We start from the raw sequence: 55,334 nt of genomic DNA on the forward strand, positions 1-55,334 counted from the left end.
GATTGATGATTGATGATGATTTAGAAATGGAACATTACTTGCCAATTTGACTACTAGTATTAATATAATATTGTAACTAACATCTCCTAAATCTACGCTTATAGATTTAATAGATAGTTGTGTTTATAATTAGAAAAAGAACATTAGTAGTGGTTTAAAGATAATTTATTCCATTGAATTGAAGTAGCTAACCCCATGTATTATTGGATGTACAGTTGGTCTTAATTACAAATTGCACGGTACGACTACAAATAGCTCTATTTTGGCTAAGCAAATCAATTCAGCTGGTCGGTTAAAGCTCGGTATTTTTAATACAAATTTTATTGATTTATTTAATTTCACTTTGGTAAATTCGGACTAGTTAATTAATAAGAATGTTCAATCGGTAGAGAACTTCGATATAGTAATACAAAGTACGGAGTACGTAGTAAATTATATTTAGGTTTTATAAGGAATTTAAGAGACCAAGGGGAGATATATATAATCGATATATTCGGGATTAGTTTAATTAGTTTGTAAATATAGAAGAATAATTTCTCGAAAATTTGAATAATTACTCAGTAATTCAGTATACATGTAAACTTGTAAGTTTATTTGAAGGTGGACACTAGACATTTCCTCGAACCCTTTTCCCTTCTTTCCTATGGTGTTTCATAATAAGAAATACTTAATAGACCGGATTAATTAGAGCGGGGTTTCACGTCACTAACTCGATACGAGTAATTGAGTATTATAAATATTTGTGGGAGAAGAGTGGAGGGTCCCGATTGCAAAGGTATGAGGCCCTAAATTTGACTCCATATAACAATGTTTGAAAAGTCAAGCTAAGTTGGTTCCTACATCCTTTGTTAAGGATAAAGTTATCCAGGAAATTGCACAGAAATTATTCCACCAACAAACATTTTCACAACAAATAAATCTTCTTTTATCACTTTAAAAAACACTAAAACCCTCTTAATTTCTTACTTATAAATATACTTGTATAATTATTTTTTCACCAAATTTTTTTGCTACAATTTCAGACTGCAGCCTTCAATCAACCCTTTAAATTCCCACGTTTTTAAGTCAATTTGATGGGCTGTATTCCTCCTCCATTATTTATTATTGTCATTTAATTATTATTCAGACAAATTCTAAGCACAATTTATAACAATATTTAATTTGTTATTGTCTTTTTCTGTTTTTCTAATTTGGGTATTTTCGTCAGTTTGTGTTGGGTTGATTATTCAACTTCAATCAGCTCATAATTTTTTGTTTCTGGGTTTTTCTGGGTTTTTTAAATTAGTTGTTGAGAGTTTCTTAATTTTCATTTTTTATTTCAAGATCCAAGTTGGGTTGTACTAAACCATTTTCTCTCTCATATAAATGCTAAACATGTCTTCTTGTTTGTTAATAATCTGCTAATTTGGTTTTTTTGACCAAATTTTTTTTGATAATCAGATTATTTTTTCCAAGTTTCCAGCAAGCAGAATCAGAGGTACTTTGTAAATTTTTGCTTATATTTTTGCAATTTTTTTTTTTACTATTTTTTAGAAAAGTCAAATACCCATAATTTTTTTGTGTTTGCAAAATTTTTGTTGTTTTGTAATTTGTGAAGAACCCTAGAATTAGTTGATTGATTGATAATTGATAATAGTATGATGGGTATGGGGGATGTAAATGTTGATATGATTCCCACAAACCCTATGAGACAAGAGAGTTTGATAGCAGCTCATAATCTTTTAAGGGAATTAGAGGCTAATGATAGTCTAACTGATGATATGAAAAAGATTTTAGCTGATCTTGACTCAAAATTGTCTGCTATGGAGTTGAATAATGATAGCAGTAATAGTATTGAATCGGTTCCGATTTTGAGGGAAAGAGAGTTGAATGATGCAAAGGAGAAGTTGAAGTCTGCCCATGATAAGATCATGGGTTGGGATTCGACCCTCGATATGATATGGGAATCCGGCCCTGATAAGGCCGCGGAGTACATAGAGGCTGTTGAGAATGTCTTGTGTTTGGTGGAGTTGTTTAGGAGTTTGTGGATGAAGGGAGATGATGATCATGAGATATCTCAGGCTGAGGATGTCCTGCAAGTTGCTATGCAAAGGTTGGAAGAGGAGTTGGTGCATGTTCTTGGTCACCAAAGACGGTCCTATGTTCCGAGTGAGGTAGAGGGTGATGAGCAGGAAGGTGCAGGTGAACAAGAAGATGTTGATTTTGAATTGATTGAGCCTGAAGCAGTTCCATTTATAAAGTCGATCAAAAAAGTCATGTTTGAGGCAAAGTATGATCAGGACTTTTGTGCTGCATATGTAAAGACTCAAAAGGAAGCTTTGGAAGACTGCTTGATTGGCCTTGGAATGGAGACAGTTAGCATAGATGAGTTGGTCAAGATGGATTGGAACATTATGGCTTCCAAGATTAAGACCTGGATTCTAGTGATTAGAACTGCGGTGCAAGTCTACTTTTCAGCTGAGAAGCGGCTGTGTGATGAGGTCCTTGGGATGTCTGAGACATATACATCGCTTTGCTTGACCAACATCACCAAGTCTGCCATGACTTGCCTTTTCAACTTTGGCCATGCCATGGCGCTTGGACCCCATACACCGGAGAAACTCTTCTATATTCTTGACATGTATGAGGTCTTAGTAGAAATTCAGGAGAAGATCAATGAATTCTTCTCTGAAGAGGGTGGCTCATATGTGAAGACTGAGTTTGAAGAAGTTAAGAGCAGACTTGGAGATGCTGCTCGGGCAACATTCTTGGGATTTGGTGAAGTTATTCTTTCCGATCCTACTGTAGACCCTTTCCCTGGAGGAGGAGTTCATCCACTTTCGAGCTATGTTATGAATTACATCATTGTCTTCCTTCCTGACTACTGCAAAACTCTCAACACCCTCCTTCATGAAAAGGATGAAGATGCAAATAATGTCATCACGAATCAAGTCCCCCCTGAGAAAAGCTTGCTAGCTTCTAATCTTCGATCAATTGTCGCCAAATTGAAGTTCAACCTTGAGAAGAAGTCCCACCTGTACAGGGATGCTGCCTTGCAGCATATATTTCTGATGAACAATACGCACTACATTCAACAGAAAGTCATAAATTCCGAGCAACAGAAGTTATTTGGGGATGATTGGATCAGAACTCAGATAGTGAGCTATCAACAGCATGCTACTAGCTATGTGAGGAGTACTTGGAGTTCAGTTGTAGCCTCGCTTAGGGACGATGGAATTCCTTCAGGGTCAGGTTCAGGAGTTAAGTTGGTCCTCAAGGAAAAGATCCGGGTTTTCAGTGTTGCATTCGAGGACGTATATAGGAGCCAGACAGCATGGTCTATTCGAGATGAGCAGCTTAGGGAAGAGTTGAGGATTTCCATCTCTCAGAAAGTGATTTTGGCATATCAGAGTTTCATTGGAAGGCATAAAAAGTACGATATTGAGAAGTATGTCAAGTATGATTCTGATGACTTGGAGAATTTGCTCAGGGATTTCTTTGAAGGGTCTCAAAAATCTTTGAACTCCCGCAGAAGATGAGTTCGATAAAAAAAAAAAGAAGAGAATTTGTAAACGAAAGAAGTTGTAGACATTGTTTGTTTCTTTGATTGTAGCTATGCACTCAGCCTCTCAGTTTTCTTTTCCTAAGGTGTGAGATGGCTGCTATTGTATGTCCTTTTTTGATATGTATTGGCCTAAACAATATACTTGTAATTTTATTGCATAGATTTTTGAATGGATAGCTGTGTTCTGTCACAATATTCTGAACTTCTGATGAATTTAGTGGGATTCGTCGTCTGCTTGATCCGGAGAAACTCAAAAAAAATTTGGTCTGTCTGAATTGATAAAATGTATAAAATGGAGGGAGTTGCTTGCCTGATGCTCTTCCTAGGCACATACAGTACTAACTGAATGGAAACGCAATTCCAGTAACATGTGATTTTTGCATCAAATCAGTTGATTGCAACGTTGTGTACATGCATGCTGAGTTGAATTTGTTTTATGAGCACAACAGACGTGCAGCCTAAAGCATCTGATATGTAACAAAACTGCAAATCTGCCAAAGGTTCAACACTACACGAAAAATGCTCAAATTGTGCTTTGACATTTTAAAAGTGATGCAATTATAGGGTCCTCACAAAATTGATCGAATAGTCAAAAGGATTACCACATACCATGTCCAAAAAAGTTGGTAATGCTCTTTTCTTCTTTCCTTACAACTAACTGTAACTTTATCTGTACTTTTCAAGATACAAGTAGTGACATAATCCTAATTTCTATATGAAGCAATTTCTTCTCAGGTACATAAGGAGAAAAAAAAATTCTGTGGGGGCCAAAATGTGGCTTTGGTGAGCTAGATGGATAGCACCCCAAGCGAGGCGGACAATGGTATGGTGTGATTGGAGTCGATATTACTAAAATTGTACCCACAATGGACAATGACATAGCCAAATACCTGGTATAAAAAGATAAGTAGATTATTCCGCGATATATATATAAATAATAATTTAAAAAAAAGTACGGTATATATATAAATAACAATAATTAAAAAAAAAAAATCAAACTAATCTAAATTGCATGATTACTCCATAATTTTTGTAGATTTTATCCGCCACATGCCCACTGGCTCCATCTCACCCAAATAGGCCATGTACAAGAGGTACTTGTAACTATTAAATTAGTTTATAAAGATATTACTTATTAAGAAAGATTCATTCACTCAATAATTAAAATTTTTTGACCCAAACTCAATAATTAATTAGTTAAACGTTCTTTAACACGTTTTGATTGTTTAATCATATTCATGTATCAAGTGGCAAAGGTAAGAATCAAACAACTTGATTAACTTATATTTTAGGTAGATCTGGCCGTTGTGTATTTAGTGATTATTTGAGACAGGTAATGGACTTTTTTTAATGCTTCAGTTAATTAAAATTGACCCAAAATGTCAACATTTAAACTTGCTTGAATATAACTTAGACATGAAACTCAGCAAATATACCAAATTATGTCGTAAAAATACCCATATTATGAAGTCTAGCAAAAAAAGTGCGTCAAATACGAATAAAGTAAATGAATGTTCATATACTACATAAAAAGTTACCAAAAAAGAAATTTTATGATATATACGAAGTATGTTATTTTTGATAAACATGTTAAAGTAGCCCGTATTGTAATTTTAATAAACCGGAATAATATTCCGTACACTATGAGACAAATTAATTTGAGGGTGACCAAAGTAGTGACTAATAATGCTTTCAATCACTAGTAAAAGACTAAAGAGTAAAAACTAGATGTCAACACAACCAACTATCTTCCTTTCTATTCCCTTGATGGCGGAATTCATAACAAGATGCCCATTTACTTACCTTTTAGAAAGCAATTTATCCAAAAAAAAATATTATTAGTAATTGTGTTCATTTAATTAGAAAAAAGTGTTTATGTGGTTTAGTTGTACTTGTAATCTTGAGAAAGCGATTACCATTAAAAGAAAATTAGAATAATAAATAGTTATGATTTAGTTGGACAAAAATCTGGGATCTATGTAACGTGTTGTTGGTGATAAATTTATTTTATGAAAAAATTGACAAATTGTGAATGCATGATTTTGACATATTTAGGTTAGTTTCATACTAATTTGACACGACTTAACTAGTCTACAGTCAAGAGTCAATACTGGCTTGCTACTACTTAATTAGCAGCCTAAGAGAATGTGAACTACATTTTGCATTCAACATGAAATTGATAAAACATGAACAAGAACAAGGAATTGACAATATGCATGTTAGTCTTGTGAAAGACGAGTTTATATGACAGGAATAGAAATTATTCCTAATGTGGATCACTTTTATGCTAAGGAAATCTTGCAGAATACACAATATAAAATACATTCTATTCTTCAATACAACGGGTGTATAGTAGATACATAGCCTGTAAAGTTAATGGTCAGAATTTACCACAATATACATAAAGTTATGAATTACCCTCTTTTAGAAGTAAAAATCAAATTAGTATGCTAAGATAACTAGAAGGCGCTTATAAAACCTAATCTATGACCTATTTACATTAAGATTATATAATGTTCAAAGTTGCCCAAAAAGGTTAAAAGTTACTCCGAATTATCTAAGTGTTTCCCCAAGACCGTTTACTATGATGTACCGCTAAAATTTTGTTGCAATATACTCCTATTGCAACAAAAGACAAGTGTATATTTGTTCCTAATGTGAATTGCTTTTAAAGGAAATCTTGTAGAATACCGCTTATAGAACGTACACTAATATTTTTACTGCAAATATTTTGTAACTAATTTGATCTATACACATGAATTATTGAACCGTTAATTTTGTAACCAAAATTCCCAACTTGGTGAAATAAACTCTAGTTTTCTATCAATGTTAATCATGCCCCAACTTTGTCAAACTTTTGTACTAAATAACACTCAAGAGTCAAGACGGGTTATTTGTCCAGGAATTTAACATAGCAACTAGCAAGAAGGGTCCTGTAGTGGCATTTGCTGGGCAGCTAGAGATCGGACCATCGCAAAGGTAAAGAGAGGGAGCAGAGTGAAGTAACAAAGTTATATGGCAGACTTGAAAATAGGTACTTGTAGTTTGACTAGTTTCCAACAAAGTCTCCTATATAAATTTGCCACCCCATATCATGTTAAGGCAAGAGCAAATCCACAAAAGGGTTTATTACGATACGACGTTAGTTTAGGTCAAGAAAGATGTGAAGTAGTGACAATAGAATATCACTCCCCTGTGTAAAAAAAATATACTATATGTGAAGATTTGTGTTCAGAAAAAAGATGTGTTCATATATGCTATAAGAGCAGCATAATTATTCGGAAGAATAATAAGAGAAGCACATAATAAAGTAGATTCACTTCAAAATAAATAATAATGACCCAAATTCATCTAAGAGAAGCACATAATAAAGTAGATTCACTTCAAAATAAATAATAATGACCCAAATTCATCTAAGAGAAGCACATAATAAAGTAGATTCACTTCAAAATAAATAATAATGACCCAAATTCATCTAAATCTCTTAGAATATAAGAGGCTTCTGCAGGAATACAAATGTTCAAGTTAACAGCAACTTGTAGCACTCTATGGAATAAAGGGTATGGATTAATAAAACATTTGTTGAGGCAGAAAAAGGGATCAACACATTTACCACATTTTTTTTCAGTTCATATCAACAAGAGTGTAAGTCAAGAAAGTCGAGCTTGTAACCATAGGGTCGGTTCAACAGTATCAACACAGTCCACAGATTCTTTCGATGAAATTCTCCATGGAGCGTAAAGGACACAGAAAATTTTTGCCTGCAACATGGATTCTTCGCCATTAAGCTCATGTATGATGCAAAGTATAACCTAGTGAATTTAATGAAACTACACTTGAACAATATGACATCTTACAACGTTCACAGCTGAACTTTAACAAGCGATACTAATACCAGGTGCATATAGCTATACAATAATCAGTAAGAAGACATGAGAAAGTTCAAGGCTAAGGATCAAACAAAGTTAACTTGATTGAATCATGACTATTAGTGATAGGGAAAGGAAAGAGGGGTTGAGGATTTCGAAAGATAAACAGCTGAAGATATTTAGTGATACAAGTCAGACTATACGAGGGGGGAAAAAAATAATAAAAAAAGGGTAACAAATAACAGATTTTACAGCATGGACACAGAAAATCAGCCTGTTGATTTAGAAAGAGGATGAAAAAGGTTGAAGGGAGAAGCACTGATAGCAATTTCAAAATTGATAATTTTTTTTTCAACAAACATATTGCAGTCTAGTGAAGTCTCAAGGGCAAGGAGGGGGGTAGCAAAGTCCTAGGATTGAATCTCGTCTATATCAGTGTCATTTGTGACTCCCTATAGGCTATAGAATAAAAGATCAAATATACACAACATTGAACTCAACCACTAAATGAAGTACGAACTTATCAGCCATTGCAATATTGCCAATATATATGCTTTCTTCAAGTATAACAATTTGATTCAAAAGGCTTACCACTTACATAATAGATAATACCAAAGTTCTGAAATGATAACTACCCATAATACCAAATCCATGATATAATACAGATAACACAAGCCCTCTAATGTCAGCAATAGAAAGGCTGGTAAAATAAGCGGACACTGGTTCATGGTTAAACTCATTTGATAAAAAAAAAGGCCATAGGGGCAGATGAAGCAGATATCAATACAGCTGAGTTCACTCAAAAAGACGTTAGCTCCATTTTGAAGGCTTCTCCCTGCCTCCCTAGCCCCCCACCCCCAATAGACTTTTGTCATCATCATCTTTGATTAACTCCCAATAGTGAACTATCTTGCATATACTACGTATATTCAACCAATTCCTAAAATCTCATGTTCGAATTTCATGTTATTTAATTACAATTTGGTCTACTAGAGTTTATGTGTTAGAGACATTGACCGTGGCAGGATGCATTTAAAAGTATGACTCAACAAAGTTAACACAAGTAACCTCTCAAAAATGTAATCCTGTTATTCTGTAAGGAGCAAAGATCACAATATAAAGGGCAATCTAACATGATTGACAGGTCACAAACGATGAAGTATATAAAACACACAAAGTTTAGCTGAAAAAAATCCTTCAAAATTATTCTTACCATAGTACCTCCATAGGAGTTATTGCATCCATCTTAAAAGAAATTAGGACTTACAACTTTCTTTTTTTGTGGGCAGCACCACACTTCTAATACAGTATAACCAACCAGCAATCTTCCTGCAACTTTATTTGAGCTGATAAATGAAAAAAGCATAACAGCTTGGCTGGCAAAATGATGTTCCATTCAAGTGAAGCCAAAAGTGCCAATATTATTTGATTGTAGGGATGAACCACGAACATCTTATTAGTCGTACAGGTGCTTCAAACATTATACTAACATAACTGTTGTAACAGACTTTCATGCTACAGCAAGTACTTATTATCAGGCACCTCAATTACCCAGCTCCAAATATGTGGCAAATGATGGTATTGACTTCTTATAAGTTCTCTAGAAGCTGGTGAGCGCACTACCATAGAGAATGCTTCCAATCTTCAGATAGACTTTCAAAGAATCTCCACAGAACTATAAGCCATTGAAGTACAATTGCCTCAATTTTTTTTTTTTTTTTGAAGGATGATCCTTCAACCTTATTCGTTCTTTTTTTTTTTTTTTTTCAAGTACAATTACCTCATTTGGTTAACTTAAACCTTATCCGTTTTCAGTTACAGACAGTGCCAACAATTTTTACTATTGAAGACCTTTCCAAAAAAAAAAAAAAAAAAAACACTAGGAAGATCCTTATTTGGGAGAAGTTCTTCTTCAAGCGTAAATGTATGAGTGTCAATCCATATATTCACATTGAATAAAGAACAAATTACTAAATTAGTGACCAAGCTATTGGCACCCGAGTATTGAAATCAAGCTGCTGCTTTAAAATGATGCTAATTACAAGAAATACACAATACTAGAACATAACAAAATTTATGGAACATTGCACAACAAATTCTTCTAGTAAAAACCGAGTCAAGACATAAAATAATACCCCAAGCATGACAGATACGGGCAAAGCAGGCAAGGCTTTCTGATAGACAGCCAGTAACACCAGGGTAATTCCAAGACCGGCTATTATAGCCAAATAGCAGGCATACACTGTCATATAATCATACATTGCTGCCCTTCCAACCAAAACACTATAAAAGATGAAATCCCCAAGCCCTAGCTTAATAGCACCAGAAGATCCCAATCCAATTCCTTCAAAAATCATACTATCATCTGAAGCCATAACTCGGTCAGCATGCTGTTCAGTTCTCAATCTATTCTCAAGCAATGGCACAGAAGCATCTTGATCATAATTTACCACCCTTCCTTCTTCAGTACTCACCAAATCTCTCTCACTAGGGCCACTTCCAACAGTTGGTAGTGTTCGATGATCCGTACTCATCTCCAAATTCACCCCACTATTCAAATCCTCTTGTTGATCCCCATCACCCCTTCTCTCCCTCCAAAGCCTCCTCTGACCAACACCATCCGACTCATCCACGCTAACAGGACGAGCTTCATAAACTAATGCGGGTATATCTTCATCCCTAGATATTGCAAGCTCCACCAACAGGCGAAGCGGACCAATGGGCAACAACACAGCAGCTAAATCATACAATGACATGGCAACCAAAAGCACCCAAGTAGTCCATTCAGGCAACATAGTAAACCAATAAGCAACCAATACTCCAATCACAACCAAATATGCTTGAGTCACTAAAATAGCCATCTTTGACATAAACACAGCCAAAACACCCACAATTGCAAAATTGAACAAAAGCACCAAAAATGTGATAATATCAATGTTCAAATTCAATTTCCCAACTAACATTACAGCAATTTGACCACCCATAAACCCTAATACCATAAATGCAGAAAAACCCATATAATATTTCAAGAAACTGGTGCACCTAATATAGAATAAGAACACCAAAAAGAAAGTAATTATAGTCACAATTGCCACAAAAACAAGAGAATTTAAAAGGGCACCTTCAAATTTATCCCAAAATGAATCTGAGCTACTCTCATCGTAAGCTAAGTTAGCTATTGTGATGACTGAATCAGAAGAAGATGATGAATCGGAACTTAGGGTTGATACCAAAATTACCACCAAGAACATGCAAATTGAAACTGGGGTTATGATTCGGACCAATTCTTCGCCTAAAGTGTCGATTACGCTTGTGGGTCTTTCATTTCTGTCCATTTTTGGGTTGAATTTGATTCAAAATTTAGGGTTTTTGGTGATCCCAATTGATAAGAAGGGCCAAGTGTAGGATTGATTTGGGTCTTTTTAGTTCCTTCTTCTAAGTTTGACTTTTTAGAGTTAAAACTGTAAAAAGCATGTCACAACTCACCAGACTCAAAACTAAATTCACCAATCACCATCTTGTCCAATCTTCCAAGTAATAATTTTAACCTTCTAATACTCCTATGATTTATGTCATATTTACTTCATTTTAAAAAAATATGTAGTTTATTCGATAAAAAGTAATTTTAAGAAAATATATAATAGAAAAACAGTAAAACCAATTTTAGTTCAGCACAATAATTTTAATTCTTCAAAATTAATTTCAATTCAATAAATGTAATTTAATTTCAACAAAAATAATTTCATTCCAGTAAAAAAAAAAAAAAAAAAAAAAAGTTCAAATTAGCATAAATAAATTAAAGTGAACAAAGTCTTAATTTGATGTCTTAACTGACTAAACCTTGACCATTGTACATCAATAAATGAGAATTGCATTATTAAGTGAGATTTTGCTACCTTTCCAAAAAATTAAAAAAAAAAATAAAGAAAAAAGTGAGATTTTGCTAAATCTATATCTATACTTAGTATTTAAAAACACAAACCAAAATTGACACATGTCATCATTCTTTCTCACCTTTCTTTATTCATTCTCCTTCCTTATGTTTTCAAAGAAATTCTCTCTTCATCTCCCCCTTTATATCTCAATAACTTTAATATTTTGTAATCTTTATTTTAATTCAATAACAAATTTAATTTCCTAAACCTTCTCCTCTTCTCATTATTCCATCTATCAATTCAATTTATTCACATTCATAATTCATTTCTTTAATTTGACCCCTTATCTTCCCCCTCATCTTATATAAATACAAATTTTCAATAAAGATTTTTTCACACTCATTAAGTTTCAAAAACTAAAAAATTAGAGAAACATCTCTCAAAATTCTATGTGAAATTTCTACAACAATGAGGATGATGATTGAAAAGGGAAATATTGAGGTGGCAAGAATACTATGGAAATTCCATGGGATGACATTGTTTGCGTGTCATGGGGCTTTAATTTTGAAGATATAAAGCGCAATATAAGAGACATATATTGGTAAAGACTAAAGAAGAATATCATGCCTTCACATTTGATGTAAAAATTGTAAAATTATAATAAGTGTTTGGTATTTACAAAGTAGTTTTTTATACAAATTGTTGATTAATATATCATGCGATAGAGATATGATTTTACGATTTTAAGCCCATTTTTCTACAACTATTAGTCTATTACCACTAATTCATAAAATATTATAATATGTCAAAAGACGATAAAATAATTCATTCAAATAATTTGTAAAGGGTTTTTTTTTTTTTTTTGGTGACAAGATAATTTGTAAAGTTTCAAATAAATTTATAACTTAAGCATAACCCGTGCGTAGAACGGGTCCAAAAGCTAGTTTGTCTTAACATGAGTGTAATTTTCAAATATACAATTTTCATTACTTTTACAAAATACAAAAATTACAAACAAAAAAAAAAAAAAAAAAAACAATAAGGAAACAATATTAAGAAAAATTGATTAGGTTTAATCTTTCAAAAATAAAATAAAAAATGACGTGATCTGGTTTGGTTTTTATAAGAATGAGTAATAAGAATAATATGAAGATAAATAAGCCTAAATCATGGACATTCATGTACCTTATCTTCCTCTATCCCAAGAACCTAACATGCATAACTAGGTTGGTTTATATATGAGGTGTTCCTGACTAGTAATAAGGTCATTTACCTTACACCAAAAAAATAAGAAAAAAATTACACAAACTTTCAAATCAAATCACATATTATTTTTGTATACAATTGTATATGATAATTATCTAGAGTCTTGATAAAAAAATGTTAGATCCTCGAGACTTATGAAGCATTATTCAATTTTTTGATACTCGATAATATTTCTACTCAACGTATTGTCGAGAACCCTTGTTTCCATGAGAATACAAAACATATGAGAATTAAACATTAGAAGCTTGATGTTTATTACATCAAGGAGACGGGCATTTTGGTTTGATTTAATTGAAGCATGTCAAGTTGCACTTCAGCTGGCTGACATCATGACAATGTTTAGGCTCAAATCAACATAGATTTTTTAGTTCAAAGATAAGTCTGAACGTCTGATTAGTAATATTCTTGTTCACGAAATTAAAGGACTGGTGCTCCTCAACCGAGTCATTCTTGAGGGGGATATTACAATATCATGATGTAAAATATCTTTTGAGATATTTAGCTAGATTCTACGTAGTAATTTTGTTATATCCAACATAATATTTTTAGACATGTCCTTTAATTTGCATGTAATTTTTTTATATTTTTTTTTTGGTTGAAGACAACCATACTATTTACCTAAGATAATGTGAAAACCAAGGTGAATAATGAGAATTAGTAACCAATCTCAACCTTAAATCGCGCTTCATTGACTTTCATTAATGACATTTTCGTAATTTACAGCTTTTAAAACCTTTTTTTTAACCATATTTTAACTTTTAAGGCCATTTTATTTACTTTTGTGAAAAAAAAACTTGGAAAACACTTTGCAAAGTTGAAATATTGTGAAAATGTCATTAATGACACCGGAAGCATGTGGACCCTCTGATTAAAATAATCAAATGGCCTAGATTAGTTCATAGTTGTCATTATAGTCTTGGTTCTCATTATAACTTGGTGACGTCGGTGTTGACTCCCCATATGCCTTGTACATGTTTTTTTTTTTCCCTTACTCCCGCCCATTTATTCTAAGTATGCTCTAATTTTCATCTCACTTCATTATCCGATAATTAAATTAATATATAAATAAATATATTAAAATAAAAAACCACAATTACCTCCACCACCAGCCACTCCCCCCCCCTCATCTCACCCGACGCCCTAATCTTCCCAATCACGATGAGTCGTGTCCACCGCTAATCTATCCCACTTTCTTTCCCCTTATCCCGACCACCCGTTGTAACCCCTACTTACCCTTTTTGCTCCATTTTCCCCACCATGAACGGTCCCCCTCCCTTTCCCACACCCCGAAACGACGAGGGGATCATTTCAGTTAGATTGACAAGTAAGATAAGGCAAAATTGGTTGCTACACCCTGAAGTATGGCTTAAGCACCATGAACTTTGTTTAAGGTGCGACGCGTGCCTTAAATGAAAAATTCCAATCACGTACTTATTTCATCGAAGGAAGTGATTCGGAGCTTGCCAAGAGGATGAGATTTGTCAACGTTTCTTTAAACTGTTTTGGAGATCGAAGATTCACCTAATCCGATGAAATAAATGGCCGAAAATTTTCATTTAAGGCATTCATCGAACCTTACCCCATAGTTGGTGGTGTTTGGTTACTAAAAAAAGTTTAGGGAGCTCAATGCAACTAAGTCATACTTCAGGGTGTTACAACTGATTTTGCTGAAAGATTAAGAATTTTCTAGGACCGTAATAATAATATCAAAATTTCTTAAAACAAATAAAAATGAATAATATCCATATACAATACCCATAACACTGTCACGTTCTATAGTCACAAACCACTCGTTACTTACCACGTGTCATCTCATAAACCCCACATTTCCCCAAAATTCAATCCAACGGCTTAAAACAACTTTCAACCCATCCAACGATTCCTAAACCATAGTTCTACCATCCTTATCCTACACCTTACCACACTCAATAAAAACTCCTCTGTTTCTCTCTCCAAATTCAAAGACCTCAAATTTCGATCAAAAACCCTTGTTAGGGTTTAGTAGAGTCCAAAACCCAGTTCATCGCACTACTCTACATTTCAAGGTTTCTCTCTCTACTTTCTCTCTCTTAAATTTTCAGCTGATTTTATAATTTCATCGTCTATTTTTGTAATTGATTGTTGATTAGTCGTGTTTATTCGATTATTGTTCTTCGTTTCTCTGTTGATTGATGCTATTATTTTTGATTGCGATGAAATTTGCTTTTTCGGTTTTGGGTTTGTTGAAGCTTCAAAAGATTTTGTCTTTTTAATTTTTGTGTTTGATTAGTTGAGTATTTGATGTGTTTGGTTTGTTCTGTGAATGTATTGCAAATGTGATGTGTTGTTGCGGAAATGGGTGGAATTAGGTTAGTGAAATTAGGGTTTGATTTGACTTGAATGAGGGTTTTGCACGATTTGATGTTTGAATTTAGGTTATTTGAATTAAATTTTGTTGGGTTGAGAAGGACCAGGTTAGTTCAGTTTCGATCCCTTCGCAGTTTAGGGTTTGGGATGTTTATGGCAGGGTATTGGGAGTTGGCCCATGTTGTTGAAACGGGAAGTTTAATTGATCTTGAAAGTAGTTTTTCTGGTTATTATTTGGGCTGGAAATCCCAGGTTTAAGGGCATTGTAATGTGTAGATGAACTGGAAGAGGGGTTTTCTTCCCCTTTTTCCTAACCTCCTTACAGTATGCATTGCTCGTTTGGAATATTGGAAAGGTAAAGTTTTGTTGCGGTTCCTAGATGGTTCAGAATGCTAGATAGCTAAACCAGCCACACTGTTGGGTAAAGTTTGGTGATTGATTATTCCCCTTTTCCCTAGCGATATTATTATTTTTCGTAGGATCCCCTTTATGGCTCTGAATGTTAGGTAGCTAAATCAGCAATACTATTGGGTAAAGTTTGGTGCCTGATTAGAAACTTTTAATATTATGTGATGTGATTTATCATTTTGTTCATTCTTCATGCATAGAAAGTCATGTGATTTAAGCTTCATTAGTTCATTGTGGTAGTGTAATGCTAATTTTTCCTCTTAGTCTGGGTTCTTAATCCAAATGGCTGAACTCCAAGTTATAAAGGCGCTATCACTTTGTTAGTAGAACAGAAGGTTCAAATTAAACTTTCTTTTTTCTAACATTTTCCCATTTGACTCAGTTTTGAAGGCTGTAAGTATGGCGTTCTTCAGTAAAGTTGGGAATATACTTAAACAGAGTGTGAGCAAGCAGGTCACGTCACACTTTTCAGCATCTAACCCCTCTATTTATCAGGCTCTAAGATGCATGTCATCGTCAAAACTCTTTGTTGGAGGTATGCTTCCTCTTTTTTAGTATTTGTTCAAGGTTTGCCATGTGTTTGCTCAATAAACCAAATAAGAAGGTTTGCCTTGTGACTTTTAGTGAACTTATTCATGGTTTATTACAGGTCTCCCATGGGCTGTAGATGAAAGAAGTTTAAGGGAAACTTTTTCTCAATACGGAGAAGTTATTGAAGGTGTGTATCATTGTGTTTGTCTACCTCTTATTTTTTTTAATACCCAGTATCAGTGGTAGATTATTGGTATGGCACATTTGATCTATAGTTTGGCTTGAAAGCAATAGTCAAGCAACTTCAATGTGTTGCATCACAATCTACCAGTATTTTTCTTGTCTTTTTGTGCTAATGAAAGATAAGCATTACTGGTTCTTGTACTGATTATGTAAGTAAGCTTATTTAAACCACGTGTTGAATTGCTTGATCAATTTATAATCTTAGAAGTGCTCAAGGAAACTGCAAGTATGAGGTTTGACTTTTATAGACGAGGTTACGAAGAATTGCCTGATATTGACTTTTTTTTTTTTGATGTCTGCCTGATATTGACGTGAATCATAGGAATTAGCTGAATAATGTAGGATGTCTTGAGTACTGTTTGCAAGATCTTGTTCTGTGGAATTGGTTGAAAGTTGAAATTGCAGCATCTGTTGAATAAATCAAAGTGTAATACTTATTCTGCCCTTGCCCTCTTCACATGTTTACTAATAATTGCATATTGTATCTCCTGCTTCCACCCTATCTTTTGTTTTGTTGGAGGGTAGAGAGCCTAGATTATTTTTAGACTACAATATGACAATATACATTTTCTCTTGCAGCAAAAGTCATTATTGATCGTGAGCAGAATAGATCTAGAGGGTTTGGATTTGTTACATTTGCTTCTACTGAAGAGGCTGCAAGTGCTATTCAGGCTATGGACGGACAGGTATAATTCATTTCTGGTTTCATTTTCCTGAGTTGTTTTTTTTCACAAAATATATGAAGGCATTATTCTAGGTACTACAAAGTCTTCAATGACTGTTCAGTCTTTATTTATTTATGTTGCTCTATAAATTTCATGTGTTTAAATGCATAAAAGTATGGCTGTGCATTTCGTGTTTGCTATCTTTCCTTGACGGTTAGCTAACTTAGCTTCAATATTTCAGCTTCAATGCATGTAAAATACACTGGTGATTGTTTGACTTGTACATCATTAATTTTGGTTTCCATATCTTATTTTGTTATTTTATCTGTGGTTCAATGTCTCGAGTATTTATGAATTTTATCTGTACACTCGAAGAAGTCTGAGCATGGTTTATTATGATAACTCTATGGCTTGCATGACAATTTCATGGTAAATTCTGTAGGATTTGCAAGGTCGTACAGTGAGGGTGAATTATGCAACAGATAGAGCACCACGACCATATGGTGGTGGCGGCGGCTTCGGTGGTGGTGGCTATGGAGGCGGTGGTGGAGGTTATGGTGGTGGTGGTTACGGTGGCGGTGGTTATGGTGGTGGTGGTTACGGTGGCGGTGGTTATGGTGGAGGGCAAAATTATGGAGGTGGTAACTCTGGTGGTGGTTACGGTGGAGGGCAAAATTATGGAGGTGGTAACTCTGGTGGTTACAATCCTAGTGGAGGCTTTGACGGTGGAAGTTATGGTCCTCCTGGTGGTGCCCCCAGTGATACTGGCTTTGCAAGCGGCGGTGTCCAGGGTGATGATTTAAACTTACCTGAAGATAACTTCAAGGATGATGACTTCGCTAAAAGGGCTTGATCTCTTTCAGACTAGTTTGAGTGCTGGCAACATAAATAATTGCTCTTCCTTTTTATCGGAAGAAATGAATCAGAGTTTTATCTCCGCAACAAATATGATGTCAGACATACATTTAATCAATAGGACTGTTAGTATAGTTTAATTTCCATTCTTCTCGTTTATGTTGTCATTGTTAAAGATATTTTGGTTTTGGTTGCATGGAGCTAGCAACATGTTAAACTCTATGATATGAGAATTTTATTGTCAACTTTTCCATATTCGTATTGTGGTTGTCCAATGTATCTTTAGAGCCTTGTTCAGTAATTCTTCATCTGTTGTCCAAATTTTATTTGTATCTGGTGATCATATAGTTTATACTCCCTCCGTCCCAACAATAATTAGATAATGTAATGGGAAGAACAAAGATAGATTAGTTTTTACTCATGACATGTCATCAATCCTTTGCCAAAAAAAAGGACCAATTACATACTCTTAACTGAAAATTTTTAACCAATCATATTCATTGTAATTTGGCACAAGGATTATGAGTGAGATTAGGAAAGGATGAGTGAGAAAGCATTAAATTAAAATAGAAAAAGAGAGTTTTACTAAAAAAAACTTACTAAAAATAGAAAGGAGGAATGTAATTTTAGAATGCCAAAAAATAAAAAGGAGGAAAGTAATTTAGGGACGTAGGGAGTACAAGTATTTGGTACTCAATTGTGGCAGCTGTTACTGCATTGTTTGATTTTACATTCCTAAGTGAGACGTATAGGTGTATCAACTTTTAAATGTTTGATTGAAGATGTTTTAAGGGTAAGTGAGTGTATACCATTCTGGTGACTTGGGCTTGAGTGATATTGTGCATAACTGCATACCACGTAAATAATACTTCGTATATCGTATGATATTAATATATTCATTGACATTGCTAAGTATGTGTTAGTTTGACTAAATTATAACTGAGACAATTCTATCTACTCTTGACAGTTGACACAGGTCTGTAACAGTATAATATTTCGTCATTAACGCAACATTTATCTACACTTTAAAATTTTTGCTTTTTTTTATTTTTTATTTTTTTTATTTTTTTTTATTTTTACATTTAAAATAGGAAATTTTAGCTTACCTAAGTGAAGCTATTAAACCAATTTGTCAGAATAAAAAGGAGTGGAAAGGTGAATTCTCATGATTTAAAAATGGTCACAAATTACAATTCACCAACCGTTGCTCCGGTTGTTTAGCCAAAGGTGGAGAAGGATCCCAAAAAAATTTACTATTCTACAAGACAAAATGTGGTTTGTTTTTTCTTTTTACAATGTACCAAAAAAATTACATTCCACTGTACTAATTATCATCATTTTTCAACCATACCAATGGCTCTTTGTGCCCTTAAAATAGCTGGAGAGCCTTGCCTAGCTTTCTCAACAATCTGTTTTATCAGTAGCAAATCATCATCACTGTCTTCTCCGTTGACATAGTCGTTTGGGCTACCTTCATTTGGAGGTACTTTATTTTCACCATTTTGGATGCCGTTTACCTTGTCACCCATCCCTTGATTAATTGTGAGTTGATTATCTTGCTGTTTGTCGCCATCAATCCACGAATCCCCGGTTTGGGATCCGTTCAGCTTGTTAAGTTCCCCAAAAGCTTCATTATAGGCATCAAGGGCATCCCCAGACAAATTCATTACAAGAGGCTGTGCCACAGGGCTGTCGGGGATAGAGGATGATTCACTATGAGAAACCTCTCTCCACGAGTTTTTCTCTGATTCCAAGTGTTGTATCTTTTTCTGGCTATTGGCAAGTTCAGCCTCAAGCTCCAGGATTCGTTTTTGCAATCTTGATTGAATGAGCTCATGCAAGCGCAAGCTCAGCTCACGAGGTGAGACACCACCTTTCATTGACTGAGGGGTTGAGCCTCGATCAGGGGTAGGTTCTGAGCTGGATCTTCCTCGGAATATATCAGCATTTAGTTCGCCATGCACCAGTTCGGAAGCCATATCCTGGTCTAATTCCTGACCAAATTGCATCGTCATTGCAACCATATAAGTATGATAAATATATAACGACTTAAGTGTCACAACTCCATGACCATTGCATTAATAGAAGATTCAAGACAGCACGAGACAGTATAATAAGGCTGCACAATATACCCAACATGGTACTGGTAATACCTGTGATTCACAATATACCTAACATGGTTTTGGTAAAACCTGTGAAATCACAATACTAAATGATCATAGTAGAAAGAGCAAACAATAGGCAACCCATCATCCACTAACAAGATGATGTCCAAGGTGGTGGCTAACTGGATATTCTCCATAATCACAACCAGAAAAGTGGAAAACTGAAATGACAGAAAGAGGATCCAAGTCTAGGAAGCAGCAGGAAAGACAAAAGGAAAATACATGATACTCCATACTTTTCTTTTCCATTATTTCTGTACATTGACATTAACAGGAAACACATACAGAGTGTCAAAGAGTCCAAGTGAAAAGTCACAGTTCAGAATTCTTGTAGCAGCAAGCATGAGCAAACTTTGTTAGCTTTACAAGTGCTTTACCCCAAAATGCTATTCAGGCCAAAATATCTCATTCCAGGCACATTTGCCACAAAACCACACCAGGAGCCGACCAACAATGATGATTAAGCTCAATCAACTGTTAGTTCATTACGTAATCCCCGAGCATGGGGTATTTATATACTCCAAAGTAAAGTAATTTCCAAGACAGGAAAAAATAAGTTAAAACGTTTTATATGGAATCACAATTTAAAGCCAATCATCTATTTTGTCTAGTTTTATTACTGTAATGTGTATGATTGATAGGGAAAACCTAATTAGGTGGTCTCTGCTTTAGTATAATATATATCTTATAATAGGCGAAATTATTATCATACAAGTAAGACAATTCATACCTCATAAATAAATCATGGAACACTTAGAAGTCAAATTTTATTCACATTGTTCAGATGTTACCAAAACCCTTCAGAGGCATCTCGATATATCAAACCTTACCCAGTAGGGTAGATCACCCCTTTAAGCAAGTTCCCACCAGCAGGAAGATGAGATGGTATAGATGATACCTTGATACTTCTTGCTATGAATATACTCAAAAAGACAAGGTAACTTGTATCTACTGATTTGTTTATTTTAATAGTCACATATGCAATAGTTATGCACTTATTCATGACTTCTAAGTAGTTTCAAGGCTTTTAACCATGTTTTAGGAAGCTAAAAAAAGAATAATACTAGCTTTATAGGATGGAGGGTTTAGACTATAAAAAAGAGATGATGGTGATTAGTAAATGAAGGGGCCAGAACTTGACATATTGCACCATCCCAGCCTAATTTTCAAGCATCACCAACCATTTAACATTTCACCTCAATTCCCAACACCACTGCAATGACCATCAAATCACAATCTAACCCTGCTTTGTAAGAATATTAGCACCAATCTCATGGAAATCCAGACTAGAACTATATGTGAATGGCATAAGAGGAGACACATCTGTCATGTAGAGAAGTAAGAAAAGGCTATATATATAAGCCTACAAACAATACATCATAATAAAATCAGGAGTATTAACTAACCTATGTGCATCTTTCATGAAAATATAAAGACTACTGCTACTAGAATCCTAAACAACTAGGGCTACCTTTTACATTTTTATACAAATGAGGTTATATTTTCTGTTAAGATTTCAATCACAAATCAGCGCATAAGAATTAAATGCATGTATGATACCAACTAAGCTAAAAACATTCAAATCATCTTCTTATACAGTGATATGAGCATAGTCAAATTAGCTACTGGATTAGCACGTAAATACAGAGTTTACTCAGATAATAATAATGAAAAAGTTTATAGTATTGGGTAAAGAACTAGCATGTACCTCAATAGAATCAGATGATTTTCCTTGCAAAGTCGATCCTTTCATGCTTAGCTCTAGTCTTTCCAGTTCAGCTTCAAGCTCTGCTTCAATTTTACTCATGGAGTCAATTTTTTCCAGGCTTACTGATTCTTCATCGGCATATCTTATCGGCACACTTGTATCATCTAGATTAGAGTACAAACTCATTTTATCATGACCACACAAACTTTCAAGTATATCCTGCGAGTCGTCGTCATTGGCCAGCTCTTTAACAGTTAAAGAATCTTTCATCTCTAGTTCTTCCTGAAGATCTTCAACCAAATTTTCAGTTTGCTTTAAGCTATCCTTCAGCTTTTGCACTTCCATTTTGTCAGCTATCATTGTACACATTACACCGATTGAAATTCCAAAACAGAAAAGAGATTGCCTACTTGAGGATCCTGATAGAAATCAAAATATTAAGGTAAGAAACTGGAAAAAATGATATCATTATCAAAAGGTCAATGATTCAGGATATAATTCATAAAACTATCAAACATGTGCTGAAAGCAACAGGCAGCCTAACAAAATTTTCAAGGATAATACCATCCGACAGATGGGCCAGAGAGATTTTCATCAATAAGTTGATGACAAACATAGAAGACAAATTTTGTATGGATTGTCATATTTATCCAAAGCACAATCACCATAGGACTAATTACACTGCCATAAGTGTGTTTCTAGGAATGCATCTTATAATTATTATCTACGATTTCTATATTATTCCATACTAATTAATATCAAGGCTTGAGTTGCTTCAAGATAGTAATCCACCTAGTATTCCTTAATAAATGCAAGTCATATCTGTGCTCTGGGGCAAATCTCTCAAGTCTCAATAGCCATTCTTGCTTGCTCTCTCAATCCACGTCTCCAATATCTACTCACCCTCATATCTAATGGAGCAAGGCAGCAGTATCAACCAAAATTATCTCATTTTAATATCTTGAAATATAAATGTGTTCTCCGTAGTGTATATAAGCAACTAAAGCAAATTAATTATCCCCCTTCTCCGGTTATGACAGTTTTTGGAGACAAACATTAAAATCTTCAACCACTTTCTTCCATATTACTATAAATTGGATAATCAGAATAATTATAAGTTTATAACCCAGAGTAATGCATCTCAAAGACTGCAAAAATGTGAGTATACTGAATTATAGGTAATGGAAACACAAGCACAAGCACCTGATGCCAATCCACCTTGTATGTTATGTAATCAGCAGAAACTTCTTGAGACAGTTTTCCAAAATAAATAACATAGAATTAAAGTTGATGAAAATAAAAGTCAGAAAAAGAATACCATCTCTTGTGTCCAATTCAAATGATTTGTTGGATTTGCTTGATTTTCCCATTTGATTCTTGCCTGTGCTAAACTTTTTTTCCGAGCCAGTTTTAATGATTTGTGGAAGATGAGGAACCCCAACTACATTATCACCTGCTTTTGAGCGTACGTCCCTTTGCAACTCATTTCTGAAATCATCACTCGCTCTACTAATTACTCGTCTTCCATCACTGACAAGAAATGGCCTCAAAGCGGGAGCACAGGGTGAAGAAAGTGGTGTAAGAAGATACTCTTCCATTTCTGAACGTTCCCTTTGCATCTGAGCTATAAGGCAACTATCTAGAGAAGTACGGGAATTAATATATTGCAAAGGATGACGTTGGAGACGTCTACTTCTCAAGCATTTACTGCTTCTTCTGGAGCTAGGTGAAACCCCCATTTCCCAAATGTTGTATTCAGGTTTATCAGGAATGTCAGCATCTAACCTATACCCATCATTGTACTCAAACTTATCAATTTGTTTCTCATGACCCATTGCCTCAGTACAAGCTACATCATTAGCGAACCGATCATCACTCCCCAATGTCTCCGTAAACATTCCATCCAAATGGCCACCCTTTCCAGGATCACTGAAACATTGCCCTCCTCTTTCTGTCCATGATGGTTTGTGGCTAGGCAACGTCTTGCCACCTACCGGTTGAATCAACGACGGCGATTCAGGATTATCCGGAAGTGAACTCCCAGAAGGACTCCCTGATGAGCCTTCTTTATCCCCTAAAACATTCTTCCAGTACTTAGCTAAGTATCCAGCACCAGTAGCAGCTGCCACAACCCACAAATCCATATGCATTTTCCTTGAAACACACAATATGTTACCCAAATTCTACAACACTAAAAATCATTTTTGCTCCAAATTTTTGTGTCCAAATGCCATGGAAAACAACTTTCACATATCCCATAATCTCAATTAAACAAACTCCATCTATTTCAACCAATCAAATAAGCAAAACCCTTCAAAACTCCTAATTCCAAACAATTTCCAATGTCATTTTCATATGAACCCAGAAAACAAAATCCCTAAAATGCACCAAATTATCAAATGCAACCCAATAATCCAATCAAATTAGTCAACCAAAAGAGCACAATACCATATAAGAACAAAATCCCAAAAACAAAAATTGCGAACCCTAATTTCACACTGTAAGATACCCAACTAAAAATGAGAAAAACCCTTTACCAAAAACAGAAAAATGGAACTACCCAACAGATATTTTTATGAACAAGAATAAAAAATTTGAAAAATACCCACTTGAAAGAGACAATTGTAGGTGATGCTGATGAACTTAACAAAGAAATTGAAATTCCTGCAATGGCTCCTTTTCATCAATTAATTCTCAATAAAAATAGACTTATTAGGAGAGAGAAAGAGGATTACTTTATTGTAGAGAGAGAGAGAGTACTCAAAAGGTTTGGTAAGCCTAAGCCAAATCTATGACATTGAAACTTTGATAAAATAAAATTTTTAGAGATGTTCTGATTTTATTTTTTAAAAATATTTTTATTCATTAAATTGGACAAAAATATAAAAAAAAAAACCCAATTTGATAATGTTTTGACGGTTGAGCTCGAATTGTAAATGGAAAGAAAAATGAAGACGGAATTAAGGAAAAAAGTGAAAAATGTCAAATGAAAAAAACAAAATAATGTGGGAAAAATACAAGACTTCTTACTATCATTATTTTGTGTCATTGTGTAGTTTGTGAGGGTGAGTTTGTTTCAGGTGTGAAAATCTCCTATGTTAATCGTAAAATGAGGGATTAGAGATGAAAAGAAAAACACGTGTGATATGGTGAAAGATAGAGAAATTTAAGTCAGATAAAATTGTTAGAGTAAACGGGTATTGCATTTATTTTGCAAATTAATTACAATTTACAATGATACCATCTATTCAAAATAAAATAAAATTACAAAAAATAACATTGTGATTATAAGAGAATTAAGAAAATGTGTAACACATAGTGTTGTATTTTTAAACAATTAAGAATGGAGTACAAAGTAGTTAATTAGCAAATGATCAACTTTATTAAATTAGTGAAGGCCGAAATATGTCTTTTATAGTTAGTAGATTTTTTTAAATCAATTTGAAATAATCTATTTAAAAATTGATTTCAAAAGTAGTAATTATTTAAGATTTTCCAACAAATTTATCATAGTCGTCACAACTCCACAAGGAAATAATGGATTATAGTCCTTTTTTATAAATAATTTTTTAAATCAAACTAAATTCACAAAAATAACTAATTATCCATATGAACTACACAACTTTTTGTAAAATTTGATATAGAAAAAGTTAATTGGGTTAATATGGAAACAAATTTTTAAAATTGAAAAATTAAAAGAAAAATTTTCATCATTGATAGTTCCATACTATGACATAGCACATTAAAAAAAAATAGGAGTGTAATTAAAAAAAAAATCTTTTGAGTAATCAAGCGTAAAACTCCATTTTGGTTAATCACAAATTTATGACTACATTAAGTAAATCAAAATATTAACGTGATCAATACATTGATGATTTGAATAATGGGATGATGGATTATGCCTTTGAAAAAAAAAAAAAAAATCTCATGTACTCCATTGTTACTAGCTAGGTAGGAGTGCATACAGGCGCATAGCACCTGTATGTTAAGCATGCATATAGGAGGACATTTTTTTTTTAGTGGTACATTTTTGTGTACTATAATGTACCATTAAAGTATAAGTTGTATTAATAGTACTTTTTGTGTACTACTTCGTATTATGCATGTAGTGGTATTTTTTGTCATCTTATGTAGTTGATTATTTTCTCTTAAAATACCTATCACCTGTCACTTATTAGGTTGTAGTGATACATTTTGTCATCCTATATGTTTCTAAAATATATAGACGCTATGCGCCAATACTTAACCGCTAAGTAGCAACTAACAATCCAATTGAAAGATATTTTTTTTTAAAAAGGTCTGATAATAGTTGTCAAGATTTCCAATTGTACTTATTGTGTGTCCATGCCAACAATTCGATGGGAAAGTTATCATTATGAGATTTAAGACAAGGGTCACCACCAAATATCTAACTTGATAAGCAAGTAAGCAACCCACAAATCAATAACCAATGCGTCATCTAGGGTAATAATCGATATCGGTGGTCCGGTGGGGCTGTGGGGAGTACTAGGCTATCATAATCGATGTTTATTACGGAGTATTTTCTAGCTATACGAAACAGTGCACCATTTGAAAATGTCTACTCTTAATGATCTACATTTAAAACGAACACAAATAACTCTTGGTATGGAGTACTCCGTATTAATTAGCGTGAACAAAGAAGTTTTTAGGTACCACCGTATGTATGTCCGTACCAATAATGCTCAAGGTTGGTTTTTAGGTACCACCGTACCAACAAAGAAGTGTATTGATGTTTAACTAGATACTCTAATAGCAAACCGGACCTAAAAGAGGCTGCACTGACTTACTTGACCGAGCAAACGTTTTGATTAACCTTCTCAAGCAAAATCCTAATTTATGAATAACTTCTGTAATTCATTCTGGGCTTCTCTCCTTACATTTCCACTCCTTTAGCAGCAGCAAATGGGAGCCAAGCAACAACAAAATTTTAATTCCATTGATGGATGATTGATCATATTCCAAACACCATACATATATATATAGGAATGAAATACAACAAGAAATAGATTCAACGTAAATAGTATACAACTCAAGATGGAACAGCATGCATGAACCTGTCTCACCTATGCATACAACCAGACACCAGTCACTTCTTAGAAGATTTTACCGATCTTCAGTGGTGTACGCCTTTAAAGTAGGAGGGTTGTGGACGGTGTTGCAGCTGATGTGTTATGTTATATGTTGTGCATCTATCTAATATTTTTACTGAAATAAAACCCTCTTACTTCCTCACTCTCAAGAGGCACCGGACGAGCAGGAAATGAGCAAAAAAATGGTGATAATTTTTCTAGAAGGTGAACTAGTCCAGGGAATTGATAAGATCTTTAAAATTATAAACTAGCCAGTCAGCTTTCGCAGCAACAGCCTCTCGAAGTTGAATTCCAGCAAAGCAGATGAACAAATCAGCACCCCCAGGTTGACGAGCCTACAGTTGCACAAAAACCCGAGTCGTATTTATTAGACACAAAAAATATAAACCTTTAGAAAATACGCCACAAAACAACACATTACAGTATCAAATAGCCAGATGCGATGCACAATGTAGAAATCTTTTACTCTTTTAGCAAAAGACAATCAGTTGCCATGAAGCTGGTTGTCGAGATTAAGATAAAACTGAACGACTGTAAACCTGTAGCACTAAGCTCTTTATCATATTACTCATCCTCTTAACTTTTTAAGTCAAAGTTTGCAAATTTTTATTGGTACTGCATATGATCTTAAAGCATCTTCAAAACACTACGAAGCTTAACACAAACAAACCAAAAAAAAAAAAAAAAAAGAAGACAAAATCAAATATTCGCCTCAAAAGCTAGAAAGGCCATAGGAGACGTAACTCCAATGGCCAGATTTTTTTTTTAGAAGCATGGGTTATAGAAAGCAATGAAGCTTGAATTAGTAGGGCACAAAAGAAGGGCAGCAATATTTTAAACTGATATAGGAATCAAAACAAGAAGGGAAGTTCCCAAGCAAGGATGGAACAATTTAACTCAAAGTGGCTGGGGTTTAGAAGTTAGAGCTAACCCAGACCAGTCTGAAGATAAAGGCTTACTTGATACAAACTCCAATTCCACTTTTGAACCCAATAGTTTGATGGATTCTTAATCTGCAATTAATTAAACTATTTTCTGGAGATTTCCACTAACTAGCACCAAGATTGGGGTAGCTAAAAGCCATCTAGGATCATTAATAAAACATTCTCGTCCTTTAAATCAACAAAAATCAGCAAGTAGTCCTGAAATCTACATCATAAGTGAGGTAAAATAAAATGTTGAAATGAATGGTTACCTCAAGATCTGTAGCTCCATCACCAATCATGGCTAATGTGTTGTACCCATGAGCCTGAAATTCAAAATTAGTAATGGTCCATAAGTATGTCTTTGTAAATCACTTATAAAAAGAGCAACTAAACAAACCTTCCGTATTTGTTGAACTGCTATGGGTTTTCCCCCACTCCTTGAGGTAGGCTCATTTTCATCGAACCCTATAAACTCCCCGGAGTCTCCAAAAAGCATTTGATTGGCAAAAATGTTTTCGAGTGGAATTTCAAGGATCGATGCAACAGGCTTCAGGATGAGAAATTTGTAATGAATATTTGGAATTGGAAAAATATGACCAGAACTATTTAAGTTATCACAATTAAATATTGAGTCAGCAGTGCTAATTAGTGATTAAGGTTCATCCATTTATTCATTTTTGTAATCAAAGATGACAACTAACACAGGACACTAATCAGGTAGCGAATTCTTTCAAAAAAAAAAAAGAAAAAAAAGGTAGTGAATACTGGATAGCATACATTAATCATCTGACGGAAGCCTCCTGAGACCAGATAAACATCAATGCCCTTAGCCTTAAGCTTCTTAACCAGCTCAGCTATGCCAGGAGATAGTCTGTTTATCAATAAGGTTGAATGGTCAATGATACTATTTACAAAAATATGTGCAAAATTCATAATCACGGAGTCCACATTAAAGAACACCAGTAGAAAGTCTATATCAATAAGCTTCAAATATTATCATCTAAAAACAGGAATCGTCAAGTTCTAGGCCTATAAAAACCATCAATCAATAAAGAAAAAATTCTATGTTGTTACATGCAAATTAAAATTAAAAACTAGCATAAAAATAAAAAAACCAAAGAAGATGATCGTACCTGGCATTCAGCTTATCAGAGAGTTATGAAGTTATCAGACTATGAATATAGACACGCAGATGAAACAATAGGGGGGCATGGGTAAGGACAATTGTACAAGTGGACATATAACTCTGTCTATACTATATACATCAGTGGCTATGGCTGTGTCAACTAGGTGATCCAAATGGATCAAAATTCAATAATATTTCAAGCCAAGCTAACTAGCTAAGAGGATGACGTCTTGGAGTTATCTTGGCAAGTTAGCATATAAGGCATTTGGATAAAAAGACATTTAAGAGCTCTGTAATATAACTGACATTAGTTCATCCACATATTTGTTATTGGCTTACCTTGGAGGCCTCTTCTCTAGGTAATCCTGGAGTTGGGAAAGGGTTGGGTTTATTAAAGATAGCCTAGCAGCTAGTGCCTCTTGAAAGGTAACTGATCCATTCATTGCTCTGCAGAAAGAAATACAAAAACTGATAACAGCATCTATATAAAGTTAAAAACCTTCCAGGAACCTTCACCGTGTAAGTGTAAACTCAACCTTGATGTCCACTCAGCAACTGCTTTTCCAGCTCCGCAAAACTCAGCAAATTCATCAATACCTTCATCTACGCACACAGTGCTATCAACATCAAAACAAACAGCATCTACATTTCTCCATAAGTCAAGTACTTCTGCAAATTATGAAGAAAAAAAATGTCACAGGATAAGCATAGAAACAAACAATCATGAAGAAATACTGTTATGCAAAGCCTTTATTTAGTCTGCAATACGAGTGTACTAGCCTAACAATAAAATAGATAAATAAATAAATAGATAAATAAATAAAACTCTGGAGTTCACATAACTCTTTATTCAGTAAAAGATTTTGTCGAGAAAAAAGAAAAAAGCTTCAAATGGTGGTTACCCAAGTTTTGCCCAAAGATAAGTGTTCAACGGAGAAGGGGGACGAAGACAAGCTAAAAACACTGTTCTACTCCCAACAACAGAAATAAATTCTTAAGAAGGTCATTAAAAATTTTAACTTAACAGTTTTTTGAAAACCTTTGGATGGTAGTGTGTTGTCAAACCGTTCAGTGGTTGAAGCTTCAACTGGCTGGATTGAAGCAGCAACTGAATTTGTCAATTTGGAGCTGTTCATCATCCCAAATGCACTCCGATGTAGCTTTCCAACTAATCTTGGAGAAGAGGGAGTGAGCAAAGAGTAATTAAACTGCTTTACATGACATACAGGAACTTTCACAACATGTGCATTCAACAAGGCTTCCATCTGTTAATGCAGAAGGTTTAATATAGTTTTTAAGAATAGAGAAAATGTGCACAATATGCACACAATTTTATATAAAAAAAGCAAGATAGCACGTACTTTGAAATCATATACTTCAATCTACTACAAGTTAGCACACAATACTTCTATGTTTGAAGACAAGATACCACAAATCAACAAACGCAATGTAAGAGAACTATCACCTGCTATAGTAAATGAAACCCACTTCAGAAATGATCAATTCATAGTAAAAATCAACAGGGTGTATACCTTTAAGAAAGGGGTTTTGGGGGGGTGGGGGTGGGGGGGGGGGGGGGGGGGCACGAGTTGAAAGTACAGGTAATCATTCCCGGTTCGTGTCTTGGTCACCCAAAAACTAATAAGAAACAGGTGGAGGCAGCATTTTGAGAGATATATCATACAATGCCTTACCAGACTGTTTACGAAATGCCCTAAAAAATATAACAGGAAGTAGTTCTCCTATTACCAAGCTAGTTCAATCCTTTACCATGATAAAATTTAAGCATTATCTCTTCAAAAGAAGTACTTAAAACAAGGTTGAAGATTTATGCGCAGCATACTAAAAATCATTTGGAACTTCTTCCCCAAAAGAGCACCTCAAAATCGTATTCTATCACATGTAGTCTATGATCCATGGAACCTCTCTTGAAGGTCATGTTTCCTGTTTCATAAACTCGAGGAAAAATCTTATGAAATCCTTAAAATGACAACCAATTTCTTTTCCCTCATAAATCTTCAAAGTCTGAAAATGAACATTTTTACAAGAATCCACACTAATAAAATCCAAACTTACTCTAAACATTTTCCTCACTTACAATAAGGTACCCCTTATTATAATATTAGGCACATTCTCACAATCTCAAAATATAATTCAACCTAACAATCATAATTAACAAATTGCATACATTCACACATAATAAGTTTAGGCCACAAATTACACCCAAAAAAAAAAAAAAAAAAAAAGTACCAATAATGAAATTATAGCCACGATCAAACAAATTAAAGTTTATTGGCAAATCAATTCAGAAGTACCAACTGCCAAATTGCTAATACATCAATAAATTAATACATTCCTCATAATCTAACACTTAAACAGTTTCAGTTGAGCAATTCGATATTTTACAATTTAATTAGTAATTAATAATAGCAAACTAACAATCAGCAATTCCTAAAAATCCCACTAAACATATTTTGAAAAATCAGATTTGAAATAAAATTACAAAATGAAAAACTAGTTAAAATCAATCCCTCAAAAATAACAATGGAAATGGAGAGATAACGAAACTGGGTTGAATTACAGATCTAGAATTTAGGTATTAATCCAATTAAAGAAAGAGAGCAATACCAGTAAGAAAATTGTTGGTGAGATGAGCAATAGACAACAATGGCTGCATGAAAAAGCTAAAGAGAAGTGAGTGCTATACGTTTTTTGTGGGTGGTCTTGGTTCGATGGTTACTTTAGGAATTTAGGCTTCAGCTGGGTAGCCACGGACTATACATTTTTTTTTTTTGGGTGGCCCGGGTCGAGGGCTCGATGGTAACTTTTCGAGTATTCTCTTTGTCCCGAATTACTTGTTAAGATATTTTTATTGTCATTTGATTTGATTTTAAGCGAATAAAATGCATTCACAATATGCATTAACGATAGTTGGTGTTGTCTAGGTTGTATGAAATGGATGCAGAGTATGAATTTAGAGTTTAGACTTGTCAATCAGGTCGTTCAGGTTAGGTATGAGTCAGGTCGTTCGGGTTTGGGTTGGTTCAAGTTTGGGTTAATAGATAATTAGATCGAGTTTGGATGCAGAGTACGAATTTAGAGTTTAGACTTGGCAATCAGGTCATTCAGGTTCGGGTGAGTTCAAGTTTGGGTCAAGTTGGGTTTCATGTTAACATATAATTGGTTCGGGTTGGGTCAGTTCAAGTTAAGTCTATTTTTGGCTTTATATATATGTCAGGTCATGTTTGGGTCGCCCCAAGAAAATACCCCATCTTACTCAATGTTATTTTTCCTTAGTTAAATCAAATGTTGATCACTTCCTACGTGAATTTTGTCTTTCTTAAGCCTTTTTTTTTTTTTTTTTTAGGGGGGGGGTGTTTCTACAATGCTACAAGGATTACTCTATATAACAATAATGCAATTACTTTCTTTATAAAATTATGAGCATAGACACATAATTGAGGTTTAGAAGAACTCTGTGTTATACGTACTTCCCATACTTCTAAATGATTATAATTCTGTTATCTTAGGTACGCAAGAAAATTAAATTTTTTTTTTTTTTTTTGAAAGATTATTATCAAATTCTAAACTATAGAAGTTTCTTACTACAAACCTACTCCAAATAAAAGACAATCCAAAAGACTTTGCTTGAGTTGATCAATTGCATTGACTTAAGACTACCACATACAATGATACAATGCGAGTATATGTTTCTACTAGTAAATATAAGTTGTACCAACTTTTCTTATGGGCAAGAATAGACATTTAATCAATTACAAATACTAAACACTTTGGTTCTACTAAGTGTTACAAGCCAACAACCCCTCATTTTTCTCTCCAATATATTATCTTTAAGTCCAGATATTTAATTTCCATAATTAGATATCTTCTTCTACATACATGCAATAATTAAGAGTTTTGTCCAACTCCAATATATAATATCTACTTTCTTTCCCATTTTACTTCACCTAATTTTCTATTATACTCTTGCACGTATATACTAGCAAAATATAGCCAGGAACTTCATTTATTTCAACAAGTTACTTCCACCCAAAAAACAAAAAAAAGAGGTGATGAAGGATTGCAAAGAGGAGTTTGATTTATCATCATCTTCACATTCATCAACATCTAATTCCTCTCTCGGATGTGAGCATGGTGACCCATCATTTTCGTCGTTATCATCACCATGTTCGGATGTTGATGGCGAGGGTGTTAGAGAGCATCTAGAGGGTAGTAATCAATGGCTAAGATTTGTTGATGCAGGGGAGATTGACCCTTTGGGTACGTACGAGCCCTAGGCCGAGAATATATATTTATATTAATATATTGTTACACGATTAGAAAATAACATAACCTTTACCTACGTACTCTATACATTATGATTATTTTACGTGTGATGATCCTGAGGAGCATATTGAAATCAACTTCATTGATGCAGGGGAGGTTGATGTCAAGGGTGGCATGAGTTGGAAAGAAGTTGAGCAACGATTCGACCGGGTTGCCTTCCGTGGTTCTTATGGACATGATGATCATGAGTCGTTCCCAACAATTGATGCCTCACAATTTGGGTATTGCATAGGTGAGACTTAATATAAGTATTGCATTATTTTGGTTGAGGTTGGTATGTACTTGGTGTGTATGATTTGTTGTTCAAACTTCAAACATGCAATGAGCACCTTCTAGTAATAATGAATTATTAATATAAAATTTCAAAGGTTACACATGAAAATATGGCCTTGTATTTGAAAGATCTTTGTTAACCTTTAGGCGTAATTTAAAATTAATTTTTAGGTGTATGCACATGCCTCGCAAAAGAACTTAATTGTTTTTACTAACATGTAATTAAGTTATTGATTAATAAGATGAAAGACCCTAAATTGATCAATTTTTGTTATTTTTGTTTATAGGCATGCAACAAACTGCACAATTTGCTGGTGAGCTTCTACAAGTATTAAAGGGAAGAAAGAACAACAACAACAAACTTACCAAAAAGGAAATTTATGGCTATTGGCATCGCCTTGCTAATCCTTCTTATAGTTCTTCATTGCAAATCTTTTTTGAAATGTAATTATCAATTAAACCCATCAAATTTTATAGCAAGATGAACGTACTAATGCTCGAAATTAGATTAATTGCAAATAAACAAAGATTGTTATATTGTATTTGATTCATATTTTCAGGTGTGATAGAGACATGGATGGAAAGATAACAAAAGAAGATTTCAAGCAGATGATAATGTTAAGTGTTACTACTAATAAATTGGACATGAAGCAAGAGGAAGCTGAACATTTTGCTTCTATGATCATGCTAGAAGTTGATACTCAACAAAAGGGCTACATTGAGGTAAGAAATTAGTCAAGTATCTTAATTGAACGTTTGTTTCATTAAGAAGCATGTACTACACTGTAGCATAATGAATTCATGTACAACTACATTGTCTGATTTCTATTATCAAATTGATAATGTACTTTAACTTAAAATATTACAACCAAATCGGACGAAGATAGTTGCATTAATACCATCATAAATTCATTAGTTTACCTTTTGCAAACCTTGCACATTCATATATGTTAATACTATGAAAATAAGATAAGGAGAAATACATAAAGTTTCTTTAGCGTTAGTTGTATGATTTCTATTAAATTATATAGTCCGTACTTAGAATTAATAAGTAGCTTTGGAGAATTATTGATGATTGGAAAATGACTTTTTTTTTTTTTTTTTTTTGACGGGAACCCGGAAAAGGACTATTTAAGTACCTAATGTTCCAAATTCAATAAAATTTGAGATTCCATGACCTTTTTTTTTCTTTGGCTTTGTATTGTCTATTAGTACTCAAGTCAATGCATTTTTATGATTTGCTTTGAATTAGAGGATGATGTATGGAATTTGCGTTGATATTTGTGGAGTAAAGCTTTTCATGGGTTGGCCTTGGGCCTGATGGCCGTAGTCAAAAAAGATTGGCCCAAGTCTTAGAAGTCTCCCAATAGTACATTTTGATTACACGACATGGACCCACACCTAAATAATGGTCGTCTTACATATTTTTTTTTTTAATATGAAGTCAATTACGAAGTATGTTTCCTATTTTTAAATAATTGCTCTATTTTTTCATGTGAGGAGTTTTAGGAGAAAACTAGTGTGTAGCCCGGGTGATGTCCCGGATTACTAGTTTGTACTTCTTTAATTTGATAATTATGTGTTTTTTTTTAAATTATTTTTTCCTCTAATTTACTTAATATATTAAAGGAATATATAATGTTAATTATGTGAAATTTAAGACATTAATCAAAGTTGGTGGAAATGGTAAATAATAACCTTTGTATTTTGGAGGTTATGGGTTCGATTCTCGCTCAAAGCATAATTTATTTAATGAATTAGCAAGTTTACGTGGCGCATATATCTTTATTTTTCGCGAACTAACAGAATCTCAGTTATTTTTTTTGTAAATACACATTAAATTGAATCTTGCTAAATGACATCATAATAAACTTGATGGATAACACTAAACTAGTACCATACTTACACATTTGTTTAATTGTTTTGCAGTTCTATCAAATAAAGCAGCTCTTCAGAACAACCCTAACAAAAGGGTACCTCACAAAAGAACAGAACATAACAGAGTATACCACAACTTCAAGCTATGATCATCTTAGCATATACCATGACAATTTTCATCAAGAACAACACATAATAACCAAATCGTTGCCTGAGATCTTGTTTCGAACGTACTGGCGACGAGCTTGGATCGTAACACTATGGCTAGTTGTTTGCACTACTCTATTTACATGGAAATTTATTCAGTATAAGCATAGAGCTGCCTTCCAAGTAATGGGATATTGCCTAAGTACAGCTAAAGGTGCTGCTGAAACTCTCAAGTTCAATATGGCTCTTATACTTCTCCCAGTTTGTCGCATTTTGGTTACTTGGCTTAGGAGGAGTCCTCGGATTAGCTCGGTTATTCCCTTTAATGATACTATCAACTTCCATAAGGTACTATTGCAATATCGATAATGTTATTTTCAAGTTTATTCTTTAAATGATAGCCCACATTTCTATTTCGAAACATTATAATGAAACTAATATTGTTGTCTTTAAAAAAAAGTCAACTTGTATCATCATAGGGACTAGAGATTAGAAGCACTAAGCACTTTTTCCATTTCAATATATTTAATTATTTATGATTTCTAAAGGGAGTGGAATAGGGGATGCATAAGTTAAAAGTCTACAAGTATATATATATATATATAAAAAAAAAAAAAAAAGTAACCTTTGTGCTTTCTAATTTTTGGTTTGTGACCTGGCCCTACTCACTTACATTTATACGATGAACTACGAGTACATAATTTTTTTAGCTGTATCTAGTTAATTGTCTAACAGTTAAGCAACTAACATATGTAAGGTGAAATATTCATGTAACAATTTTATTTCAAGTCTAAAATTTCGAATTTACTTTTTCACATGAAAGCATATATATAGGGATTATGAACTTAACTAATTTAGTAAAAAGAATTCAACTTGCTAGTATTTGCACTTGAATAATAATATGTTGAAGTGTAGCTAATTGCAAGAGGCATAGTAATAGGGGTGATCTTACATGGAGGTACTCACCTTGCCTGTGACTTCCCAAGAATAACAGGCAGTAACCCAATAGTTTTCCAAAGAACATTTGGGACCAAATTTGGGAACCAACAACCCTCATATTTCCAAGTTTTGTGCACAACTGAGGTTACAACTGGGATTGCTATGGTCATTATAATGGCCATTGCCTTTTCTCTGGCTACTAGGATGCCTCGCCGCCAGTCACCGTCGTTGCCTCAGCCAATTCGCCGGGTGACCGGGTACAACACATTTTGGTACTCGCATCATCTTCTTATTGTGGTCTATGTTTTGCTCATCATCCATTCTATGTTCCTCTTCCTTGTCACTAGTTTTGCCGAGAAAACGGTATGTGATTGCTTATTTCTTCTTAATTCATGCATGCATAAAATGCACAACAATGATGTGATAGAGAATAATATTCGCTAATATAGACATAGTACCGCATCTTGATTCATACTAAGCTAATGGTTGAGTTCAAGGAATATGTTTAATACTCTATCACGCCCCTTCACATGAAAGCCCTTTTGGTAGATGAGATTTGAATCCGTGACCTTTATATCACGTTGCTGGCTCCAATACCATGTTACTATGTTAGTAGACCAACTTAACCCAAAAACTTAAGCTTATAGTTGAAGCCTATGACTATGTTTTCTCTCTATCAATTAGTAACTACATATGTAAATTTACCTAAAAAATTTGTCATTGGTAAGGCTAGACTATAATGAACTTGTACACATGCGCGTGCACACCCGTGTATTATGGACTTATGACTACCACGGTACCACTCTAGATACCCTTTCATGAATTACATCCATTACAAATCTAATGTGCTACAATGTTTAGTGATGAATGGTTATGCACTTATGCATATAATTAGCCAATTATAGACCAAAATTGCATTTTGTAGCCTTTTATAATCATGAAGAGTTTAATAACATCTTTCATTGCATGTATTACTTTGTAAAATCTACTACATTAAACTTGTTGATGGTCAGACATGGATGTACCTGGCAATTCCAGCTTTACTATATTGTGGTGAGCGAATTTATCGAAGCATTAGGTCAGAGATTCATGAAGTTGATGTTCTTCAGGTAATTATAATCTTAACAATCCCCTCGGTTTATTTCTATTTGCTATATATTCATGTTTCACTTTTTATGTCTATAAATCTGACATTTAAAGCTACTTATCATCATGACGATTCAAACAAGATCTTTATTAACCTGCAATATCATGTTTGCAGGCCAATATGTATCCAGGGAAAGTTCTAAACTTGAAGTTTTCCAAACCAGCAACATTTACATACAGTAGTGGCATGTATATTTTCATCAAGTGTCCCCAAGTTTCACCTTTGGAATGGTACGTATGCAACATACACAACTTCGAAATATATACTACCTCCGGTCCAATTTACTCGCAACAAAGGAATATTTTATGTCTCACAAATAATACCTCTTTGTTGCGAGTAAATTGGACCGGAGGTAGTATACTAATATATACTACCTCCGTTACATATTAGTTGCAACTTTGGGTAATATTTCATAGTTGCAACTAATATATAACGGAGGTATGTAGTACATTGTAAATGTTCCGTGTAAGCTAAGTTTTATACAATTCATGTATATATATACTTAATTTGTATATTTCTTTTCAGGCACCCATTTTCATTAACATCTGGACCAAATGATAACCATCTAAGCATTCATGTTAGAACCCTTGGAGATTGGAGTTACCAAATTCACAACCTTTTCCATCAAGTAAGCTTTGGTTAAACTAACATTATTATGCAATATATAAGCGTGTATATTTCTAATATTTTTGTAAGGTCTAAACTTTCAAAGTGATCTGATAAAAAGTTTGTTGTCAATTTTAATTTCAACAGGCAATGATGTCAAAACCGTTCGATTATCCTAAAGTATACATCGACGGTCCATATGGAGCAGCTTCTCAAGACCATGTTAAGTATGAAGTGGTTGTACTCATTGGCCTTGGCATAGGAGCAACACCTTTCATTAGTGTCCTTAAAGACATAGGAGATATGCTTCACAAACCGTCTTTCAATCAAGTAATAATCCGGTGATTTCACATAAATAACACTCCTATACAGATATAGTTGTTACGTACATACATCATATTGACATATTCTCAAACAATGTGATAATTAATTCTACACAAAAGAAATATCATTAAATTACCGTATCATAGCATGTGCGTTCTAATTTGATATGAATTTAATGAACAGGTACATGACGTGGAAACCGGTTTCTCGAAAGGTCCTTTGAAGGCCTATCTATATTGGATTACTAGGGAACAAGGTTCTTTAGGGTGGTTCAAAGATGCCATGAACGAAATTTCACAAGAAAACCAAAAACAGGTGACTCACATTTATATATACCTCTAAATTGTTATTCTTCAAATGATTGATCTAAATAGTAAAGAGATTAATGTGTATTATTTGCATTTTTTCAGAAAGTGATAGAGATGCACAACTTTCTTACAAGTGTACATCAAAGTGGTGATGCAAGATCAATTTTGCTAAGCATTATTCAAGCCTTGTATTTCACAAAAAGTGGGCTTGACGTTTTCTCTAAAACCCAGGTATGCATTACTCCTTTCATTCTTAAATAATACTTAAATAATACTCGTATAGTATATTACATTTGTTTTTGATATATTTTGAGAATGCAAAGCAAGAATTTGACCAAATGAGTCAAGTTGGTGCATATACAATCCATATTTTAAAGCATTTCTCTCTTTCTTTTTCTTTTGTTCAATAGGTGCGAACTCATTTTTCTCGACCAAATTGGTTCAAAATATTCTCAAATTTGGCACGTAGACATGCAGGATCCCGTATCGGTAAGATAAAAGGTTAATGTTGTCATATATACTACTCTACATCTACATTTAGTGTAAATTTTATGCCTTTAAGAGTAATAATTCAAATCATCTATGCCACTTTTTGTATACCATATATATGAAAATTCAGTTTTATTGATTGGTATTTGTCTATTTGATATCAGCAATTCATTTCACCATTATTTGTTCAAATTATGATATAAATTCGCCCAATCAAGGAAAATCATCCGAGTTTTGGTATGACTATGCCAAAAAGAAGTGTGGCACACTAATGAACATGACCATAATAATGGCGTAAACCTATATGAATTGAAGCAAAGTTAGCTAACCACGAAAGGATTGCTTGTTGCAGGGGTATTCTATTGTGGCTCTTTGAAGTTGGCAAGGGAATTGGAGGGTTTGTGCACCAAATTTTCTACCAAAACTACAACTAGATTTGTCTTCCACAAGGAAAACTACTAGGTTTTTTCGTTTTTTATTTTTTTTTTCTCCAAAGCTAGAACAAGATTTCTTGTGAATTGTATCATTGTATGTATAGTCTAGGCTAATCCTACCAAATTTTTTAATAAGTGTATGATAGGAGAATATTCATAGATGCACCAAATAATTTGTTCAATTAATTAGAGATTGTGGGATGTATAAATATGTATAGAAAATTCATATGAATATTCATATATTATTGTTATAAATATTGACATGTATTAAGGGGTTTAAATAGCGCTATTCGAGAAGACAAAAAAAGCATTATTTCGAGAAATATAGATGATGTTAATTCAATAATACTCATAGCCGTCATAGGAACAAAGTCGATTAGGACTATTTATCCACAATTTGTTGACAAACAACTACGCATCGAACTACATTTTTATTATTTCTCTCTTATCTTGTGATCATCACACAAAATCACCACAACTTTTTATTAATCGTATTTATGTTCACATTTATTGAGCTGAGCAGAAATCAATTGAACTGAACTGATTGGAGCTGAACTGAACAGAACTGTAATAGATATTTTACGAGAGAAGGAAATTAGAAGCTGAACTGAACTGAACTGAATTGAACAGAAGTGAACATGCCCTTAGTATCATACTTCGTATTGTAATATTATGTTAAATTAAAGCCAATATGCATAAACTTATACGGAGTATATTAGTCAAAGTATAACACTTACTGGAGCATAAAAAAGTTGTATTTTGGCAAACATATACATATGTATTAAATTGGGCACTTTTGAAAGAGCCAAAGCGACTGACTCTGCGGCTGCCGGAGCATCTACTCGCCTAATTCCGGCCACCAGTCCTCCGCCCTCACATTGCGGTATGATTTTCAATTTTTAAGTTTATAAATTTCTGGTTTATAAATTGACCCATTGTGGTAATTTAATGAGCAAAGTTGAATTAGTTTAATTTCTTTGAGTATTTTGTGTTATCTGTAATTTATAATTAGTTCACTAGTTCAGTACATAGGGTATGCTATTAATGCTATTTTTATATGTTTGTGGATTCATAATTATTGTGGAAGCTGTGAATTTTTCATTGCAATTGCAGAATTATTCTGAAATGGGGTTTGTAATTGCTGTGTTCAGCACAACTAACATAATTTGAGCTTTTCTTCAAAAAAATAGAAAATTTGAGCTTAAATATTTGTAAAGTTTCATCATATTTGGACATTTGTTAGTGAATTTGATTTTGAGTGGTTCCAATCTGTTAATGATGATGGTCAATTGATGGGGTTTCTGTTCCATGTTATTGTAACAGAGATATACAATGGCTGTTGTAATGCATGACTCGGTAATAATGTACCCAATTCACAATCGATGGCGGTGTAACCGGGGTTCTTATGCTCGTCGTTTAAACACACTTAACCGGGTTTCACTTCGTAAAACAAATCAGTCAAAATGCTACAAAAGGTGAGATTAAGTTAAACACCTTTTAAATCTCATTTTGACAAGCTTAACATATTGATTGGATGAACTTTGTTGGAGTTTAACATTGTTTCTTACTTGGTAGTGTTACCATTGTTTAACAGATGTGAGTATATTGACCTTCACAATGTGCTTGTACCTTATGATGAGGCGTGGGCGTTGCAGAAGGCCATTGTTAAAGAGAAGAAAGCTTTGATTGAGAGGAATGAAGAGTGTCCTGATACTCTGATTATGCTGCAACACCCTCCTGTGTATACTTTGGGCACCGGTAGCTCCGAGGAGTTCTTGAATTTTAATGTGAAAGATTCCCCTTATGATGTTATTAGAACTGAACGCGGTGGTGAAGTTACCTATCATGGACCTGGACAGGTATATGTTCTTCTTTAATATTACTCGAATGTCTCTTTTCTTTAACCTTTTCTTGTATAATTTCTTTTATTGCTGAAACTTATCTTGTGCTATATGTTTATTTATATTTATTTCTGAAAATGGTTATGCATCTATTTTTTTGCTTGTTTTCATTATCAAGATTTCATTTTTGGGCTAAAAATAGAAAATAGTTAAGAAGATCACATGAGGGTTTTTTTGTTCTTTGAAAGGCTCAGAGAGCAAGCATATAATAACTTAAACATTGTCAAGATCCACCAAGGCCAGGATGCCTGGTGGAAAGGAGCTTACAAAGTCTGCTCTAATAAGCCATCACTTGGATCAAGCCTAGCCATCAAATGAGCAACGGTGTTGCCCGTTCTCTTAACATGAAAACAAGAAAACATATCAAACTCACTACTAAGTACACTAATGTCTTCAATAATCAGGTCTAATGGAGTCATCCCCGCCCTCTGAACTTGCACAGCCCGCACTAAACCTAGAGCATCACACTCCAACTCCACTCTTCTGTACCTCAGATCCCTAGCCAGCATAATTCCCATTCTTGCAGCCAGCACTTCGGCCATTTCCACATTGCCATCCCCCTTAATTTTTCTAACTTTTGCAGCAATAATACTTCCATTATCCCTGATCACAACCCCCAGGCTGAAGTTGCCATCACCAGAAATTGAAGCATCAGAATTGATCCTAACCACACCCTGAGGAGGCAGCAGCCAAGAGCTTCTAGAAGCGCTTCCTTGGCTCAACCTCGGAGCTGTCACTTTCCCTGCATACACACGGTACTGCTGCACAAGATCACATGAGGGCTTATAATGTGATACCTGTAGAGAAAAAAATAAATGTGACTGCAATATTTTCATTCTGCCGAAAGTCTGAAAAGTACTTGAAATCAGACTTAATTGTGCTGAGTTCTGCAATGTATAGTTTCAGATCATCCCTATCTCCTAATATTCAAACTGTTTTATCTTTGACTGTAGTTGGTTATGTACCCTATCATCAACCTTCGAAATCACAACATGGATCTTCATTGGTACCTAAGGGCTCTTGAGGAGGTGGTGATTCGTGTTCTTTTCTCAACTTTTTCTATTGAGGCTTCTCGACTCCAGGGCTTTACTGGTGTTTGGGTTGGTATGTGTCATATTCTTTGATTCAACTTATAGTCCAGGTCATTTATCCAGAGTGCATCCAGTACATTTGAGCATTATATGTATTTATGCCTGCGCAGTTGTGCTTGATGATGTTGGTTAATAGTGTTTGTAGTAGAATTTTGGATCTTGATAAGATTAAATATTTAAATGTAATGGTCATTTGAGTTTCACAATGCATAATTACTGTTCATCATTTTAGTCTAATCTTTTTAAAAACCTTGCAATCGTCTACTATGAGCATAGATTCACTTTTTTTTATTTTTTTTTTATTTTTAAAGCCGCATAGATTCACATGTATATGTCGAATTTTCTGGAATATATGTATGATTACTTTGAATATAGGTACCAATGTACCATGGTCTAGTTATCCCATTATTTATGTTCTTGTGACTTTAACGGAGGGAGCAATATCATTAAGTTAGATGTCTTTAGTCCCACTCTCCATGTTACATTGTTACGTATAGAAATCTTCTCTAAGTTTGTTGTTGCTCACTTCTAATGCAGGAAACCAGAAGCTGTCAGCGATTGGGATACGGGTGTCTCAATGGATAGCATACCATGGACTAGCTCTGAATGTTTCTGTGGACCTGACACCCTTCCAACAGATTGTACCTTGTGGGATACGAGACCGAAAAGTTGGAAGCATCAAGCAACTACTTAGAGAATTCCAAGCATCCCACCATGATTCAAGCACGGATCAACTCAGTGCGGATGATCTTTTACTAATTGACATGGCCCAGAAATCACTGGTTCAGGAATTTTCTGAAGTTTTCCAACTTAAACTTGAGCTAGTATCTCAGCCAGCATCATATCCTCTGAAAAAGGAAAATCCTTAGAGCAATGCATGCATGGTTCCCTAAATTTTTTGCTCATTTTAAAAATTTCAAATTTAGCAAAATACATTAAATGAGTAGGAAAAAGAGAAGAAAAAATAAAAAAAAAAATCTTTGACGGCTTTGAGTTGAGTTGAGTGTACTTAACTCTAGGTGCACCCGGGTAGATCTAAAAAAATCCATGATTCCCGGTGAGTGAAAATTACTCTATTGAAAGGATTACTCCATTATGTCCTCAATATTCACAATATGAGTACTAGGAATGTACAAAAGAATTTGGCCATCAACTTTTGTAGTAAATGTGATTTTGGCATTCAGCATGAGCAAAGCAAAACCTTGCTACAGGGATAGGCCTTTGTACGGTCAGGATGATAATTTATACAAGCAAGTTTTCTCACTTTTCTCGCTAGCTTTTTTTTATAACTTCGTACTTTGTCCGTTCTAATAATATTGTAATAATTGGACTTTTACACTACTCATCAGTCATCACTCTTATTTTTCCATGTAATATAATTTATACTTTAAGCAAAATATAGTCAAATGAGATCTTGTTAAATTCGTCGCATAAAATACTTTTATATCAAATTTTTATAATTTTTACTCTTACACAATTATAGATATTTAATCTATAAAATGTGTTTTGAGATGCTTAATTACATTCTTGTTGCAATATTATTAGAATGTAGGAAGTATATCTTTTTTTTTTTTTATACTACATATATGTGTAGCGGATTATTAAATCATTTTTACAATTGTACGATGCCGATAGATTAATTAAGAGAGATTTCACTAACTAGATGTATTGTTATTTTACCCTTGCTTTCAGTACTTTTTTTTTTTTTGACATTGCTTTCAGTACTTAACTGATCTTTGCACTTCAACTTTAATTATGAGTTGTTAAATGTTACATGGCGATGCCCCGCATTGCTAATTTGTACTTTGTACTTCTTTATTTTGATCATTGCATTCAATTGTTTGTATAGTTAGTGTATGATTTGGGCGTTGCCTCGGATGTTATGGTTTTTTTTACCTCATATGTATTTATTTTCTAATTTTGTGAAGAATAAATAAATTAAAAAGTCTCTAATTTGAAATGAATATATAATATTAATTATGTGCAATTTAAAACATTAATAAAAGTTGGTTGAGATGGTAACTGTATAACCTTTATTAGTTAGAGGAACGCCTTTTAATATATAGTATAGATATGTATTATTAAAATACATAACACTCTATTTGAATTTCCCTGGGAAAATAACTCCTTAATAATTGCACAATAATAAAAATTGTAAGAAATTATTTTTCTCCATTTTTTTTGTGTGCATTAATTCATAAAATTTGTAATGATAGAGTAAAAGATTTGATTTATACTCCCTCCGTCCCTAAATTACATTCCTCCTTTCTATTTTTGGTAAGTTGTTTTTAGTAAAACTCTCTTTTTCTCTCACTTATAATCCTTGTGTCAAATTATAATGAATATGATTGATTAAAAATTTTCAATTAAGAGCATGTGATTGGTTTTTTTTTTTTTTTTTTTTTGTAAGGGATTGATGACATGTCATGGGTAAAAACTAATCTATCTTTATACTTTCCATTGCATTATCTAATTATTGTTATTTGTCTTATTCTTCCCTCCTTACGTAGTAGTCGCATCCAATTCCGAACCCAATTACAATTAGTCATCACAATTCACAAATCAAATCCACTATAAATCCGATTAACCCTTGTCGCATAGCTCCTATATGTTTAGAAACATATAGGATGGCAATGCTGTGATTATTGTGAAGTTGGTGTAAAGTAGTGGGCCCAATATTGCCAACATGTATGCTTACATGTATAACGGAGCTATTATTAGAACGGGAAACGAAATATTGAGCGGGAAAAACAATAGGCAAGAAATAATTTCCTCAGTGTGTTTGTTTTTTTATTTTTTGTTCTGGTTTTGTTCGAATAATTCAGAAAAGGGGGTGGAGTCAATTGAGGAAGGTGAAACCAGTATTGAAATCGGTCGTTGGTGAAGTTGAAGTTGATTTGGCGGCGATCAATTAATTTTATACTCCAATTGAGAAGATGCGAAATCGTTTAGTGGATATATTGGGGGTCGATTTAGCTGAAGCCATGCAGGAAGAAGGTGGTCAGGGCTGCGCGAGGGAGCTACGGTTTGATACTGAAAATGTGAGTATTTGTAATTGTTGTTGACTATCTTTGTTATACGCTGTTATTTATCAATTGAATGAACGAATTTGTCGTTAGGGTTTGTCGTGTGTTCATATTGTTGGTGGATAAAGAGTAATGGGTGTATAATTGGGGTCATTGTGTGTTGAATGTAGCTGTATTAATGTAACAAATTGCTGTTAATATGATGAATTTGTATAATTAATTATGGTAATTTGAAAGTTATTGGTTTTGATTAGAATATTGGATATGGGAGCTGCTTCTGTGTATTTATAGGGGCTTGAAATATCAAACACAGTAGAATTGGTTCATGATCTGGTATGTTTTAGTTTCAATCTGATTCATATGCTTAATATCAAAGACTGTAGAATTGATTTTGTGATTTTGTTTGTTAATGGTGGTATGTGCAATAATATGTGATCAGTGTGGTGGATTTGTCAATGTGTATTTATGTATAGTTTGGTTTATTGATATGTAGGGTGTATGTGTTGGACTTGACTTTGAAGATTATGAAGAAGAAGGTGTTGTTGGTATAGGAGTTGAGCGGGAATTGAGCAGTAGTGATGAAGAAGGTGAAGGAGTATTTGAGTATGTAGATGAGGTTGAGAGCGAGGGAGATGCTCATGGATTAGACCACGACGAGTTTGAAGAAGCAGAAGAGGGTATAGGGGATGTAGGTGCAAGTGGATCAGGGTTTACAACTCCCAAAAGGACGGGGATGGTTGAGACTGTTTTTGGGGAGGAGGAGGAGGAAATACCACCCCCTGCGGTGGGCATGGTATTTGGAAGTTGGGAAGAGGTAGATACCTATTTTTGGAGATATGGTAGACAGAGGGGGTTTGGTATTGTTAGGGCAGCAGCTGGGTGGGGGAAGGTGAAGAAGGAATTGGGAGAAGGAAGGTGTTGTAAGCAGAAAAAGAATGCAAAGTGGACATGTGAGTGCTACGGGAAACCTTCAAGGAAGCGTAAAGTAGATATGTTAAAGGAAGGTTTGGCACATGACGAGGAAACAGTTGTGAAGCGAAAATCCAAAAAATGTGGTTGTCCAGTTGAGATATATGCTAGTGTGAATGAGGATGGGAACTGGGTAATTAGAAAGCAGAATTTGGAGCATGATGGTCATATTGTTACACCTAGAAAAGTGAAGGATGTATCGATGTTTCGGAAGCATGAGTTGCTGGAGAAGAACAATCACTTGGTGAAGCAGGTTCAAAATGCGAACAAGTCTAGGGTTAAAACATCCCAGATGTATAGTTCTTTTGCACGTGAACGCAATGGAGTGGAGGAGATGGGTTTTACTCAGAAGGACTTGGAGAATGCAGTGGCGGAGAAGAAGAAACTTCAGCTTACGGAGGGCGATGCTAATGGGATGATTGAGTACTTTAACAAAATGAGTTCAGACAATAAAATTTTTTTTCATCTTTGTAGATTTGGGAAGGATGGTGCGTTGCAGGATGTTGTATGGGTAGATGCGCGTAGCAGGGCAGCATATGAGGAGTTTTGCGATGTAGTGTGTTTTGATAGCACCTACTTGACTAATAAATTTCATCTTCCTTTTGCGGTATTCCTTGGGGTCAACCACCATGGGCAAAGTATATTGTTTGGGTGTGCCTTAATCTCTCGGGAGACTGCGGAGACGTATGCGTGGGTTTTCAGAACATGGTTGCACTGCATGGGGGGTAAAGCTCCTTTGGGGGCGGTCGAAATATCCGTACTCGTCAACTCTCGCGCCCGGTCGGGCCCGAGGCAATGTTTGGTACGAGAGACTCCTTCTCTTTTTTTCAAATTTGACTAACTCTTTTCCTTCTAACCTGTACAACTCAATAAACTCATTAAACTCTCTCCTCTCTCCTCTCACAGGAAATAGAAAGAAGACTAAAAAAAACAAGAAAAATACGGGTTGCCTCCCGCAAAGCGCTGGTTTATTTAGGTCCCGCACGACCATACTCCTTCTCTCAATCGGAAGAATTCAATGCCTTGAGTAACTTATCAAACGCTCCTGCAAACATTTCATTAAGCACTATATAGGGCTTAATAGCAAGCACATTTATCCCTATAAAGAAAAAGTTAGGAGCACATAAAGAGAACTCAAGGTAGAAAGAAAAATCAAAAGAGGGAGATAAAAATACACCACAACCTTCTACTTCCTCCGCTAAAAATTTAGAATTAATAGAACGAACATGGAGGTAGTCATTGTCTTTATCATCCGATAATGACTTTAAAATTTTACCCTCACAAATAACCTCATCATCAACAAAGGAATTATCAACCACCGTTTCTACAACTAATGATTTTTCAATCACCGATTCGTCAACCAATGATTTTTCAACCACAAATTCTATAACCGATGGTTCTTCATCCTCAATAACATTCATATTATTATAGTGTCCATAGACTTTTTCATCAAGAGCCTTCCAATAACTTTCATTAGCAACTAATCGTTTCCGAATATGATCATATGTATACGGAAAGACTCTAAAATCATCCGGAGCACGCACAAAAAACTCACTATAAGGGCATTCAGGATTTTCATGACAAAGACGTTGACAACTACAGTAGTTAGGTGCTGCATAAAAATTATATAATTCTTGTAGTGACATAAGCATGGATATTTTCAACTCATAAAAAAAAAAAAATTAAAATTAAAATAATAATAATAATAATAAATTAAAAATAATCTAGACTCTAATAATAACTAGAAATAAAAATAAAACCGTTTCCCCGGCAACGGCGCCAAATTTTGACAAGGTAAAGTCGTATCCCCTAATCAAAAATAATTACCTAATTCACTAACTAAAGTAGATAGGGAAGTAGGGTCGATCTCCACAGGGAAACAGGTCTTTTTACTCCTAATTAAATATTATAATCTAAATTATTTAAGTAACCAATATTAAAAGTTGAATATGAAACTAAACTAAAAAGAGTAAGAAAAGGGAGAAAATAATATATAAAAGGATCTAGGGCATAGGTTCACCAATAAATAATACTCCGGGGTAAAATAGGGTAATCAATCATTGACATTGCATAAATAACATGATTAACAGGCTCTCGCAATTTATTAACCAACATAGATCTAACAGGCTCTCGCAATTTACTAGATCTAAGTTCTTATTGAAAATAGCCTTTAATATCAAATTAACATCTGCTCGATTCATCAATTTAATATTGCTATACTTTTACAAGCCGCAATTGTAAAACATTAAAACAATCCAATAAGAAATCATCATGCAATATTAACAATCAATAATAGTCAATCATCAATGCATCAATTAATCAGATTGTAAAGGGCTCTCGCTACTTATTACAATCACACAATTAATTTATCGGTATTAAATCTCATCTCTCGAATCTTGACTTAACCATTTATAAATTAACTTGCCTATTGAAACTAGACCTAAACATTAATTCTCATCTCTCGATTCTTGAATCAATATTGTCAAACTCATGCATAAAAGATAGGCCTAATCTAGTCACAGAGCATTAAATCAATCAATAGGAAATTAATCTAGCATTGATAATTAACAACAATAATTTACCCCTTCATATTATTTATGGATCCCCACAAACCCTAGAAATTAAACTACTCACACATAATTAAATATAAACTAAGCAAAGCAATAAAATAAATCATGATCAAAGGAATAAAATAAATAACTAAGTTTAAGGGAAGAGAAATCGTCACCAAAGTAAATCTGGAATTAATCAAAGAAATAAGAACAAAAGTTTAGAGAGAGATTAAGAGAGAGAAAACTAAGTAGAGAGAGAAAGTCTAGGAGAAAGGATTAAGAGAAGAAGAAGAAGATCCCCCCAAAAGAAGAGACGATCTAAAAACGTATTACGGAGGAGTATTTATACTCCGTACAAAAATCCTAAACTAAAACAAATTAATACGACTCTAATCGTCTCCTAAATAAACACGCGCCCGATCGGGCGAGGCACCGCCCGATCGGGCGCGCCTTTTTATCTTTAATAGCTATCTCGCGCCCGGCCGGGCGCGTCACCGGGCGCGCCTCCGGGCGCCAGCCTTTTTGGCCGGGCGGATCATTTGGGCCAATATTTGGACTTCGATTGGGCTCCAATTCTTCGGGCCAATCTAGGTTTCCTCTTTGGGTCTTGAATACTCGGTCCAAACGCCCCGGTATCACCTCTACCGAGCCCTTAATCACCGGTTCGATGGCTCCAACCGGCCCTGGGCTATAAAATCTGGTCGTGCTTCTCCAGTGCTCGTGATTGCTCCTAAATATCTCGGGAAAATACTCCAAAAGCATAAATCCCTGCAAAAGTCAACCAAATCTACGAAAACACTAGAAAACACCAATTAGTAATAAAAGTGGCTCTAAAGAGCCAAAAACACTACTAACTATGACCAAGGGACGGGGGTAAAATACTATATAAAATGGATACATCAGCTATCCTTACCGATCAGGATCCTGCTATTCGAAAAGCCTTACGCGCGACAATGCCTGATACGTGCCACAGGTGGTGCATATGGCACATTCTTCACAAGTTTGGGAAGTACTTAGGGAAGGTTGAGGATTATGATGCAATAAAGGAAGAGTTGGAAAATATAATCTATGGGAGTTTGGAAGTTGATGAGTTTGTTGATCGTTGGGAGGAAGCAATTTTGTACTACGAGTTGGAAGACAATGAGTGGCTTGAAGGTATGTGGTGCAAATTGTATGCTACATGTTATTGTTTCAGCTTGTGTGATAATACGTTATCATAGTCTCACTCACACACATAGTCACAGTCAGATTCACCACTTTAGATTGTATGTGATTGATACTGGGATACACCATTGTCTGTGACAACAGGGCTGTATGAGGAGAGGCACATGTGGATCCCTGCGTACTTGAAGCATTTCTTTTGGGCAGGAATGAAAACAACGCAACGATCCGAGAGTTTCAACCATTTTTTTAAAGGATATGTTGACAGTCACACGACCTTGTCTGAGTTTGTTGTTCGGTACTGTGATGCTATGTCGATTAGAGCGGAAGCTGAAAGAATAGCCGACTCAAACACACTGCGTTATGTCAGGCCAGTAATCACTGATTTCCCAGCGGAGTTATTGTTCCAAAAGTGTTATACGGACGCCAAATTCAAAGAAGTGCAACGGGAGTGCACTAAGATTTTGTATTTGCGCTGCTTGGATCAAATCGAAATAGGGACTACTATGGTGAGTTTGTTATTGAGGATCGTATTTGGATCAAGCCTAAGTATGCAAGGAAAGAGGAAGTGACGAAAGCACGGAGATGCTATAGGGTGTGTTTTGACAGGATCACATATGAAGCTGTATGTGATTGTAAACACTTCGAGTGTCGTGGGATAATTTGTAGGCACATGATCCTAGTGTATGACCTAAGTGGAGTGACCATTGTTCCTGAGAAGTACATTTTGCGTCGTTGGCGGAAGGACGTGCAACGGAAGCACACACGAGTTAAAGTGGCATACCACGATCCATTGAAGACAGATGAAGTGAGACAGTATCACAAACTTATGGGTACTTATGAACCTATTTGCTCCAAGGCTTCCACTTGTAAGGAAGGTGTTGAGGCTGTGGCAGAGCTTTTGCAATTGATGGATGTCAGAGTTGATGAGGTTTTAGCAATGGTAGCCAAAAAGCGTGAAGAAGCAGCAAAAGCAGCAAGGGAGAGTGCTAATGCTGCTGAAACTGAAACAGCAGCTGCTACTGACCGCACACCCTCATCAGTTGGACAAAATAGTAGAGGTGATGGCTCACACAGACCAGGGGTACAAGGTTCAGTATTACCAAACACTAGCACACCTGGTAGTGCTTATGTAGGCAGTTGTGAAGGTTCAGCCCCCAGTGTGATTAAAGACCCACCCTTGCCGAAAAAGAAGTCACATCGAACCACGACTGTAAGGTATCCCTCTTGCACAGAGAAAAAGGGAAAAGAAAAGGCTGCAATCAGAGAAAAAAATGCAGCAAGGGCAAGAGCAAAGAATGCGGCAGCTGTTGCAGCTGCCCAAACACCTGTGTCTTTGTCACGAAATGAATACATTAGATCGGCCGGAGGAATTCAAATGAGGGATGTTGATGGGTCATTAGGGTACTTCACTAGTAGGAGTGGTAACTCTGGTGGGGTTTTTGCTAGTCTGCTTGCAGTAAGTCCTCCTTACAACAGTATGGCTACCCCAAGTTCCCATCCCCTCTTGTAGTTATGTCTCAAATAGTGACTGGATTACGTATTTTTTCAGGGTAATTGAACCCCAGAATTCTGTTATTTAGATATATCTATTTTTGCTGATATAAGGAATGAGGATTTGTAATTTACTCTTTCTTAATATGTTGTTTGAAGGGATTGCTAGAAAACGGGGGTATGTAGTGGTACTTTATGTATATCAATATTGTACCACTCATCCTCAAATGGCACGATTGTTTTTGATACGTAAAACCAAGTATACTAGCTTGAATGGTATGTAGTGGTACTTTATGTATATCAATATTGTACCACTCATCCTCAAATGGCACAAATGGTTTTGATCAGTAGTACCACGTATACTAGTTTGAATGGTATGTAGTGGTACTTTATGTATATCAATATTGTACTACTCCATATGAATGGTATCACTTTAATTTAAAACCCAATAATAAAGAAAACAAAAATGAGTAATGGGATTAATTGACAACAATCAAAATATCACTTAATTTGAGTAGATTACATCAGAAGTTATAACATAAACAACTTGTTCAACAGTACCGTACTGAAACTAATAGAATGTTCAAACTTGTTACCTACAAACACAACATAAATCAAAAGGCATATACACTAGATGATTAAGGATTATCAGTCGAATTTTTCTATGGTGGAAGTTGAGTGACCGTAATCACCAGATCCTTGGGCAGATACCTTTGGCGACCAACGATCACGCACATGATAAGGAGCATAGGGTAGGACGTCTTTGGGGCTGTCGGGGCTCCTCTGGCGAACTTGCCATTGTCTTGGCCTCGGCCTGTTTGGTGGCACGTCCTCCACCGGTGGCTGCACTCCTCTGCCAGTTGCACCACTAGCTTCTGTGGGTCCCTGTCCGGCAACCGTAGCCCCTCGTCCAGCACCTCTTCCACGGCCTGCACCTCGTCCACGACCTGCTGCACCACCACGCTGAGACACCCTCTTTGTCGCTGCTGTCTTAGCAACCTGGGTGGGTCTTTTTGTTCCCCCCAACCTGAGAGGGCTTTTGTTGACGCTTCCGGTCTGTGCGACGGGGATCTCTGCCTTCGCCTTCTCAATGCTAGCAATGGCCGTGGTAACCTCGTTCAACTGAGCCTGCAATGCACTACATATGAACTGATGATCGTTTAATTGGTCTGTTAGCAACTTCTCCTTAAGTTGGAGGAATTGCAACTCTGTGTATTTTGGGGGATCAGACTCTACCATTGGTTCTTTGCCTTTGTTACTCTTCACCATTGTTAAGAAGAAAAGAAAGTGTTTTGACACTTAAACAAAAAAAAAAAATTGACAGACGAAGAGAAGAAATTTGAAAGACCTTTGAAGAAGAGGAGGGAGACAAACAAAGAACACAGAGAAAACTACTGGGAAATAGATTGTTGAAATGGGAAATTGGAAGTTACATAAATAGAGTGGGATGAGGAAGTTATTGGATGATGTCATAAACTCTTCAACTTCCTTTTGTCAGTTTTCCCTATGTCTGTCTTCGCGCCATTTGATGTGAGGCAATTAAATACGTACCATTAATGTACCCAATTTCAAGATGGCACATTATTTCGTAAGTTAAGTACCACTACAATCTTTTTAGAAAAATAGGCTACATACATTGTTCACGTGGTTCATCAAATGGACAGTTGATTTTACAAAATAATCGCATATTAAGTGTCCCTATTACTACGGGTGTACAAAAACTGGCCCGGACATGAAAACCGACCTGAACCGGACCTGTTGGGACCGGACCTGATCTGGACCTGTAAATTCAGGTCCAGTCCCGGTCCTTAAAATTCAAGGATTCCGGGTTTCAGGTCCGGTCCGGGTAAAACCCGGAAATTTCAGGTCCGGACCTGAAACCGGTAAAACTACTTTTTTTTTATTTAATAAGTCTAAATAGGTCCATAAACAGGTCTAAACAGGTCCAATCAGGTCTAAATAGGTCCATAACAGGTCCAAACAGGTCTAAACATGTCAGCACTTTCATAATATTTAAAAAAAATCCAAAAAAAAATACTCTCTCCGTCTCCAAATGATAGTCCCTTATGGGCAAAAATCACGGGAATTAAGAAACTTAAATAAAAATAGCAAAATTACATTGAAAAGATAAATTTACATTGGGTATGTAAAATAGTAGAGAGAGAAAGTAATAAAAGTACATTGAAAACCAAAATTTACATAGGAAAGTTAAATTTGCACAAAAAATTGATATTAATGGTACTTGAAAAAAGCAAATGGGACTATCAATTTGGAACTAAAAATAGGCCATAAGGGACTATCATTTGGGAACGGAGGGAGTAATAATCAGGTCTATTCAGGTCCAAACCCGGACCGGACCTGAATTTTCAGGTCTGGACTGGAACCGGACCTGTTGATTCATATATCGTTCATCCGTTTGTCGTACATCATGGACGTAAAGCGCGCAATGATTCATTACTAATCCGAAATGTTTGTCGTATATCATCCTTATATTGAGTCACTTTGTAACACAACATACACTTCCATCAACCCTTGTGTAGGTAGTTATTCCGCTACTACGCACCCTATGGTTCTCGCTTATCGGAATCCAATTTTAGTGCTTCGATGTTCTACCCTACTCCTATAAACATGTTTAATGGCAATAAGGTCTCTAAACAATACCCTAAACATGTTGTATTTACCCTTATCTCAATGACCCTTACCATAACCACTTATCCAGTGGTACATGTAAATGTCAGTATTGTACCATTATAAACGATATGGTACACCAATATTTTGTTAGGGTACCATCAAGAGGGAATAACGTCTAGGGTACCACTTGATTCTATATTCTACCACTATGCTGTTAGTGGTGCAAATTACCTGATGTAATGTACCACTGTGCAGTAAAATGGTAGAAATTGCAGGCCCTTTAAGTGAGTGAGTTAGTGTACTTAAATTTGTGAAGTGGTCAAAAAAAAACCTAGAGTATTCCATGGTTTGGAGGTTTATGCAGTGTATATTATGGCGTTAAGAGTCCTTGGTGGTTTGGTAGAGGATGGAGTTACGTATACCTTAAATCGAAACAACTACGAATCGGAATCACTATATCATCCTTGTATTGAGTCACTTTGTAACACAACATACACTTCCATCAACCCTTGTGTAGGTAGTTATTCCGCTACTACGCACCCTATGGTTCTCGCTTATCGGAATCCAATTTTAGTGCTTCGATGTTCTACCCTACTCCTATAAACATGTTTCATGGCAATAAGGTCTCTAAACAATACCCTAAACATGTTGTATTCACCCTTATCTCAATGACCCTTACCATAACCACTTATCCAGTGGTACATGTAAATGTCAGTATTGTACCATTATAAACGATATGGTACACCAATATTTTGTTAGGGTACCATCAAGAGGGAATAACGTCTAGGGTACCACTTGATTCTATATTCTACCACTATGCTGTTAGTGGTGTAAATTACCTGATGTAATGTACCACTGTGCAGTAAAATGGTAGAAATTGCAGGCCCTTTGAGTGAGTGAGTTAGTGTACTTAAATTTGTGAAGTGGTAAAAAAAAAACCTTGAGTATTCCATGGTTTGGAGGTTTATGCAGTGTATAT

The 55,334-nt window shown here is 34.9% G+C and overlaps 6 protein-coding genes and 1 pseudogene across 6 annotated transcripts; 4 read left to right on the plus strand and 3 right to left on the minus strand.

The window, feature by feature from the left end:
* The first annotated feature begins 852 nt into the window (after positions 1–852).
* LOC145598860 (exocyst complex component EXO70E2 pseudogene) lies at positions 853–3,720 on the plus strand (annotated as a pseudogene).
* Positions 3,721–9,213: 5,493 nt separating this feature from the next.
* On the minus strand, positions 9,214–10,960 carry LOC145598146 (presenilin-like protein At2g29900). Its single transcript, XM_081654456.1, has one exon. The coding sequence runs from the start codon at positions 10,746–10,748 to the stop codon at positions 9,471–9,473; it is 1,278 nt and encodes a 425-aa protein (XP_081510582.1). The 5' UTR covers positions 10,749–10,960; the 3' UTR covers positions 9,214–9,470.
* Positions 10,961–14,464: 3,504 nt separating this feature from the next.
* LOC145597897 (glycine-rich RNA-binding protein 2, mitochondrial-like) lies at positions 14,465–17,857 on the plus strand. The gene is made up of 5 exons (XM_081654165.1): positions 14,465–14,599; positions 15,691–15,843; positions 15,958–16,026; positions 16,662–16,768; positions 17,190–17,857. Exons 2-5 carry the CDS (start codon positions 15,708–15,710, stop codon positions 17,598–17,600), a joined length of 723 nt encoding a protein of 240 aa, XP_081510291.1. The 5' UTR covers positions 14,465–14,599; positions 15,691–15,707; the 3' UTR covers positions 17,601–17,857.
* Positions 17,858–18,747: 890 nt separating this feature from the next.
* On the minus strand, positions 18,748–24,329 carry LOC145598977 (uncharacterized). The gene is made up of 3 exons (XM_081655376.1): positions 22,794–24,329; positions 21,476–21,894; positions 18,748–19,596 (listed from the first exon to the last, which is right to left on the minus strand). The coding sequence occupies exons 1-3, from the start codon at positions 23,623–23,625 to the stop codon at positions 18,937–18,939; spliced, it is 1,911 nt and encodes a 636-aa protein (XP_081511502.1). The 5' UTR covers positions 23,626–24,329; the 3' UTR covers positions 18,748–18,936.
* Positions 24,330–26,451: 2,122 nt separating this feature from the next.
* On the minus strand, positions 26,452–31,366 carry LOC145597965 (phosphoserine phosphatase, chloroplastic-like). Its single transcript, XM_081654244.1, has 8 exons — positions 31,267–31,366; positions 29,678–29,903; positions 29,175–29,307; positions 28,978–29,085; positions 28,290–28,383; positions 27,910–28,059; positions 27,782–27,835; positions 26,452–26,921 (listed from the first exon to the last, which is right to left on the minus strand). Exons 2-8 carry the CDS (start codon positions 29,901–29,903, stop codon positions 26,796–26,798), a joined length of 891 nt encoding a protein of 296 aa, XP_081510370.1. The 5' UTR covers positions 31,267–31,366; the 3' UTR covers positions 26,452–26,795.
* Positions 31,367–32,489: 1,123 nt separating this feature from the next.
* LOC145599285 (respiratory burst oxidase homolog protein A-like) lies at positions 32,490–39,727 on the plus strand. Its single transcript, XM_081655682.1, has 14 exons — positions 32,490–32,919; positions 33,077–33,217; positions 33,546–33,702; positions 33,819–33,981; positions 35,188–35,631; positions 36,199–36,585; positions 37,236–37,331; positions 37,484–37,599; positions 37,895–37,997; positions 38,123–38,305; positions 38,483–38,614; positions 38,710–38,838; positions 39,018–39,096; positions 39,449–39,727. Exons 1-14 carry the CDS (start codon positions 32,712–32,714, stop codon positions 39,556–39,558), a joined length of 2,448 nt encoding a protein of 815 aa, XP_081511808.1. The 5' UTR covers positions 32,490–32,711; the 3' UTR covers positions 39,559–39,727.
* A 583-nt stretch (positions 39,728–40,310) lies between these two features.
* On the plus strand, positions 40,311–44,329 carry LOC145598742 (octanoyltransferase LIP2p, chloroplastic-like). The gene is made up of 5 exons (XM_081655131.1): positions 40,311–40,413; positions 40,854–41,005; positions 41,125–41,389; positions 42,385–42,535; positions 43,060–44,329. Exons 2-5 carry the CDS (start codon positions 40,863–40,865, stop codon positions 43,389–43,391), a joined length of 891 nt encoding a protein of 296 aa, XP_081511257.1. The 5' UTR covers positions 40,311–40,413; positions 40,854–40,862; the 3' UTR covers positions 43,392–44,329.
* The last annotated feature ends 11,005 nt before the right edge of the window (positions 44,330–55,334 follow it).

This window comes from Chenopodium album, chromosome 20, assembly GCF_948465745.1.
Source record: "Chenopodium album chromosome 20, dcCheAlbu1.1, whole genome shotgun sequence".
NCBI classification, from domain to species: Eukaryota; Viridiplantae; Streptophyta; class Magnoliopsida; order Caryophyllales; family Amaranthaceae; genus Chenopodium; species Chenopodium album.

Excerpts from the sequence above, each read along its gene's own strand:
- LOC145598146 (XM_081654456.1), bottom strand. The coding sequence starts at position 10,748 with ATGGACAGAAATGAAAGACCCACAAGCGTAATCGACACTTTAGGCGAA.
- LOC145597897 (XM_081654165.1), top strand. The coding sequence starts at position 15,708 with ATGGCGTTCTTCAGTAAAGTTGGGAATATACTTAAACAGAGTGTGAGC. Across the intron at positions 16,027-16,661 it reads ATACGGAGAAGTTATTGAAG|CAAAAGTCATTATTGATCGT; the intron begins GTGTGTATCATT and ends TTTCTCTTGCAG. Across the intron at positions 16,769-17,189 it reads TTCAGGCTATGGACGGACAG|GATTTGCAAGGTCGTACAGT; the intron begins GTATAATTCATT and ends TAAATTCTGTAG.
- LOC145598977 (XM_081655376.1), bottom strand. The coding sequence starts at position 23,625 with ATGCATATGGATTTGTGGGTTGTGGCAGCTGCTACTGGTGCTGGATAC. Across the intron at positions 21,895-22,793 it reads TGAATTGGACACAAGAGATG|GATCCTCAAGTAGGCAATCT; the intron begins GTATTCTTTTTC and ends GATTTCTATCAG. Across the intron at positions 19,597-21,475 it reads AATCATCTGATTCTATTGAG|GAATTAGACCAGGATATGGC; the intron begins GTACATGCTAGT and ends CAATTTGGTCAG.
- LOC145597965 (XM_081654244.1), bottom strand. The coding sequence starts at position 29,903 with ATGGAAGCCTTGTTGAATGCACATGTTGTGAAAGTTCCTGTATGTCAT. Across the intron at positions 29,086-29,174 it reads GTTGCTGAGTGGACATCAAG|AGCAATGAATGGATCAGTTA; the intron begins GTTGAGTTTACA and ends TTCTTTCTGCAG. Across the intron at positions 28,060-28,289 it reads GCTTCCGTCAGATGATTAAT|CCTGTTGCATCGATCCTTGA; the intron begins GTATGCTATCCA and ends CTCATCCTGAAG.
- LOC145599285 (XM_081655682.1), top strand. The coding sequence starts at position 32,712 with ATGAAGGATTGCAAAGAGGAGTTTGATTTATCATCATCTTCACATTCA. Across the intron at positions 32,920-33,076 it reads AGGGGAGATTGACCCTTTGG|GGGAGGTTGATGTCAAGGGT; the intron begins GTACGTACGAGC and ends TCATTGATGCAG. Across the intron at positions 33,218-33,545 it reads ACAATTTGGGTATTGCATAG|GCATGCAACAAACTGCACAA; the intron begins GTGAGACTTAAT and ends TTTTGTTTATAG.
- LOC145598742 (XM_081655131.1), top strand. The coding sequence starts at position 40,863 with ATGGCTGTTGTAATGCATGACTCGGTAATAATGTACCCAATTCACAAT. Across the intron at positions 41,006-41,124 it reads CAGTCAAAATGCTACAAAAG|ATGTGAGTATATTGACCTTC; the intron begins GTGAGATTAAGT and ends ATTGTTTAACAG. Across the intron at positions 41,390-42,384 it reads CCTATCATGGACCTGGACAG|TTGGTTATGTACCCTATCAT; the intron begins GTATATGTTCTT and ends CTTTGACTGTAG.